The sequence below is a fragment of the Primulina tabacum genome, chromosome 2 (genome assembly GCF_025594145.1).
Source record: "Primulina tabacum isolate GXHZ01 chromosome 2, ASM2559414v2, whole genome shotgun sequence".
NCBI lineage: Eukaryota > Viridiplantae > Streptophyta > Magnoliopsida > Lamiales > Gesneriaceae > Primulina > Primulina tabacum.
Genome location: NC_134551.1, coordinates 19184216 through 19256304, shown reverse-complemented (window position 1 = coordinate 19256304; position 72089 = coordinate 19184216). Strand labels below are relative to the sequence as shown.

Genomic DNA, 72089 nt, shown 5'->3' with positions numbered 1-72089 from the left:
CTTGCCATAATTAGTAAGCAGACATTGAAAACAAGAGGATTGATAAGAAGATTGTGCATTTTAAAAAGGATATAGACTGAAGCCATGATCCGAAAAGAGTTCGGGTGAAGCTGGTTTATGGTAACCTTGAAGAAGTGAGTACATCGATGAAAAAAGAGGAAAGGGGAAATTTAAGACCACTACGCACCTGGTCTTTGAAGAAAGTAAAGAAATCCTCGGGGGGCTGATCTGCCCGATCAGAGGGACTAGGGATTCAGATTTGGAAGGAGGAGGGAATAGAGCCTAAGACTCTAAGATCTTCCTCAGCCCGAGACGTAAGGTATTTTCCATGACAGAAAACCAAGAAGCACTCGGAGCCCCATGAGGAGGCGAGCTAGGGGCCCGGACTTTACCCTTTCCTTTTTTTTAGAACTTGGGAGGTGTCGGAAGCAGAAGGTTTGATTTTTGGTTTTTTTAGATTTTGAGGGAAGATGATCGGAATAACGCTTTGGGGGGGTGGGATAAAAGAGGGGGAATCAGAGCGCATCACGACAGACTCGTAACCAGACGAGCCTCGCGCATTTGCCTTGAAGTGGAGGAGGTGGAATCTGACATTTCTAGAAATAAAAGAGAATGAGAAGAACTTACGAATTGACGGAGCTGGATGGAAGGAGTTGTTATGTCGGAAGAAGATCGGAAGCACATAAAGTTGCGAAGAGTGAGAGATGGCAAAGTGACAAATGGGGAGGTTTTTTTGTTTTAAAGCAAAGTAAATTGATCTAAAGATAAAGGGACGATCAAGATGCACCTTGAAAATTGTGCAGTGATTTTGAAAAGACGGGATCGAATTTCGAAGCGTCCTAGAACTATTTAAATTCTAGGGCTTACATCATCATGACATCAGCCCTACAAACCATGAAGATAAAGCGACAAAAATTTCCATGACTGGGAACAAAAGAATGATCGGACATCGAGAAAAAATCTAGCCCAGCTATTTAAGGAGGGAATGATGATACCCTCGGACGTGAATAACCCGGGACAATAGATGAATGGCTTGGGTCATGGAAGCTTCGAGTAACATCGTGTAAGAGACCGGGCAAGTGGATGCCCCGAGCATCATTTCCTCGGACTAAGGGAACACGGGCTCTCGGGCAAAATCAGGATGATATCTCCATGTACGGGCTCTCGGACGAAATCCTGATGATATCTACCTGTCCGGATTACCTCAATAAAAGCAGTGCACTCGAGTGCATAGGTATGAGATACCTCAACTCAGTAATCATCGTTATCAAATAAGGGGACATAGTGGATGGTCAGGAGCAGTTGGTGTCAAAAAACAAAGTATGTGCAACCATTTTTGTCATAATTAGTAAGTAGACACTGAAAACAAGGTCATTAATGACTTTCTTTCTATAAATACCAGGTTTGTTTAACATTTAAAGATTCATTCACTTACATATTGCCTACAACATTTATTACAAGATTCTTTTTAAAACTCTTCACTGACTTGAGCGTCGGAGTGGTCACGCCGGAGAATTTTCTGGTGCCCATTAAAGATCTTTCCCCCTTTGAAAGTGCAGGTTCAGATACCCGGGCAACCCTCTCCAGCTCATCAACTCGACCCGGTGTAATTGCCCACTAAGCTCACACCCGATTCACCCAGTCATCATCAATCGCGCTGGAGAATCTTGGTAAGCTGTGAGAGGAAATAGGACTTGGCAAAGCTCGAGTTTGTTGCGTTCAACATTACAGGAAAAAAATTATACGCCATGGACTCTCGATGTAGAAATGTATTTTGAGTCATTGGGTCTAAGCGAGACCATTAAAGAAAATAGTATCTCTTCATCACAAGAAAAAACAAAAGCTATAATATTTTTGCGTCGATTTCTTGATGAAGGTTTAAAATGTGAATATCTTATCGAAAAAGATCTCATGGCTTTGTGGAAAGATTTGAACATATAAGGGAAGTTATACTTCCGACCGCCCGTGATGAATGGAATATGTTGAGATTCCAAGATTTTAAGAAAGTAAGTTATTACAATTCTAGAGCTGTCAATATGGGCTAGGCCCGCTGGGTTGGGTCGGCCCGACAAGAAAATTTAATGGGTTGGGTTTTGATTTTGTTGGCCCATTTAAATTCGGGCCTAAACGGGCCCAGTCGCTCGAGATATGGGTTGAATTGGGCCTAACCCGATGGGCTCGGGTTAGCCCATGGCCCATGGGTTAAATAAAAAAATTATTTACTAATAGAGTAATAGTCTAACTCTAATTCTAGTATTCTACCTTTGGACAATTGGACCGTGAGAAACCTAAATTTTCTCCAATGCTCCAATATTAAATGCTTTTGGAACAGGTTTTTGGGGTGCCGTTGGGTAAACTTAGGCCGGCTGCTTTTACATCAAGAACTTGCTCCGCCCTCTCAGTGGAGGTAATTTCTCTGGCATGTGTGATGTGTATCGATATGAAAGTATAGATGATTAGAAGAGTGTGTGAAATGGTGATGGTGAAGTTCTCTATTCATGTTTTCAATTAGTTTATGATGACGTTGCTGATGTGATGAGATATTTGATTCTATTTGTTGTAGACTCACTTAGATATTCAATTTTAGTTCATCTTTCATATTATATACTTTTGATTGGTTAAATCACGTTTAATCCGAACAATTTTTTCTTTACAGAATATCCTAATTTTATGGTTTTGTGTCGTAGACTCGTAGTGATTGGTGTGCAGTGATATTGATGTATGTATGTATCTTTATTTTCAATGGCTCTTCATTCAAGCAATTTTTTACCATCCTATTTTTTAGGCAAATTTTGAATTCAAAATTACAGTTGGTTTTTGAAAAAAAAATTACAGATTGTTGAAATGGACGTTTCTTCTCAAACTCCAACTGCTGATGTGGATGTTGATGAACTGAAAAATCCTAAGAATGATGAGGGTTCAACTAAACCAAAAAGACGTAGAGAAACTTCTGATATTTGGATGTATTTTAAGAAAATCAAAGGGATTGATGGTTTAGATAAAGCTGAATGTAATGGATGTAAAAAACAGTATCAATGTGGGACTAAACAGCATGGAACTTCTACGTTGTGGCGTCATCAGAAAACTTGTAGCAAATTGAAGTTCCATGATGTAGGACAAATGATTCTTGATCAAGATGGGAAGATGAGGTCTAAGAAAATAGAACAAAAAATTGCACGTGAATTATTGGCTTGTGCAATCATTAGACATGATTTATCATTTTCGTTTGTTGAGTATGATGGTATTAGAGCTTGGATGAAATACATAAATCTCGATATTCCTTGTATTTCTAGAAACACTCTTGTTTGTGATATTAAAAGAATCTATTTGAGGGAAAAAGAGAAACTTAAGCATGTTTTGGCTACTATTCAGAAAAGAGTTTGTTTAACTTCGGATTTGTGGACGTCGTGCACTAGTGAGGGTTATATTTGCTTGACTGCTCATTTTGTTGATAATGATTGGAAGTTGAATAGTAAAATTCTTAGCTTTTCTCATATGCCTCCACCACACTCAGGAGTTGAATTAGCAGCAAAATTATTTGAATTTTTGAAGGAGTGGGGAATTGAGAAAAAAGTTTTTTCTTTGACATTGGATAATGCATCTAGTAATGACAACATGCAAGTTAATTTGAAAGAGCAACTCTCTTTGCATGATAGCTTATTGTGTGACGGTGAGTATTTTCATGTTCGTTGTTCTGCTCATATATTGAATCTAATTGTCCAAGAAGGTTTGAAAGTCGTTGTTGTTGCTTTGAATAAAATTAGAGAGTCAGTCAAGTATGTTAAAGGTTCGGAGACAAGGATGAAGAAGTTTCAAGAATGTGTACAAGCAGTCGGTAGCATTGATACTAGTATTGACTTGCGATTGGATGTGTCTACTCGTTGGAACTCGACATATTTAATGCTTGATAGTGCCATCAAGTATAAGAAAGCTTTTGTTTTCCTTCAATTCAATGACAAGAATTATAAATTTTGTCCTTCAAGTGAAGAGTGGAAAAGAGGAGAAAAAATATGTGAGTTCCTTGAGCCATTTTATGACACTACCAATTTGATCTCCGGTTCTTCTTATCCTACATCAAATTTATATTTTATGCAAGTCTGGAAGATTGAAGTTTTGTTAAAGGAAAACTTAATGCATGAAGATGAGGTGATAAGTGATATGTGTAAAAGAATGTTGGAAAAGTTTGAAAAGTATTGGACACAATATAGCATGGTGCTTGCATTTGGAGCCATTCTTTACCCACGGATAAAGCTTTCGATGTTGGAGTTTTTTTATTCTAAGGTTGAGAGTGATTTTGTTAAATGTCTCGAGAAGATAGAACTTGTGAAAGCAAAATTCTATAAGCTTTTTGATGAATATTCTAAGACTGACAATGCAAGTTCTTCACGACCACGATCTTCTTCTAGCACACAAATTGCTCCCCAAAGTGCAGGAGAAGGTAAAGGAAAGAGCAAAAGCATTTTTTATGTAAGTATTCTAATACTTTTTTTCTTGTATTATTTAACAGATTTATATTTTCATATCATAATTATTGCAATTAATATAGGAAATGATGGCATATGAGAGCCAGACAATTACAAATGTTAGAAAATCTCAAATTGATCTTTATTTGGAGGAGCCAAAACTTGAATTTGCATATCATCAAGATTTGAATGTTTTGGAGTACTGGAAGGATAAAAAACATCGGTACCCCACCATAGCAATGATGGCATGTGATGTTTTGGCTATTCCAATTACTACTGTTGCATCAGAATCAGCTTTTTCCATCGGTGCTTGTGTGCTTACCAAGTATAGAAGTTGTACACTTCCTGAAAAAATTCAAGCTCTTATTTGCACTCGCAATTGGTTGCATGGTTGCGTTTGTAATATTGTTTACAAATTTCTAGTTTGTTGTTGACTTAATTGATAAATTAGTTTATTATTATTTTAATTTTAACTACATTCGTATTTTGTATTTTAATGTTGATCAAGGTAATGAAGACGACACAAGTGTTAAAACAGCGTTGTCTAATCAGGGATCAAATGCTGATATTGATAAAGGGGGAGAGGATGAAGATGGAGGAGAAGAATTTGATATGAATGATTTCATGATTAATGAAATTTAAAAAATTGTATTGTTTTTTTTGTTTAGTTTGATGAACTTTAATTTCTTTGAACTCTTTAATTTTTTAGCACTTTGTTCGTTTATTTCACTATCAATTGTGGCATTTCATGTTTTAACATTTACTCATCTTTGGATTCTTTGACCGCCAACAACCCTTTTTTATTCAGATTACAGCACAGCGTTTTTTGTCAATTGTTTTGGGTGAACTACAGTATGCAAAACTAAGCAAATATATTGAAATTGTTTAGATTTTTTAGACCCGTGGGTTGGCCCAACCCAGCCCGCGGCCCATATTTTGGTGGGCTGGGCTGGGATTTCCCAACCCACCAACCCGATGGGCCGGCCCGCCACGGGCCGACCACTTCCCAACCCGAGTCGGGCCGACCCAAACCGACACGGGCCGACCCGATTGACAGCTCTATACAATTCTGTGATGTATCGAATAATCTCGCAATTAAAATTTTGTGGACATGAAGTTACAGAATCGGAAATGCTTAAAAAGATATTCTCCACGTTTTACGCATTAAATATAACTCTGCAACAACAATATAGAGTGCGTGGATTTGTGAGATATTCTGAACTTATCGCCTGCCTTCTTGTGGCGGAAAAGAACAACGAGCTGCTAATGAAAAATCATCAGTCTCGACCCACTGGATCAACATCATTTTTAGAAGTAAATGATGTAAGTAAAAATGAATTTAAACCTGAAAACCAAAATCAAATTCAGAGACAAGGTTTGGTCGAGGTCGAGGTCGTGGTCGAGGTCGAGGTCGTGGCCATGGTCGTTGACGTGGACGTAGAAGTGATCGTGGTTTTGAAAACAATCGAGATAGTTATTTTTATAACTCATCTCAAAAGGGCGTCACGAACCACCCACTGAAAAGACATCATGAGTGGTAATGAAAATCACTCAAAACGATTTGAAAGTTCTTGTTTTAGATGCGGCACTCTAGGACATTGGTCTCGTATTTATCGAGCCCCCGAGCACCTTTGCAAGCTCTATAAAGAATCGATAAAGGGGAAAGAAAAAGAGACAAACTTCACTGAGCACAGTGGCCGTTTGAGTGATTCAACTCATTTTGATGCTGTAGATTTTCTGATTGATTTCTCTGGAAATGATCAATATGTTGGTGGAGTAGAAATGAAAAAATTTTAGTTCGTCTTGAATACACAAATTTAAAATATGACATATACACTTAATATGGAAAAATTTATCACCTAATGCTGATTTACATAATTTAATAAGATAACTAACATTAGAAGTATTTGTACTAGCATTATCAAAATAAATTAAAAAAATTTTCTTCTAAAATAACAATATAAGTTGAGAAATATTTTGTGTCGTATGTAATTCATTAAAACATCCATATGCAAACAATATTTTTTAGTATTCCAAGAACTATCAATCCAATGACAAGTAATATGCACATATGAACAACTTTGTCAATGTTCACTCCAAATATCCAAACACGAATAAACTTTATTATTTAAACTAGAAAATTCTTTAATTAATTTTTTTTGTTCAACGACTAATTTTTAAAGTGTGCGCTTTAATATATTTCGTGAGATACGTTTAATAGAAGGTTCTATACTTGTTGAAAGCCAATTTTTAAAACATAATTTATCATAAGAACTAAAAAAAGTTGTTGAATCACACAATATCTAATCGTTTCTTCTCTAAAATTAGATTCTTAATATTTAAATAGTTGAGATGAGAATGTCAACATTTGAGTTTGAGAACGATCAATACCAATTTTCACCTAATGATTTTTCTCGACGTGCCACGCCCTGTCGGACAAGAACCTTAAACTGGTGGCTTAGACAAATTCAGCCATCTAGCTTCCCTAAGACTCCAAGAGGTTGAACAATTTTTTTTATAAAAATGAGAAACAAATATTAGTTGGATTTGAAGACGAAAGTACTAAGATACTTTTTACAGAAGTAAAGCAAAGACACGAACAATAGCGGATGGTGCAACAATTGATTGGAATTAGATTGAGGATGGTATCATTAGCAAGAAATAGTAAAAGTCTGTCTAATCAGAGAGCTAGCTATCTTGGGTGATATACGGGTGACACCTTCCTTTGAACAATGTCCTGGATCTGCTCAACGGACAACAGTGATGACTCCAGTTCAAAATTAGCCGCCTCCATCTGTTGGTGAATCTGCAATAGCACAAGTCAACTGAGATTTCTACAATGTAATAAGTTTTGACGAATCCAGGAATTTTAAGCGGATACGAATGAGGGACAGAATACGAAAACTTGGGTTTCAAGGAACTGGAAATGCGGAAGTTCATTTTTATAAAACAGAAAAGAAAAACCAAATATATATGGCTGTTGTCGTGTAAATAAATTGACAAAACATTAAACAATTAGTCAAATATGAAATGAAAATCAAGATTTTAACAATATAGACCCAACTAAGTAAAGGGGCTAGAGTCTAGACTAGGCTCCTTATATAATTAGGCCCCGGCTCTTTCCAACGACTTCACTTGAGAGGGGTGTCCCATGTTTCCAAATAAATGGGTTCATGTGCGATATATTCAATCCATTAATATTATAGTTACATTTCACTACTAAAAATCTATTCATAGTTTGGTCCGCACTTAGAGACTAGGTCTGATGGTTGCCATACTCTACCTCACTGACCTGGACGAAATGAAGCAATCGGGCTATATGAAAACGCATGGGTTTACAGAGTTTAAGTGTGATGAAGAAAGAAGGAATTACCCATGGATTATATAAAATTCAGGATAAAAAAAACAAAACAAAACAAAACAAAACAAGAAGACGAATAACAAAGCATATGGTTTTGATGCATGCTATCAATCCATAATATTAAGCATTTTACGAAAATTTTGGTCAATATATGGCTTAACATAAAGATAAATGGTGAAGGGAATGATAAACTGAATTCTTGTTTACACTGCTCGAGATATGTATGCGTATTCATGTAAAGAGAGGAAACCAAAAACAAGACTAACTCATTTACGCAGTGCACCTTTGCAAGAATTGCAGACTGATCATTCAAGTGAAACTTATGCATGTGTGTCAACATCTCCAGTTGCTGTAAAAATGTTAATCCAACCAATCAAGAGCTTTTTAAAGAAGTTAATTGCAATTGGAAACAAAATACCTGTTCTTGTAACTTCTGTTGCATTTCCATCCTTACGGCAAATTTTTCTGGCCCAAGCTCTGCTTCCTCACAAGCTATCTCCTCCCTTTCAATAAATAGAATAGCCGGTAATACATCACTTTTCCAAAACTGGGAGATCTCACAACTTTTAGAAGGAAAAGGATAAAATTCCAGAACAGATTAAAAGACTAAAGATGGATAGATCTAGTGAAGACTGGAGAGTAAGAGTAGTCACACACATGAATAGAGAAGAATTGAATCACTGTATGGATAATATAGTTCATAAAGGAGGAGCAGGAAATAATGAACCCATTTTCATAACCAAAAGGGAATTTGGGTTGCAAGACTATGAGAGTAAGAACCAACCATCCAAAAGAATACTTGGTGAACTGTGCTTAACCAGATAGTCATAAATTTAACAAATTCAAACTGTAGAGATGATTGACTCTGTGTTTCCAATAGCTTTAAAGAATAGCTAGAACCAATTAGCTTGGATGCCACATGGATACATAAATTAGTCGTGCTTACTTTGCTACAAAACCATAAAACTGAATCATCAAATCTCGATCATTCTCATAAACCATGTTTACTTTTCCCAAGAAAGCTAGACCAAACCGTGGATCTGCAATCCAGAAGTAAAGTAAATCAATCACCAAGTAAGTCTGTGAAAAGAAGACAAGAAATAACGAACTTCACATTATCATTCAAGAGATACTGCAAGTTATTTTTTTGAACCACAGTTCATCTACTTGCAAACAATGTCGAATGTCTGCTTCATGAAAATAATTTTAATACAAAGCTCTATTATTATGTGCAAAATCATTTATTTTTCACCAAGATCACTCACCAACTCCCATCTGCGAAAATATCTCCTCTTGGATAGCAGTAGTTACAGCAACAGCTTCCTGCATGGGTTTGAAATTTGAATTCAATCACAACCAAAGGGACAATTGAAGCAATTTTCATCCAATTTTACTTTCCAATGCTAGAATATGAGCTTCAACAATGATAATTAGTAGTAAAAATGGAAAAGCAAACGACTCTGAAAACAGATTAAATCTCGTATCAATCAAGTTGAAATTTTATTAAAACAGTTTTAAAGAATATACAGCCCATGCACAAAAGCAGCGAACATCTACGCCACCACAAAAGTTACTACTGAAATTGAATCAACCGTTGTTTCTCATACAACCCACATTAAACCCTAAAAACTCGGTGCCCAAAAACAGTGAGGGCATGTCGCGTAAATCTAAAATTGACAATCTTGGCAATGAAAAACCAGAACACACTCGATCTTGGTACGAGGATATTTCTAATCACATATTAATCAACACAGTTAACAGGATTAAACTTCTATCGACGAGTAAAAGAACAAATAAAAATAATATTCACCTGCTTGTCGCCGACGGCATCAGCAATCCGCTTCTTGACCTCTGAAAATGGAATATCTCAGCCATTTAAATGAATCGAAAACAAATGTGAAAAGACAGTGAAATTGCTACGAGTACCGGTCTGTGAGGTGAGAAAGGAGAACCGATCAAAGAGATAAAGCAACTGATCCCGTGATAGCATACCAGAGTCCTGATACGCCATAGCCCACCAGAAGTGGTATGGTCCAAGAACTAATTGTTTTTTTGGGTGTGGGGGGACGGACCTCTTTTGTAGTGTGGGATAACCTGGCACGCTTATTAACGATCAGTAATTTGACATCGAATTATTTATGTGCAATGAGGAATTCGAATTAAATAATAATTATTTAAAAGATGATAATATCTTGCATTATTATTTATAATCGTTGTGAAAATGTAAAAATTTATGATAAAAATTAAAAATCTCAAACTCTCAAAATTATCAAACTACACACTTTATAATATTTTTCTCTCAACTCAATCGTGATTTTCTTCATAAATGAGAGATCTATTTATAGAAAATCTTTACAAAATAATCCAAAAATAAATTCATCATTACATACATCATCATACACTAATTTTAAATATTTACAACTCTTATTTTCAACATTCAAATATTCAATACACACATTTTAAATATTATTTTTCAACACTCCCCCTTGTGATGATGATCATAATGATTGTCTTCATTACGTGTTTTTATACTGCCTCGTTAAAAACCTTACTAGGAAAAACCCATTGGGATAAAAACCACAGTAAGGGAAAAAGAGTGCAGTCACGTAAACTCCCCCTCATGTTGACACGAACTATTCTTCACAAATTTCGTAGATTGCGCATCCCAATATTATATATGTGCTTTCTGAATATTGTCGTAGGAAGTGCCTTTGTGAAGAGATCTGATGAGTTTTCACTTGATTGAATGTGACGAACATCAATATATTTATTCTTCTCAAGCTCCTTGGTGGATGCGAAGAACTTAGGAGGAACATGTGTAGTTCTGTCGCTTTTTATGTATCCTTCTTTCATTTGAGCAACACATGCAACATTATCTTCATATAGTATCACAGGCTTCTCGTCAAATGATAATCCGCATGAGATTTGGATATGTTGGGTCATTGATTTTAACCACACACATTCACGACTTGCATCATGTAGTGCAATAATCTCGGCATGATTTGATGAAGTTATTACGAGCGTTTGTTTCTGTGTACGCCAAGAAATTGCAGTGCCTCCACGAGTAAATACATATCCAGTTTCGGAACGTGCCTTGTGTGGATCAGATAAGTATCCAGCATCGACATAAACAATTATACTTGGATTAGCATCTTTTGAATACAAAAGTCCCAAGTCTGTCGTTCCTCGTAGATAACGGAATATATGTTTAATTCCGTTCCAGTGTCTCTTTGTTGGATATGTGCTAAATCTTGTCAATAAATTTACTGCAAAAGATATATCGGGCCTTGTACAATTTGTAAGATACATAAGGGCACCGATAGCACTTAGATATGGTACTTCTGGACCAAGAATATCTTCATCATCTTCACATGGATGGAATGGATCCTTTTCTATATTTAATTATCTAACAACCATTGGAGTACTTAAAGGTTTTGATTTATCCATATTAAAACGTTTAAGGATATTTTCTGTATAATTTGTTTGGTGAACAAATATTCCACATTTTTTTTTGTTCAATTTGTAAACCCAAACAATACTTGGTTTTCTCAAGATCCTTCATTTCAAATTCTTCCTTCAAGTATGACACAACTTCTTGAATTTCCTTATTCGTTCCAATGATGTTTAAATCATCAACATATACAGCAATAATTACGCATCCGGATGTTGTTTTCTTAATGAAAACACAAGGGCATATTGAATTATTTACATATCCCTTTTTCATCAAGTGATCACTTAGCCGATTATACCACATTCGGCCGGATAGCTTTTGAAAGGGGATCGATTAAGGTGCCCTAATGCGCAACGGAAGTTTCAAAAATTTGTTTTTCAACAAGAAAACAAAACCGAGCACCCTAAGCCTATAGTGTGTAGCAAATACAAAAACACGAAATGTCATACATAGGGTGTTATGAAATTTACCTATCAATCACAAGGGATTGATGATGGCTCCAACTAAGGTGTAAACACCTTAGCTCTTGATGGGATGAGTTGATCTACAAGCTTCCTCCTTTCCTTCAAAATTAGGTCCACCACTTGCTAACTAGAACCCTTCTTACTTTGCACTAGAAAAATAAGAAGATTTTTCAAAGAGAAGAGAATTGTTTCTCCAACAATTGAAGAACAAAATGAGAGAAAAATGAGGAGAGTTCTTCCTCAAAAATTTCGGCCAACTATGTGTAATGGGGAGAGGGATGACTAGCCTTGGTTGTGTAAAAAGCTAAAACAACTTTTAGCATGTCAAGCCTTGGAGATTGAAAAAATGATCTCCAACCCTTCAACTCCCATCCATGCAATTTGACTTGGGCTTGTAACATTTACAAGGCCCATGGACTTTTATTTAAATGTTCCAAACATATTTGAGTCCATTTAAAGTTTACTTGATTTTACTCAAGCCCACTAGTTTAATAATTATTTCTAATTGGGCTCTACAAGGCCCAATGTTATTTAATTAATTCAACACTTGAATTAATTTAATTATTTGGACTCTACTAGGCCCACTAGTGTTTAATTAATTCAACACTTGAATTAATTTAATTTAGTCCATAATAATGTTTATGAAAATCACAATTTTCAAACACATTATTTATTTGGCCAACTTTTAATTTAGGAACACTTCCACAAATTAAAAGTTACATTTCCCTCATAGAAGTCATACTTCTATTTTTCCTTACACTTATAAACTCCTTTATAAGCCGTTCAACACATTGAACTATTTCACTTCTCAACGGGATCTAGAAAGCTAGTACTTGTGTGGCCCTCAATGGTTCATTGATACAACTAGCCGTGGGTTCACATCTCCATGTGATTCGGACTAAACATGTCCTTATACGAGCATACCTCAATTGCTATATTCTTACTTATCAACTCCTTGATAACAAGAATGTCAGAACTCAAGTCTGATAGTACCCAACCAATCATGTTAAACGCCTAGCAGCATCGCTTACATGATTCCCTAGGTATCAAATGATAGTGCCTGCAAGAACCATTCAATTATGGTTAGCGTACAGTACGGTCCCTTCAACTCATATATCCCGACCGATTCGACAACCATTGGTATATCGAGAGTTGTCAATGAATCGATACTATGTGTCATGTCGTAGTTGCATCGATGGTGTAATCTATGAAACCCATTTCATAATTACCACCATACTCTGATCAGAGATTTCATACTACATACACATAGGATATCCATACCCGAAGGTAAGCGGTGAATCCCCGACTACAATGCATCGACTCCTATATGTTTCGACAGAACACCCAACCTTGCCACCTGATGACCCCATGAGAGTCGGTAAACAAGTCAAAGTGTAATTCTAGCACATAGAGTCTCAATGTTGTCCCGGATCATAAGGACTAATGGTGTACAACCATAAACTAGGACGTTTCCACTCGATTAGTGAAAACCACTTGGAAAGTCCTTTATTGAGGGTTGTTCAGTGCACTCTACAAGGAGCACCTATCTGCATGCTCGGACATCACAATGTCCCCTACCAATGAAACATGGTACTCACATCGCAGATACTAGTCTCGAACTCGAGCGGCCTATATCCTTCTTAGCGGAGGCTGAATCGACTAGGAACTGTTTAGAATATACAGTATTCTAAATATGAGTTCCATGATACTCATCATATGAGCATCTCATATTCTTTCTACTATTTGTATATTTAAGGGCTTTATCTATGCAACTAGCATGTGTATACAGATAAAGATGTGCCAAAATAATAATAATTTCAAATATTATTAAAATAAATATTGTTTATATATAGAGTTTCATTGTGAACACTCGGCCAACACTTGGCTCGACGTGCACCTACTCTAACAGCTTTAACCCATATAATGATCTTTGTAATTTCACAGAATAACATTATCTGGGTTTTGAATTTTGTGCTTCAGGCATCTTAAATCCTTCAGGGATTTTCATATATATATTACTATCAAGTGATCCATATAAGTAAGCTGTAACAACATCCATAAGACGCATTTCTAAATTTTCAGATACCGCCAAGCTAATCAAATACCGAAACGTAATTGCATCCATCACGGGAGAATACGTTTCTTCATAATCAATTCCAGGCCTTTGAGAAAAACCTTGTGCAACAAGTCGAGCTTTATATCTTACTATTTCATTTTTCTCATTTCGCTTTCGAATAAAAACCCATTTGTATACAACAGGTTTTACACCTTCAGGTGTAAGGACTATAGGTCCAAAAACATTACGTTTATTTAGCGAATCCAATTTAACCTGGATAGCTTCTTTCCATTTTATCCAATCCTGCCGATTTTTACATTCAACAAAAGATTTTGGTTCATGATCTTCATTATCATTTATGATGTCGATTGCCACATTATAAGAAAATATATCATCAATTTCTTCTATATCTTTTCGGTTTCATATTTTTCCAGTATTAATGTAATTGGTAGATATATCATGATTCTCGTCAGTTTGTGTTTCTGACAGAATATTTTCATCATCATATGTTTCTTCAGGAACATCATTCTCTATTTTGTGATTATCATGTGTTTCTTCAGGAACATCATTTTCTCTTTTGTGATCATCGTGTTTCTCTATGAATTTTCTTTTTCGAGAATTTTTATCCTTGGAACCGACTGGCCTTCCATGCTTCAGGTGTTTAATGACATCATGAGTATCTTCAATTTATTTCTTCGGAATTCCAATTCGAGCAGGGGCATTTGCAGCATGTATATATGATTTAGTTACCCCTTTTGTGTCTGCAAATGCATCTGGTATTTGATTTGCTATTCTTTGCAAGTGCACAATTTGCTGTACATCTTTTTCACATTGTTTTGTTATTGGATCCAGATGTAACAATGATGATACATACCATGTAATTTCCTTTTCGGCGTGTTTCTGTTCTCCCCCTAACATTGGGAATATTTCCTCATTAAAATGACAATCAGCAAAACGTGCTGTGAACATGTCGCATGTCTGAGGTTCAAGATATCGAATGATTGATGGACTATCATAACCGATATAAATTCCAACCTTTCTTTGATGTCCCATTTTCTTTCGTTGCGGTGGTGCAATAGGCACATACACCATACATCAAAAAATTCTCAGATGAGAAATGTCTGGTTCTTTACCAAATGCAAGCTGCAATGGGGAGTATTTATGATATGCACTTGGTCTGATACAAATTAATGCAGCAGCATGTAAAATTGCATGTCCCCATATAGAAATAGGGAGCTTTGTTTTTATAATAATTGGTCTAGCAATCATTTGCAGACGTTTAATCAATGATTCAGCCAATCCATTCTGTGTATGTACATGAGCAACATGATGCTCACAATGATTCCCATAGACATACAATAATCATTGAAAGTCTGGGAAGTAAATTCACCAGCATTATCAAGTCTAATTTTCTTGATTGTATAATCGGGAAATTGATTACTCAATTTTATTATTTGAGCAAGTAATCTTGCAAATGCAACAATTCGAGTTGAAAATAAACATACATGTGACCATCTGCTGGAGGCATCAATCAATACCATAAAGTATCTGAATGTTCCACATGGTGGATGGATTGGTCCACAAATATCACTCTGAATACGTTCAAGAAACATTGGTGATTCGGTTTGGATTTTGGTTGGTGATGGTCTTATAATAAGTTTTCCAAGAGAACATGCTTTACATTGAAACTTATTATTCTGAAAGATCTTCTGGTATTTCAACGGATGACCATGTGTATTTTCTATAATTCTTCGCATCATTGTTGAACCAGGATGTCCTAATCGATCATGCCAATTGATCAGTATTGAAGAATTATCAACTACTATGTTTGATTCAATTCGACTTATATATGTATAATGCAATCCAGTAGGTAGCATTGGTAGTTTTTCAACTACATATTTCTTTCCTGATTTGTATGTGGTAAGACACATATATTTCTCATTCTCTTCATTCATTGTTTGAGTATCATACCCATGTGAATATATATCATTAAAACTCAACAAATTTATTTTTGATTGTGGTGAATACAAAGCATCATTGATCAAAAATTTTGTACCATTAGGTAACAAAAATTGTGCTTTACCACATCCTTTAATCAAGTCTACAGGACCTGATATTGTATTCACCATTGTTTTTGTTGGTTTTAGTTCCAAGAAATATCTTTTATCTCGGAGGATAGTGTGCATTGTACCACTATCAGGTATGCAAGCTTCAGCTTTGTTCGTAGCATTTTCCATATTTGAACTTCAAAAAATATACAATGAAAAGAAAATTATTTACAATATGTATGCAATAAATTGAAAAATACAACACATATCGTACTTGTACAATGAAACATTATCATATGAGTACATGAAAAATAAATTATTTTACAATTATATTCTACCAATATATTGTTCATTTTCAGAAAAATCATTGAGAAAATCTCCAGCGTCAATATTTTTCATTTCTATTCCACCAGCATATTGATCATTTTCAGAGAAATCATTCAGGAAATTTGCAGCATCAAAATGAATTGAATCACTCAAACGGTCACTGAGTTCAGTGAAGTTGATCTCTTTTTCTTTCCACTTTATCGATTCTTTATAAAGCTTGCAAAGGTGCTCGGGGGCTCGACAAATACGAGACCAATGTCCTGGAGTGCCGCATCTAAAACAAGAACTTTCAAATCTTTTTGAGTGATTTTCATTTACACTCATGTTCTCATGATGCCTTTTTGGTGGGTGGTTCGTGACGCCCTTTTGAGATGAGTTATAATAATAACTATCTCGATTGTTTTCAAAACCATGGCCGTGACTACGACCACGACCACTTCCACGTCCACGTCCACGACCACGACCTCGACCTCGACCAAAACCTTGTCTCTAGATTTGATTTTGGTTTCCAGGTTTAAATTCATTTTTACTCACAACATTTACTTCTGGAAATGCTGTTGATCTAGTGGGTCGGGACTGATGATTTCTCATTAATAGCTCGTTGTTCTTTTCCACCACAAGAAGACAGGCGATAAGTTCAGAATATCTCGCAAATCCACGTACTCTATATTGTTGCTGTAAAGTTATATTTGATGCGTGAAACGTGGAAAATGTTTTTTCAAGCATTTCTGATTCTGTAACCTCATGTCCACAAAATTTTAATTACGAGATTATTCGATACATCGCCGAATTGTAATCACTAACTTTCTTGAAATCTTGGAATCTTAACATATTTCATTCATCACGGGCGGTCGGAAGTATGACTTCTCTTATATGTTCGAATCTTTCTTTCAATCCTTTCCACAGAGCCATGAGATCTTTTTCGATGAGATATTCACATTTTAAACCTTCATCGAGATGTCGACGCAAAAATATTATAGCTTTTGCTTTTTCTTGTGATAAAGATATACCATTTTCTTTAATAGTCTCGCTTAGACCCAATGACTCAAGATGCATTTCTACATCGAGAGTCCATGGCATATAATTTTTTCCCGTGATGTCGAGCGCAACAAATTCGAGCTTTGTCAAATTTGACATGATGGTACTTAAAAAAAATTACGATGCATTTTATTAGTTAATGAATATTAAAATACAAAGTAATGGATAAACAACAAGTACAAGCATTCGTAAAAATAAAGAAAACACACGAGGATGATATTCTCTAATAAATACAAGACTCGTGAGTATGATAACCAAAATAATTAAAAATAATCTTGAGAAAGCCATCTTCCTTTTTCTTCGAAAAATTTGATGAAGAATAATTTTTAGAGAAGAAGAGAAAGTTGGAGTGATTGAATGTATTTATGAGATCATATTTATAGGGCAAAAACTAGCCGTTTTGTTACCATTTATGACCGTTGGTGTACAAAAAATAAATGTATGTATTTGTACAGTTTTATGATAATAATATGATGTATATAATATTAGTCATGTTTAAATAATTATGTATATCATATCACATTATTATAATGAGGAGTCATAAGTTATTTTGTTTAAAAACCTTATAGGCTTTTATACTTGTCGTATCCCTTACCAGGAGTGTGGGATGTCGTCTTAACATACTTCCAGGATTTATAACAAATTTTTGAAAAAATTATTATTATTATTTCTAATTTTTATTATATAATAACATTATATTATATATTAAATATATACATAATAAATAAATAACAATAAAATAAATATTATTATTTTTGTTACCTTTTTCTTCTGTTTGGAGCTTGGAAAAGTATGGAGGACTTTTAGAGCTTCGTGCTGAAAGTAAAAATCTCAAACTCTCAAAATTATCAAACTACACACTTTATAATATTTTTCTTTCAACTCAATTGTGATTTTCTTCACAAATGAGAGATCTATTTATAGAAAATCTTTACAAAATAATCCAAAAATAAATTCATCATTACCTACATCATCACACACTAATTTTCAATATTTACAACTCTTATTTTCAACATTCAAATATTTAATACACACGTTTTAAATATTATTTTTCAACACCAACCATAATTTAGATATTACTTCTTTTTTATAATTAGTATCCACAGATGTAATGTTCATTATTCATTTTTAGGCCAATTCCTTGTCACCACAATTATCATTAGAATACTATATTTAAACAAAATTGTTTTTCTTAAAAAAAGTACATCCAAGGTTGAAGTTGCCTCGGGTTGTTGTAAAACTGGTCGAACAAACCGGATTAACGTCCGTGGTATGAAAAACATGAAACCTAATTTGCATGTCAAGTTCAAGAAGGTGATGAGATAAAAAACCACTGCCACGTTATCCAGCTGTTACTCTTACGTTTCATGATGTGTCGTGTTGTGTAGTATCGCGTTCATGCTCTTGCTCGTGATGATATTCTACCTTTTAATTTCAATGGTCTTAAGATCCACCAAACTATAATATCTTTGTTTATTACCCAACCTCAAAAAACTAAGCTTCCAACCACCACATCAGTAAGGGAACCACGCGTGTTTAGGCACTTAAGTTAAATTAATATCAAAACAGACCATATTTCGAAGCACACCTTTATTAGCACGCCAAACGTGATAATTAATGCTTTGCTTCTTCATATGACCATCACTGCCACAGAAAAACAACCAGAGTTTTGAGGATCACTAGGATTTTTCTGTTGTTTCTTCGAAAGCCGTGTATTTGCAGCTTCCTTATCATTCTTTTTCTTTTCTTTATCCTTCGAGATAGAGGCATAATGAGTACTTTCTGTCTTGTCTTACTTCAACTTTTTCTCTTCCTGAACACAGTGTGAGATGAGCTCATTCAGAGACCAAGTCTCTTTCTGACAATTATAGCTCACATTGAATTGGTTAAACTGAGGATGAAGAGATATTAAAACCAAATGCACCAGCAAGTCAAGGTCAGGCTTTAGTGTTTTCAATCTTGAAGCAAGATGAGACATTTCCATAATGTACTCCCCAATGTTTTCCTTGCCTTTGTACCTCATTGGAACGAGGCTTGCTAAAAGTTTACCAATTTCAGAATTTTCATTTTTAGATAACCTCTTTTCGAGGTTCTGAAGAAAATCCTTAGCCGTAGCAATGTCACTCGACTTTATGCACCTGAATGTTTCTGGAATAGCCCTCTTCATAATCATCATACACATGCGATTCGACCTCTCCCATCTTATCGCAAGGTCCAAATCCATGACTCCGAGAACTATCAATAAATTCTCTTGCCAAGATTTAAAATTCGAGTCATTTAACATAGGGATATAATTTATGTTGAAATGAATATTTACATGAGTCAAATCTAAATAGAGAACAAAAAAATCAAATATACACGCTCAACCAAATATCCAGATAAGACAATCAATAAATTCAAATAATTTAAACACCAGAAACAAGATACTTAGCACTCCAATAATGTTTTATCTTTGGACAAAAGATTAACTGGTATTTGATATCCTGACGTAACAGTCAAAGACTGATAGTAACTATAATATCAAATAACAACTTTTCTTTTGGTCAAATGACAAACCTACCAATTATCACATGTTTACCACCACAAGTGCATATATAATTATATTAAATATTAACATTCTTTTGAGCCGATTAATATTTATATAAATCATATATTCCAAAATCTTTTTGTATTTTAAAATAAAATTAATTTCCACAAAAAGATAACATTGGCGACATTTCATTTCAATCAATCAATTTTAAATACATAAAACCTTATTATTATTTGATAATTGAACATTTAACCATAAACCTGAACCGTAAAAAAATTCACGAAATCAGTACGGCCCGAAATCGCATGTCTACTTCGGCCCAGATATCATGGGTGCGCTGGGGGACCCAAAAATAACGCCCATACGCGCTTGCGACTGCATGGACAGACCTGGACGAGCATGGGCGCCTCGAAAAGTTGTCTCTGTGCATCTACGTCTGTTTGGGCGTACCATATGTCGATTTTGGTGAAAAATTTTAACCAAAATTTTCATTTTTTTTAAAATATTTTTTTGTTAATAAAAATTGGACAAAAATCGAAGTCTTGTATGAAATCCTTAAAATTTTCAACCAAATTCTCTTTACAAAAATGGAAATTTTAAAATATTTGTTTTCAACTAAAATATTTCCAGATCTGAAGTCATATCAAAATTTTAAAACAAATTTATTTTCCAAATCTGGAACCAAATAATATCTAAAATTTTAAACAAATTTCAATGATTCACGCATGAGTGACTCTGACACAACTTGTTGGAGAAATTCATAAACCACATAATCCATCATACTAAATCATTAATAATTTGACTGAAAACTTGAGCGAAAACATACCCGAAGTCATAATTCTGCATTTTTTAGAATGTTTCTTGATCTTCCAGATCTAAGCGCTCTTTTCTTTGAGATAATCTTTTAGTTTTCTCTTCTGAACTATTTTTTTAATGGGATAGAGAATAGGGAACGTTATGCTTCACGATCTGGGTATCATGACCCATATATAAATAATATATATCATTATTTTCTGATAATTATGTTTTAGTCTATCATAAAAACAAAATTTACATTTATATCTCTATACATTAAAGGCCCACAACTTATCAGATACATTAAACCCCAATAGTCAAAACTTTAACTGATCACGTTAATTTTGGATTTAACTTAATAGAGAACCTAATAAACATAATTATTCACATATAATTCCATATAAATAAAATCGATTTAACATATTTATGACACGATTAACATAGAACATGGCCTAACATGTGCAATATAGTCATCTATTAGTATAACAATAATAAGATGTGCGCTAACAAACTACAATTCATTCAATGCACCGTCGACAAACGTGATGCCATGGTGATCCACGTAAGGATGCAGGAGCACATAAACATATAAATTTAATACGAAATATCTGTTGTATGTTGCCTATTTATAACACAACTTAATCTGTTATACAGTGGCCGAGTGATGTGAAACTATCAAAATGTGATCAATCACTCTACACGGTCACTATCCTCCAGAGAAATCAAAATAAAAAATATGCTTTATGACACACTTAAATCTGGTATCTTAAAAAAATAAAAGAATCAAAACAAGGTATTTTTAAGTCACGTGTTACCAAATAACTCTAATACCATTATCAAAATTATACCACACATAATTTTAAAGGTTGTAATACTTAATTTAAGAGCTTTGGAATCTATATCTGCCAAATTTCAACTTGAACAATCAAGTAACCGAGGGAGACATACAGCAGTAAGAAGTTCTTGACGTGAATTAAAACACTATTTTGCAGTAGGTTCTTGGACTGATGGAGGGTTTGAGGCTTCGCTTTAAAGAGAAGTATGAAGAATGAGATGCCTCTGTTCTAGTTTTGGTCTACTGGTTTAATATGGCTGGAGAACAAGATAAGCACTCGTATGAGTGTGTCTGTATACATATATGTAGAATATGTATTATATATATCTGAAGCATTATTAGGAAGGCCATTTGCGAAAGTTTATTGTTTGATTCGACCATGGATCTATGTTAGGTCTGTGCACAAGTCCGTCTATAGTTTAATTCAATAAATAAATCTATACACGGGTCTACGTGGACTTTAGAAGCTATTGTCCTACATGTGGACATGCCACAAATACTAAATGGATTTGTTATGACTAATTACATGCTCAAACATGCTACCACAGATTCACGGCTAGTCCGTGCTCGGGCAGATGCTCAACTGGAGGATATTGGTTGTGATACGTACATGTTTCCATTATGTTTCCTCTCTTAAAAATTACTTGTCGATGAACTTGTATCCCTAGAATCTTGTTTGTGGTCCCAAGTACTTCATAGCAAATTCCCTAGCCAACTGTGCCTTCAATTATTGGACCTGATTTTTGTTGGGGGCTACCAACATATCGTTCACATACAATAGAAAAATGATATAATCATCATCAGACCTCTTGAAATAATTACAATGGTCTGCACTCAGTCTGTTGTAACCAGGGCTCATGATATAGGAATCAAATCTCTTGTACCAACACCTCGGCGCCTGTTTAAGACCGTACAGAGATTTTTTCAACCTGCAAACCAAGTTCTCTTTGCCTTTTTCTGCAAAACCTTAAGGCCGAAGCATATAGATTTCTTCTTCAAGATCTCCATGAAGAAATCCTGTTTTCACATCTAGCTGTTCTAGATGTATGTCAAACACAGCACACAATGCAACATTACTCTGACTGTTGCAAGCCGAACCACCGAAGAAAATATCTCATTGAAATCAATGCCTTCTTTCTGAGCATATTATTTTGCCACCAATCTAGCACGATACAGCTCCACTTGGTTATTGTCATCATGCTTGATCTTATAGACCCATCTATTTCCAATGACTTTCCTCCCTGGTGGTAATGTAACAAGATCTTAAGTGTTATTCTTGTCTAATGCCTCAAACTCTTCTTGCATTGCTATAATCCACAAGGATATATTCGAGCTTTGAGTAGCCTCGTGAAAACTCGATGACTCACCATCCTCTGATAATAGACATTGTGCAATATTGCTTTCAGTGACATAATCTGAAAGACAAACTGGTGATCTTCTGTCTCGGGTTGATTGCTTCACATTGAAAACCTCAGACTTAACATGTTCTTGTTCTTCATGCTCTGGTATTGTTTCACAAGAAATTTGACTTTCGTTCGGCTTATTTTCCACCTGAAATATAGTTGTTTCTGAATTCATTGTGCTTTTGTCTCTCTTTACTTTATCTTCCTCGAAGTTAACATCCCTACTGATGATAAGCTTGTGAACAGTAAGATTCCACAAGCGAAACCCCTTTACTCCATCAGCATAACCCAAGAAGATACATTTTCTGGATTTTGCCAACTTTGATCTTTCTTACTCATTGTATAGAACGTACACAAGACTTTCAAATGTATGCAAATGAGAATAATCTGTCGGCTTCTAGATCCACGTCTCCATCGAAGTCTTTAGATCAATCGCGACTGATGGAGAACGATTGATAATATAACAAGTAGTTTTGACTGCTTCCTTCCAAAATGATTTGTCTAGACCCACAGTACTCAACATAACTTTTGTTTTGTCCAACAAGTTTATGTTAATCCATTCCGCCACTCCATTCTGTTGAGGTGTGTAAGTCGTCGTAAATTATCTTTTGATGTCCTCATGTTGACAAAATGCATCAAACTCGTCACTGATATATTCTCCTCCATTTTCAGTCCTCAAACACTTGATTTTCTTTCATAATCAAGTTCAACCCGCGCTTTGAAATCTTTGAAGACTTGGAAAATATCTGATCTCTTCTTGATTGGATACACCCAAAATCTCCTAGAGAAATCATCAATGAACAAGACAAAGTACCTCGCTCCTCCTAGGGATCAGCTCCAATATGCTTTTGCTTCTAGCAGTAGAAATGCCAAAATTTAATCTGTGTTTTCTACTGGTAACACAATGCTCACAAAAGGTAGTGAAAATTTTTTATGTTCCGACAACAGTTTTCGTTCTGAGAGAATTTTCAACCCTCGTTCTGACATATGCCCGAGCTTTATATGCCATAACACTGTTGATTTTTCTCCTGAACCAATAGATGCAACAGCTAGTTCAGCTTCTTTGTGTGTTTCTCCCAAAATTACATATAGATGTTCAACAACTTCTTCTGCCTTCATAACCACAACGGCGCCCTTCACAATTTTCATGATCTCATTCTCGATACGAGTTTTGCACCCAATATCATCCAATTGCCCGAAGGACAAAAGATTTTCCGTCAGTCCCTTCACATGTTGTACCTCATCTATGGTGCGAATGGTGCAATCAAATATTTTTATTTTGATAGTACCAACCCTTGCGATTTTCAAGGCATGATCATTTCCCATTAATATAGATCCTCTTGAGACTGGTTCATAATGATCAAACCATTCTCTCCGTGACGTCATATGCCATGTCGCTCCTGAATCCCTAATCCATGTGTCACAAAATTTGTGCATGCCTTCTACAACTATTGCCGTTTCGCTGAATAATATTTCACCATTGTCTGGAATACTGGCCACATTTCCTTGAGAATTCTTCTCGATACTCGTACACTCTTTTTTGAAGTGCCATTTACCTCCACATTTAAAGCAGTAAATATTTTTCTTTTTTACTTCTCGATTTTGATCTACCTCGTCTTTGGCTCCCACTGGAGTCATGGTCCATAAATCTTTCTATTATCATCGACAAAGCCTCCGACTGCTTCGAAGTTACCAAACTATCTTCCTTATTCTTGCGTCGGCTTTCTTCTTCGAGAACCGCAATTAAGACAACGTCGAATTTTAGAAAGCCCATAAGAATTGGTTATGTTGATGATAAGTTGATCACATGAATCTGGTAGATGTTGAAGTAGAAGCTCCACACGTCCATTTTCTTTTATTTTATGCCACATGGAAGTGAGTTGGAAAAATAGAGTATTTAGTTTGTTGATATGGTCAGTCATCGATGAGGATTCTGCCATCCGAAGAGTATAAAGCCCTCTCTTTAAAAAAATCATGTTGTGTAGCAACTTAACCTTATACATCTTTGTCAGAGTATCCCAGATAACTTTTGCTATTTTTATCTCAGAGATACTTGACAATACTTCGTCTATTATTGCCAAATGTAGATTGATAACAACATTATCATTCATCTCATTTCACTTTCCACTGCCCGTAATTTTCTTCGGTCCATCTCCAATAGTCTTCAAGCAATTCTCTTTTCTTAAAACTGCTTGTATCTTTGTTTTCCACAGCATAAAATTGCTTTCATTGAACTTTGTCATTTCGTACCTGCCTGCCATTATGGCTACAACAATTTTAGTAGACTGGACAAAATAATCACACCTTAATAAGAAATCATAAAAAAAACTTTTCTGATGTGGAAGATCAGTCTAGGCTGCAACCACAGAGCAAACTCAAAATCTTAAGAAATTTTAAACAAAGGCTCTGATACAACTTGTTGGTTCCACGTTTGGCAACTTGATATAATAATATGAAAATAAAGTATAAAATGAACACCAAGATTTACATGGAAAACTCCTAAAAATTATTAGAGTAAAAACAACGGACAAGATGAAAAGAATTCCACTATAATATTTTATGGTGTACAACCCTCTCACCGCGTTTTCAAAGAGAACACACACTTTCTTAATACAGGAGAACAAAACACATCTTAAATATTATAGGACTAAGCATTCAAATGATATAAGATGAGAGAAAACTCGAAGAATGGATACTTTGAAATGAAGGAATGAGACACCTATTTGTAGTCGAATTTCGAGGCGTGAAACCGTGTAAGAAAAAACACGTCTTCTTTTTCAAATTTCATTTGTCAAATGAATACATCTGTCTCATTAATATCTTTGTCTATTTGTCTGCAACATTCCTATGTGACAGAAACTAGGTCAAATTTAGGTGTTGGTACAATCATTTTGTTTATCTTATAAATAAAAAATTGCAATTTTAATTTAAATTAATATGTTTTATATTTTAGTCTTGTAATTTGTTAATGTTTGATTTCATTTACTAACTTATAAATTTTTTTTGCTTTGGTATTTTTTAATATTTCTTATTTTGCATTGATGCTCTCCTAGGTCCTTTGGTCCAAACTTCCATACTTTTATGTTGGAGAATGAACCCAAGGACATACAAGATGCTCTGGCTAGCCCTGAAGCTCCTTTGAAGAGCCTTCCAATGGTATAGCATTTTCATTTAGAGTTGGATCATGAGTAGGTACTTGACCTGCATTCTCCGTCTCAAGTTTTCATTTGCTAGAACCAATTTCTTTCCTTTCTTTACAAGGAAATATATTTTCAAAAAATACTGCATTTCTTGACTCAATTGTCATGCCCGTATTCATTTCTGCATTTTCAGATTTGTGCACTATAAACCTATAAGCACTACTATTATGTGCATATCCGATGAATATGCAGTCGACCGTCTTTGGTCCAATTCGCTCTTGTTTAGGCTTTGGTATTTCAACCTTAGCTAGACACCCCGACACTTTAAGGTACTTGTAGGAAGGCTTATGATATTTCCACAATTTGTAAGGTGATTGTCATTTTTCTTGTGGGGTATCTTGTTCAGGATGTGATTAGCCGATAGTTGATCGAGCAAAACTTGCACAGTGAATAATCCCAAAATTTTCTGTGATAAGTGTGGGGGTGAGCATGATGTGCAGGATTGCCAAGATGGCAATCCATTCTATGTGCCTGAGGGAGCACCGGTAAAACAAGTGGGATTCCAGAACCGTCCTAGAAATGACCCTTACTCGAACACATATAATCCGGGATGGAGGAATCACCCAAACTTTTCATGGGGAGGTCAAAACAACCAACATCGCCAACAAAGAGGTCCACCATATGTGATGCACCAAGGATTCAAGCCAGAACCGTCTCGGGAGGAGAAGTCCAATTTAGAGCAAATGATGACTAAATTTATTTATGCAACAGAGACGCGAGTCCTATCAATAGTATTGCTTCCCCCCACAAGTTTTGGGGTAGTCCTGAACTGATTAACATAGCATTCATCATATCTTTCAGAGTTCAATTCTTTTTTTCGGCAATGTCATTTGATTGTGGTGAATAAGGAGCAGTAGTTTCATTAATTATGCCCACAGATGTGTAGAATTTATCAAACGGTGCTCCGTATCACCCCCTCTATCGCTTCAAACCCTCTTTATTTGTTTGCCTTGTTGATTCTCAACTTCGGTCTTATAACCTTTGAATGCTTCAAGAGCTTCATCTTTCGACCTCAAAAGATATACATAACAGTACCTTGTATGACTATCAATGAATGTCACGTAGTATCTTTTCCCTTCATCTTGCACTTGACTCATCACGGACTTTGACTCCACCATCTTGTAGTCCAAAAATCTCCCAACAATAAACTTCTTCAAACCCGCATCCTCCGCCTTGTATTTATTATCAAGCATATCCCAAAGTTCCTTGGCGGTCTTGACTTGAGAATACACATTGTACAATGCAATATCAAGTTCGTTGAGGATGTAGTTCTTGCACAGGAAATCACTTTGGTTCCATTCAACCAAAGCGGCCCTCTTGTTGGTGTTTGTCTCGTCTTCAGCAACAGTGGGAGGATCCTCCTTCAAGAACCTTGACAAACTCAAGGTTGTGAGATAAAATAGCATCTTTTGTTGCCATCTTTTGAAATCTGCACCAGAAAACTTTTCTGGTTTCTTTCCTGGTGCAACGGTTGCATGTTGTGTTGTAGATGATGATGTCATTGAGATTCTTATTGCAAGTGATTAAAAATCCAAAATTCTTCTTAAGATTGTTGTTTATTGTATTGAAGTTTGATAGGAAAAACAAGAAGAAAACAATGAAAATGGCTTGTAGAGGCAAGTATTGAACACTTTCACCTTAAGAAGAATTTACCCCTCACAAAGTGCTAAAGGTTTGTGGCAATCTTCTCCCAAGATACAACTACAACTCTTGGATAATGAGCACTCAAATATCCAAGTTCTATAACAAAGAAATGAATGGAACTCTCTCTTGTTGAAGAAGGAAGAAGAACAATATCAAAAATGATATGTTGTGTATATGTGTTCTGATTTTCAATAAATCAATCATTTAATGTTTTTCATGTGAAAAGACATGATCTTTCATTCATAGTGGTGTTCCTTAGCCATTGTAACTGATCACAATCATCAAACAATGCCAAGAAATGAAAAAATACCAGAAAAATTCGAAGGGAGACGAAAAAACCCAAAGAGCCGCATGCGCTCGGCAGCGCCTGCCCAGAGCTCTCGGCAGCGCATGCCGAGATCTCTCGGCAGGCGCGCGCACATGCTCGAAGACCCGCGCGCGAGTGCACGCATGTTATTGTTCACCGACAATTTATTTTTATTTTTTATTTTTTTAATTCGGCTTCCGTCCCTTACATGTTCCGACTACTCGTTTGAAGTATTTTCATCATTTGATGAACTCGTTTCGAGTTTAATTCAGAACCACCAAACTTAATATTCGTTCATTAAGCTTCGTTCTTCGTTTCGAATTTTTCCAATCAAACACATTGATTAATTTGCTTAATTTTCATTCATTAAGCATCAAAATTATCCAACACAAGCAACCACTGTCTTCTATCAACCTGTACCCATCACAAGAGTACAATCCAAGCAATATTTTCGATTGAGTAACTGCATTCGCACTCAAGGGAACCCCTTGGAATCCTTTCCCTTCCATAATTTTCCTCCACTTCTCCAATCTTTCGTGCCTCATAACTCTCTCTGACCCCTCATATTCCACGATGTTCCTTATCTCTGGTGCAAAAATGTGTTGCTCCACCTTTGGTCTCTGTGCAGAATCCGGTGAAAATGTTGCATCCAATGAGTCGAAAATTGCCGAATAATATTGCAACGCCTCCAGAAATCTGCCCAGGAAATAAGGTCCATTGTGGCTTGCTTCTTGTTCAACTATTGTCACTATGTTCGGTGCTTGATCTCTAATCATAGTTATAAGGTTTCCAAGACAATTTCCTGGGACTCGTTGAAGCCGATTGATAGAGTTAACCACGAGAGCTTCACCAACCCTTCTATTAAACATATGGGGTTTTAGGTTCTCCAGTTCTTCACCAACAGGATGGAATTCAAATGGGACACAAAGAGAGTTCGCGAGTTAAGTTAAACATCGACCGGTTTCCTTAACAGATTCAGGAGATGGACAAACTCCCGTGATTCGAAGAAAAGGGGAACCTCCTGGCCGGGCAGCAAGGGCTTGCATGAAAGCAGGCCATTGGTAGCCTTGGAGAATGTCAAGATCAATTATGTGAACACGCTCTTCGGCCTCAAATGCCTCAGAAATTGCTTGATTAGCTGTGAAATGAGCAAACTTAATGTAGGGGCAGGCCTGATAAAGGATTTGATAAATCTTGAGGATTTCTAGATTATCTGGAGGAAGGGGATTGAAAGGCTTTAAATTGGAGGTGCTAGGTTTATTTGAAAGGGTGGCAGCAAGTCTTGCACTCAGGGCTTCAGTGAAGCATGCAGGAACACGTTGCATGGAATCTCCAAGAGGAGACACCACAATATTCAGGTGGTGGAGGTACCTCCTTGCTAACATATAGTCCTCCTTCGATTCTGCTTCTGCACAAGAAAGAAGGAGATGCACCAGTTGTAGTCCGCTATCATGTTCCTGTATGATCAGCATGAGATATAATTCCATATGTTTCCGTAACGAAAAACGCTTAGTTTCATTAGCAAAAAAAGTTGGACCTAATCGGGTGAAAGAATTGGCATTATCGAACTGGTATTGTGCAACTGTGATTGCCGCTGCATAAATCTTGGTTGATGTGGCAGATGTCTTTCTCGGTGACTTTGCTGATGTTCTTCTTTGTTTCTTTCTTGTTGCAATTGGTGGGATAATGATTGAGGTGCATTAATAGATCCCACCTGGTGATGAATCCCATTTTCTTGAGTCAACTGAGATCTTTCAGGAACACACGCCTGATCACTCACCACAGAATTATAAAACCTAGTCGAGTCAGGCATCGTCAAGCAATCCAATAACTCTGGCACGTTCATCAAAGGATCTTCTACTCCACTCGGCAACTTGAGAGGGGAAAACATGGTGAAATCACCATCCTTCTGATCATAATTATTAGTATATTTGAGTGGAGGCTCGAGAGTTGGCAAGGATACAAATTGATTATTGGTGGAGTTGGAAACGGTGAAGTGGGCTCATCCCCTTGCCTTTGTGAGGCCCGAGTGGGGATGAAAACCGTGGTGGAGAGCTAAGCACGAGATTTTGGCCCCATGCATTGGGTGAACATGATTGTTCCGAACTGGAGAACAAACCATGAAGTCGTCTAGTTGATCAGGAGGAAAGATAGACTCCCACAATGAATAATCTGGGGATGGAAATTCATAATCTTCAAATTTAAGAGCAGCTGGAATGTTGAGGTTTGTTGGGCTAGTTAGAGTTTCAAATTAGAAGATGATGAGAATTACTCAGTTTTCACTGAAATTTTCAAGTTTCCCATATCGAATTTGATACTCCCTGTCTCACTACTGAGACTTCCAAAGCTGCCACGTAGAGAGTTAACCATTATTTTATGTACAAGTTTCTTCTACATCATCAAGGCGGAGTTTGGAGCTCACTGATGTCGTATTATATATTGTTTTTTGGTCAAGCACAATTAAAGCTTGGGGTTGTGATTTCATCTCCTTATATAGAGATGTACAGATTGTCCGTCAGATTGGAGGGATATATATATAACCCATTAAGATAAGGTCCAATCTAGGGCCCACAGTTGAAAGGCCCATGACAAGCCCATGTATTCTTTTATAAATACCAGGTTTGAGCGTATGATTTCAATTCAATATATTGTTTTCAGCAGCATCCTTAGTTGCTCCCCTCATATATCATCGGTCACTCTCTCTCCTACTCATCAAAGGGGAGAGCTCACCTAAAGTCCACCAGGCCTTGGACTTGCTTGAAGACTGACTTGAACGTCGGAGGGGCTACGCCAGGACACCCTCCTGGCCCCCTTCTAACGGTCTTCTTCGTGATTTCAGGCTCAGGACAATTTCAAAACCCTGCGTTTGTACTAGTGACGCTTGCTGAAATCGGACCCTAAATTTCTCGTGAGTATCACTTGGCGCCGTCTGTGGGAAGCTTGAGTTGAGACGTAGAGATGGTAGGCAAGAGAGGAAGTAGAAAAGCTACTCAGCATCATCGCGTCCTCAGAGGGGACTCGAACAATCTCATGTTGCGACAAGACAGGAACAACCGCGTCTTGAGATGAGACAGGAACAACCTCGTCAAGAGACAAGAGCTGAGCAGCCCCTTCACGAGACGAGGGTCGAGCAAATCCTTCCCAATGAGAACATGAGGAACTTGACCCTGGAACAGTTGGGCCAATTTATCACTCGAACAGTGGATGAGGCCATGAGAAAGAACCAGGAATCTATGTTTGCTGAAGGACAAGCCACTCGTCAGGAGCGTGAAGAAAATGCTGAGGGCCACCAGAGCAGGATTGAAGAGACACAGCCCCACTAAAGGGGGGAGATTAGTGAGATGGGAGAAATGTGGAAGGAAATACAGATGTTGATGCAGTAGTTGGGAAGCAGACCACCGGCACCCAAGAGAGGAAGTCCTTTTTCACTAGCCATTTTAGAAGAAGGGCTTCCTCCAAATTTTTGACAGTCGAATGTGGAAGAGTACGATGGACATACTGACCCCGAGGAACACTTGGGGAGGTTTGAGAATGCGGCCCTATTACATCAATATTCAGATGGGGTCAGGTGCAGGGTGTTTCTGGGCACGTTGGTGAAGTCAGCCCAGCAATGGTTTAACACCTTGTAGCCCAACTCCATACGATCTTTCGAGGATTTTTCCGCTGCTTTCTTGCACAGATTCGCTAGCAGCAAAAAACACCAAAAAAACTATTTGAGCCTGTTTGTGGTGAAACAACAAGAAGCTGAAACTTTGCGAGAGTTTGTCCAGCGTTTCAACAATGCAGCGTTGGAGATACCAGCGGCCACTCCTGACATCATCATAAGTACCTTTACACAAGGACTGAGGGGAGGAGAGTTTTTCAAGTCGCTGGTCAAGAAGCCTCCGTCGAGCTATGATGATCTGTTGGCTCGAGCTGATAAATATGTAAACTTGGAAGATGTCCAACGGTACAGAAGGATGGAGAACCGGCCCGGAGGAAGTAGAGTTGAGGGAGCGGAGAAAGGAGGAAGGAAGAGGGGTGCGGGGAAAAGAGAGGAGGACAGAACTAGAAGTATAGGACAATTCTCATCACATGTTCCCCTGGATAGGATTCGTGACGAGGTGATGGAGGTGAGGGAGCCCGCGGGGAGGTGGGAGAAGTCACGAAGGATTGAGTGCATTGCTAGATTGCCTTCGCGGGACAGACGAGAAGGATCTGCATCCGGGAGTCGACCGAGGTCTCGCCCGCCCCCTAGACGTGGTCAAGGCCCTCCATGGATAAATCAGAGGGTTGAGGAGCAGAGAGTGGAAGGTCGAGGTCAAGATGTCCTTCAGGAGCCCGTCGAACCGAGGAGGGGAACGAATGAGGATAACCACCCTACGAGAGGAATGATTCATATGATCTCGGGCAGTGCTACTGATGGAGACTCTGGGCGAGCTCGGAAAGCACATGGGAGAAGGTTGGAGAACTTTGAGATATCTAGGGGTGCAGACTTACCACAAGACCCCATCATCAGCTTTGGGCTGGAAGACCTTCGAGGCGTTGTGACTCCACATAATGATGCCTTGGTGGTGTCGACCACCATTGCCAATTATGATGTGGCAAGGATATTTATTGATAATGGAAGCTCCGTGAACGTCTTGTTCAAGAGCACGTTGGATCAAATGAAGGTAGAAGGATTGGAGTTTGAGCCGTCTCCACCCCGCTGTATGGGTTTGCAGGACACGGCATCCCGCCTTTGGGTCAGATTGTGCTTCCCCTATCCTTGGGGACTGATCCTCGGCGGGTAACAAAGATGATAACATTTACCGTGGTGGATACCCCTCATCATATAATGGAATCTAGGGACGACCAGCCTTAAAGGATTTCAAAGCCATAGCTTCCACTTATCATCAGAAATTTAAGTTTCCTGTGGGAAAAGGAGTTAGAGTCATGTACGGGGACCAAAAAGTCGCGCGTCGGTGTTATGAAGGGGTAGTGAGGGAGGAGGGAAAAAGAGCGCGTGTTGAGCTTAACATGATTAGGAAAGGAAGAAGTAGGTAACTTTGTCCTGTGGAGGTACAAGAGGAGCAGAGATGAAAGTTGAAGAATGCGCTGAGCAAGGCTCTACGGAGGCTCGGGAATGCTTACCACCTTAGAGAATATTAATCTTGACTTGAATTTTGCTGTATTTCGTTTTTGAATTTGTCTTATGTTATCAGTTCAAATTTAATAAAGCCAATTTCTTATATTAAATTCGTGGATTGTGTTGTATTATGAAAGTGAGAAAATTTTATTTTCCTGCTAAGGCGTCGCCTAGCAGAGGAGTTAGAGGGTGATGGTGGAGAATCTTTATTTTCCTGCTAAGGCATCGCCTAGCAGAGGAGTCAGAGGGTGACGATGTGAAATTTTGATTTTCCTGCTAAGGCGTCGCCTAGCAGAGAATTCAGAAGGTGAGAGTGGAGAATTTTATTTTTCCTGCTAAGGCATCGCCTAGTAGAGGAGCAGAGTTGAAAAGGAGAAAAATTAAATTTTTCCTGCTAAGGTGTCGCCTAGCAGATGAGTTAGAGGGTGAGGGTGGAGAATCTTTATTTTCCTGCTAAGGCGTCGCCTAGCAGAGAAGTTAGAAGGTGATGGTGGAAAATCTTTATTTTCCTGCTAAGACGTCGCCTAGCAGAGGAGTTAGAGGGTGAGGGTGGAGAATCTTTATTTTCCTGTTAAGGCGTCGGCTAGCAGAGGAGTTAGAGGGTGATGATGGAGAATCTTTATTTTCCTGCTAAGGCATCGCCTAGCAGAGGAGTCAGAGGGTGACGATGTGAAATTTTAATATTTCTTGCTAAGGCGTCGCCTAGTAGAGGATTCAGAAGGTGAGAGTGGAGAATTTTATTTTTCCCACTAAGGCATCGCCTAGTAGAGGAGCAGAGTGGAGGAGGAGAATTAAATAAAAATTTTCCTACTAAGGCATCGCCTATTAGAGAGCAGAGTGAGGAAGGAGAGAAATTTTATTTTCCTGCTAAGGCACCGCTTAGCAGAGGAGCAGAGTTGTGAAGGAGAAAATTTTATTTTCCTGCTAAGGCACTGCCTAGCAGAGGAGCAGAGTTGTGAAGGAGAAAATTTTATTTTACTGCTAAGGCGCCGCCTAGCAGAGGAGCAGAGTTGGGGAGGAGAAGAATTTTATTTTCCTGCTAAGGCGTCGCCTAGAAGAGGAGCAGAGTGGAGGAGAAAAATTTTATTTTCCTGCTAAGGCATCGCCTAGCAGAGGAGCAGAGTGGAGGAGGAGAATTAAATAAAAATTTTCCTACTAAGGCATCGCCTAGTAGAGGAGCAGAGTGAGGAAGGAGAGAAATTCTATTTTCCTGTTAAGGCACCGCTTAGCAGAGGAGCAGAGTTGTGAATGAGAAAATTTTATTTTCCTACTAAGGCATCGCCTAGCAGAGGAGCAGAGGAGGGGATGAGAAAAATTTTATTGTCCTGCTAAGGCATCGCCTATCAGAAGAGCAGAGGTGGGGAGGAGAAAAATTTTATTTTCCCGCTAAGGCACCGCCTAGCAGAGTTGGGGAAGGGAAAAATTTTATTTTCCTGTTAAGGCACTGCCTAGTAGAGGAACAGAGTTGGGGAAGGGAAAAAATTTATTTTCCTGCTAAGGCACTGCCTTGCAGAGGAGGGGATGAGAAAAATTTTATTTTCCTGCTAAGGCAGTGTATAGCAGAAGAGCAGAGGTGGCGCGGAGAAAAATTTTATTTTCCTGCTAAGGCACCGCCTAGCAGAGGAGCAGAGTTGGGAACTTGGGAAAGAGAAAAATTTTATTTTCCTGCTAAGGCACTGCCTAGCAGAGGAGCAGAGTTGGGGATGAGAAAAATTTATTTTCATGCTAAGGCATCGCCAAGCAGAGGAGCAGAGTTGGGGATGAGAAAAATTTTATTTTTCTGTTAAGGCACCGCCTAGCAGAGGAGCAGAGTTGGAAAGGGAAATATTTTATTTTCCTGCTAAGGCACGGCCTAGCAGAGGAGCATAGTTGTGGATGGAAAAAATTTTATTTTCCTGCTAAGGCATCGCCTAGAAGAGGAGCAGAGGAGGGGATGAGAAAAATTTTATTTTCCTGCTAAGGCATCGCCTAGCAGAAGAGCAGAGGTGGGTGGGAGCCTAGTAGAGGAGCAGAGTTGGGGAAGGGAAAAATTTTATTTTCCTACTAAGGCATCGCCTAGCAGAGGAGCAAAGTTGGGGAGGAGAAAAATTTTATTTTCCTGCTAAGGCATCGCCTAGCAGAGGAGCAGAGTTGGGGATGAGAAAATTATATTTTCCTGCTAAGGCATCGCCAAGCAGAGGAGCAGAGTTAGGGAGGAGAAAAATTTTATTTTCCTGCTAAGGCGTCGCCTAGCAGAGGAGCAGAGTTGGGGAGGAGAAAAATTTTATTTTCCTGCTAAGACATCGCCTAGCAGAGGAGAAGAGTTGGGGTGGAGAAAAATTTTATTTTCCTGCTAAGGAGTCGCTTATCAGAGGAGCAGAGTTAGAGAGGATGAGAATTAAATTTTCCTGCTAAGGCATTGCCTAGAAGAGAAACAGAGTTAGGGTGGAGAAAAATTTTATTTTCCTGCTAAGGCGTCGCCTAGTAGAGGAGCAGTGTTGGGGTAGAGAAAAATTTTATTTTCCTACTAAGGCATCGCCTAGTAGAGGAGCAGAGTTAGGTAGGAGAGAAATTTTATTTTCCTGCTAAGGCATCGCCTAGCAGAGGAGCAGAGTTGGGGTGGAGAAAAATTTTATTTTCCTACTAAGACACCACCTAGCAGAGGAGCAGAGTTGGGTAGGAGAAAAATTAAATTTTCCTGCTAAGGCGTCGCCTAGTAGAGGAGCAGAGTTAGAGAGGAGGAGAATTAAATTTTCCTGCTAAGGCATCACCTAGCAGAGGAGCAGAGATGGGGGGGAGAAAAATTAAATTTTCCTGCTAAGGCATCGACTAACAGAGGAGCAGAGTTTGGAAAGAGAAAAATTTTATTTTCCTGCTAAGGCATCGCCTAGCGGAGGTGCAGAGCTGGAGTGGAGAAAAATTAAATTTTCCTGCTAAGGCCCGGCTTAGCAGAGGAGTTACGAGATAATGAGGTGAGAGTTTTATTTTCCTGCTAAGGCATCGCCTAGCAGTGGAGTTAGAGGGTGAGGAGGTTGAAGTTTTATTTTTCTGCTAATGACTATTCTAGCAGAGGAGTCAAGGGCACGGGGAAATGAGAATTATTTTCCTTTAAAAGCTTAGTAGAGGTCTTTGAATATGGGGGCGACGAGGGCAGAAGGTGTTAGAAAAATTTATTTGGTTCGTTGATAACGAATTATGTTTGTCGCTGCGGAAATTACGGGGATCGACCTGTCCGGTCAGAAGGGATGCAGGCGAAGGGAAAGTGTGAGGCAAAGCAACTGTGGGCGAGAGTGAGGAGGGGCGAGCGTGCACAGATGAAGCCGGCGAGACGAGGAGAAAGCAGGGGCAGGGGCAGGGCGAGGGCTTGTACGCGCCGTGCAGGCGAGGCGCGAGAGGGGCGAGAGAGGGCGGCGAGGCGAAGCTGCTGTGGGCGACCGTGAGGCGAGGCGAAGCTGCTGTGGGCGAGCGTGAGGTGGGCGAGCATGAGGAGGGGCGAGTGTGCACAGGCGAAGGCAGCAAGGCAAGGAGAAGGCAGGGGCAGGGGCAGGGCAGGGCGAGGGCTTGTGTTAGGTGAGAGTGCGAGCTGGGTGTGCGAGGGGCGAGAGAGGGTGGCGAGGCGAAGCTGCTGTGGGCGACCGTGAGGTGGGGCGAGGCTGCTGTGGGTGAGCATGAGGTGGGCGAGCGTGAGGAGGGGCGAGTGTGCAGAGGCGAAGGCGGCGCTGGCGAGGTCCTGTTCGGCAGGGAGCTAGATGAGGGTACAGGGTCGCGTGCAAGGCTATGGTGAAGGAGAGGACAGGGCTGAGGGGGCGAGATGATGGTGAGCCTGCGGGAGGTTGTGAGCGGCGAGCATGAAGCTAGAGCTAGCGCGTAGATGTGGCCTGGGTGAGAGAGCTGGTGGATGAAGCGCAGGGAAAATTTTGTGTAGGAGTAATGGAAATGAAGTGAGAAGGGACCTCTGTTTATAGGGGAGGCCCTGACCAAATCTATCCCTTCAGGACATCATTACGATTTGATTTGGTGGAGACTAATGAGCAGCGGAGGAAAAACGCTCAACTCACACCTTGCAAACAAGGAAAACATAATTAATCGAACATTGAACCTACGATTCAGTTCGACTCGGGAGGGGAAGACTGGTGATATCCCAGGGATGAACCCATTAAGATAAGGCCCAATCTAGGGCCCACAGTTGAAGGGCCCATGACAAGCCCATGTATTCTTCTATAAATACCAGGTTTGAGCGTATGATTTCAATTCAATATATTGTTTTCAGCAGCACCCTTAGTTGCTCCCCTCATATATCCTCGGTCACTGATTTGAGCGTCGGAGGGGCTACGCCAGGACACCCTCCCGGCCCCCTTCTAACGGTCTTCTTCGTGATTTCAGGCTCAGGACAATTTCAAAACCCTGCGTTTGTACTAGTGACGCTTGCTGGAATCGGACCCTAAATTTCCCGTGAGTATCAAGAACAAATATAATTTTGAGGATTATTGTTTAGGATCAACGGAGATTGTAGATTTCTAGATGCATTGTTTCGTCATCTTCAACAAAAAATTTTCATTGGGCAAGAATATGCTTTGTTCATTGGTTTTTTGAAAAGGGTTGGCAAGCATATGGTTTTTTTTTTTAAAAAAATTGTTAAATTGAAGGTTGTGAGAAGCAAGTTGCACATTGTCCTTGTATTTGCTAAAGGATTGGAGCACTTGTCCTTGATCGCCTCCTCTTCTCGTTCGGCTCGTCCTCTTCCTATACAATTATTTTTAAATACACGGCTTGTCTGCCTGTGTGTTCTTTCCTATCGCAAAATTCCACTTCAGCACACACTACGTCAGTAATTTTGTTTCAACCAAAAAATATTGACGGCTGCTTTTGATTTTATCCATTTTCATATTGTTTGGTTTGATCTTGTCATGCCCTAGGACGAGGGTTGGTTGACACCGGCGTTGTTCTCAAATTTACATTCGACAACAACAAGCCTCAGAGTACAGAATTCAGAAACCAGTCTTTTATTCATAATACGAAATAAATCAATTGTCTGTTACAACTCGGATACTGATGTTTTACAGCGGAAATGTAAAACCAGACACAACATTGCCTTAACAGATACAGCGGAATTAACATAACATAACATAAACTGAAAACAATAATCTTCTTCACCAGCCCCAGAACTGGATCTGCTCTTTTTCCTCTAATATTTCTTCCTCGTTCTTATCTGAGATGGGTTTAGTGGGTGAGTGATATGATTGTCACTCAGTAAGTAGGGGCGGGAATAACTCCCTGTTTTCGAAACCATTTTCAACAAAAACAGTAATACAATAATATACAGAAACTCATCTTTTCAGAACAGAAATCAGAATTAGTAAGCACTGAGCACGTTAGTGAATTTCATGGCTAAACTGATATCAGTCCCCTATATGTTCTCTCCTCTAAGGGGTGAGGCCAGAATCAGAATCAGAATTCAGAAATGTTCAGAATATATATTCCTACCATTAGTTCACTAAGGAGTTTCAGTGCTTCAAAATAATATATCAGAAATACACATACAGAAACTGTACTTTAAAACAGAATTATCAAACTGATTTCAAGATATTTATATATAAGCCCACTTACCGTAATTTGCTAGAATTTCGGTTGAAGTCTACTGGAATTTGGCTGCTCTCGCTACTGGATTTTACTGCTTGACAAAGGCACTCTCTCTTAACTCGAAAATTTAAGTGATAATCTCAAAGCTTGTGTAACCCATTTCAGAGACTTGAGGGTGATATTTATAGGTGAAATTCTGACTGTTGGCCTCCCAATTAATGCCATAATTTGACATTAACAATCTTTATTTCGTGTTAAATGCTTCAGTTATAAGCTATGGTCTGAATTAGTAACTGTCTGTTGGGATTTCGTGCTGCTGCTGCTGGATTTTATCTGTTGTCTGCTGCTGATTCCAATCTGTTGGAAAAATACCAGCTTCTGAAATATTAGCTTATGCTGGAATTTTTAGCTTCTGCTGAAATTTGCTAGCTGTTGCTACTGCTACTGCTGGAATTTCAGGTTCTCACATCCCTCCCTCCTTATGAGAAGTTTCGTCCTCGAAACTTGGCTATGCATGATCTTCAAAAAGATAAGGGTATTGTTCTCGCATCTTTTCTTCCAACTCCCAAGTAGCTTCTCTTTCGGTGTGATTGGACCATTGTACTTTTACATATGGAATAGTTCGTCTCCTCAGTACTTGGTCTTTGTTATCCACAATTCGAATCGGAATTTCTTCATATTTCAGCTCTTCGTTTAAATTTCCCTCAACCAACAGTGGTCCAGCTTCAAGAATATGACTAGGGTCAGAAATATATCTTCTCAGCTGCGAAACGTGGAATACGTTGTGAATTCTTGACATGTCGGGTGGAAGTGCTAATCTATAAGCAAGTGTTCCCACTTTCTCGAGGATTTCAAATGGTCTGACGTATCTGGGATTCAGTTTCCCAGCCTTATTGAATCGGATAACACCCTTCATGGGTGACACTTTCACATATGCCTTCTCTCCAACTTCGAATTCCACGGGTCTTCTTTTAAGGTCAGCCCAGCTTTTCTGTCGATCTTGTGCAGCTTTTAATCTCTCCTTGATCACGGCAACTTTATCCACTGTTTCTTGGATCATTTCGGGTCCAACAATGGCTTTTTCCCCTACCTCATTCCAATACAGTGGTGATCGACACTTTCGTCCATACAGAGCTTCGTATGGTGCCATTCCAATGCTGTTGTGGTAACTATTATTGTACGCGAACTCGATTAAGGGCAGATGTTCGCTCCAATTACCACTGAAGTCTAGAGCACATGCTCTCAGCATATCTTCTAGAGTTTGAATTGTCCTCTCTGTTTGGCCATCGGTCTGAGGATGATAGGCCGTGCTAAGAGTAATTTTGGTCCCCATAGCTTGTTGAAAGCTCTTCCAAAAACGGGATGTAAACCTTGGATCTCTGTCTGACAGTATGCTAGCTGGAACTCGATGCAATCGTACGATCTCATTCATGTACAATGTGGCTAGCTTGTCCAAATTATAATTCATGCGGACAGGTAAGAAATGTGTAGATTTTGTGAGTCTATCTACGATTACCCAGATGCCGTCATGACTTTGTCTAGACTTTGGTAACCCGACAACAAAGTCCATGGAGATATGTTCCCATTTCCATTCTGGAATTTCTAGAGGTTGCAGAAGTCCTCCAGGTCTTTGGTGCTCTGCCTTGACTTGCTGGCACACGTGACACTTGGAAACAAATATTGCCACGTCTTTCTTCATTCCACTCCACCAAAAATTTTTCTTCAAATCTCTGTACATCTTGGTACTGCCAGGATGGACTGAAAATTTCGACTTATGTGCCTCAGACATTACTTCTTGTCGAAGGTTATCGATGTCTAGTACGCACAATCGTCCTTTCATCCACAAGATTCCTTTGTTATCCGTCTCGAAATCTGGTGGTTTCCCTTCTTTAACTTGCTCTTTTAGTTTCACCAAAGCGGAATCTCTATCTTGACTCATCTTGATTGTCTCTCGAAGACATGGTTGTGCTGAAATTGATGTCAGGATCACCTTACTCATATTATTTCGACTTAAAGCATCTGCTACTTTGTTGGCTTTGCCTGGATGGTAGCTTATTGTCAAGTCGTAATCCTTCATGAGTTCGATCCATCGTCTTTGTCTCATATTTAGTTCCTTTTGTATGAACAAATATTTGAGACTTTGGTGATCGGTGAAAATCTCACACTTGGCTTCATAAAGATAATGTCTCCAAATCTTTAGTGCAAATACCATTGCAGCTAGTTCGAGGTCATGCGTTGGGTAATTTTGTTCATACGACTTCAACTGTCTTGATGCGTATGCAATCACCATTCCATCTTGCATGAGTACACATCCTAAACCTTCTTTAGATGCATCACTGTAGATGGTGAAGTCTTTGCCTTCAGTTGGCAATACCAACACTGGCGTGGATGTAAGCTTCTTCTTCAAAGTCTCGAAACTTTGCTCACATTTTTCACTCCATTGAAATTTAGAGTTCTTCTGTGTGAGCTTGGTGAGGGGTATGGCTATTGAAGAGAATCCTTCAACAAATTTTCGATAATAGCCTGCTAATCCCAAGAAGCTTCGAATTTCTGTCACATTATTTGGTCTAGGCCAATCTGATATTGCCTCTACTTTCTTAGGGTCCACAGATACTCCTGCTGCTGATATTATGTGTCCCAAGAATGTGACGCTTTCTAGCCAAAATTCGCATTTCTTGAACTTGGCGTATAGTTCCTTTTCTCTCATCTTCTAGAGGGTGAGACGAAGATGTTCTTTATGGTCTTCTTCACTTGACGAATATACTAGAATGTCGTCGTTGAATACCACAACAAACTTGTCAAGAAATGGTTTAAACACTCTGTTCATTAGATCCATGAATACTGCCGGAGCGTTTGTTAATCCGAACGGCATCACTGTGAACTCATAGTGTCCGTACCTTGTTCTGAAGGCTGTCTTCGGAATATCGTCTGATTTGACCTTCAATTTGTGGTAGCCTGACCTTAATTCGAGCTTGGAAAAGACTGAAGCTCCTTTGAGTTGGTCAAACAAGTCATCTATCCTTGGAAGCGGATACTTGCTTTTTATTGTAATCTTATTCAGCTCTCTGTAATCAATACAAATCCTCATGCTTCCGTCCTTCTTCTTTACAAATAGGACAGGAGCTCCCCACGAAGATGCACTTGGTCGGATTTGCTTCTTGTCCAACAATTCTTGAAGTTGCTCTTTGAGTTCTTTCAACTCTGCCGGAGCCATTCGGTATGGTGCTTTTGAGATTGGTGCAGCATTGGGCACTAAATTAATCTCAAATTCCACCTCGCGGTCAGGAAGTTCGCCAGGGAGTTCTTCAGGAAAGACATCCGGGAATTCTTGTACTACCGGAATCTCTTCTAGTGTAAGTGTGGTTTCTCTCTTTACCTCGCTTAACATAGCTAGGTAAACTTCTTCTCCACTTTTCATGGCTTTCCAAGTTTGAGAAGCAGAAAGGAGAGTCTTTCGTTCTTTGGTTTTGCCATGAAATAAAAGTTTCTCTTGGTGTGGAGCTTGGATGGTTACCGTCTTTCCATGACAGTCTACTAAAGCATGATTCTTGGCTAACCAATCCATTCCAAGAATTACGTCGAATTCCACCATGTTTAGTTGAATCAGGTTTGCCTTGAAATTCTGATCTTCTATGAGAACACCAATATTCCGATATAGAGTGCGAGTTTCTAAAATTCGATTAGCAGGAGTTGCTACTCTATATGGTTCTTCTAAGTTATCAGGCTTAGCTCCTAACTTCTTGGCAAATCTCTTAGACATGAATGAATGCGTAGCACCACAATCAAATAACACATAAGCAGGTATATTATTGATTAGAATGGTACCAGCTACGACATCATTTGAGTTGTCGGCCTCCTCTTGAGTGATAGTATAAATTCGAGCATTTAGCATGTTCTCCTTAGGCTTGTTTGGAGTTGTTCCTCCTGCTGGTCCGTTTCTTGGATCTGGAAGAGGACATTGAGCATTGCGATGGTCCATCTTTCCACAACGAAAACAAACTCCAGAATTCCTACGACATTCACCAGTGTGTGTGAATCCGCAAGTTTGGCACTTGACTCCTTCTTTGTTTGATTGAGAAGAAATAGTTCCTTTAGATGGAGCACTGGTAAATTGGTTGCTTGAAAACCTATGCCTCTTGAATTGCTGGCCCGATTGGTACTGGCTTGGCTGAGGACGTTTGAGTTTGTTCTCGCCTTCACGCCTCTTGATGTCATTCTCAGCCCTGATGGCGGCTCCCATCAATTCATCAAAACTATTGGGCTCGATAACGGCAAGGGCAGATTGAATACGGCTGTTCAATCCCTTCTTGAAGCGATGCATCTTCAAGGCCTCGTCTCCCATGATGGTTGGGGAGTAAGTTCCCAATGAGTGGAACTTAGATGAATATTATACCACTGTCATGTTTGATTCTTGAACCAAGCTTTCAAATTCTGACAGCTTCTGCACTCGGACTGCTGTCGGGAAGTACTGCTTCAAAAATGCCTCTCGAAACCTTTGCCAAGTGATAGGTCTCGCCCTTACCATAGCTCGTGAGACTCCTTTCCACCATTTGGCTGCTTTGTCCACAAGAAAAGGTGTAATCACATCTTCTTTGATCCCTTGTGGAACCTCAAGTAGCCGAAGATGATTCTCCACCTCCTTCATCCAATTTTGTCCGACCTCAGGATCGGAGCTTCCATCGAAATTTGGAACTCTTGCTCTTCGGAGAGCCTCATAGTGCTGTTTCGTCCCATTCTGAGCTGGAGGTGGTGGCGGTGGCTAGTTAGCATTAGGGTTCACTAACTCTTGTAGCGTGGTTGCCACAATCGTGGCTATAGCCATCAAGTCCACCTGACTGAGGCCAACTGCTGGTGGTGGTTGTTGCTGTGCATCCTCATCATTTCGGTTATTGTTGCGGTTGCCGTAGCGAGGATTGCGATTGTTTCTAACTGGTCGTCCGTCCATTTCCTACAATTAAGAAAGTTCTAAGGTTGATGGCAGAATAGAGACTAAACAAATGAAGCACGATGATAGAGTAATTGCTCAAAATATGAAACCGATGGATTGAAATAAATTTTATTGATTCCTCAAGAAAGTGCAATTACAACCAAACATCGAAAATGAGAACATAAATGCAAATGGAACACGTGGTATTACAAAGAAAACCACTACTGATGTTTAATCTATCACTTCTCCTAATCCCAAATCCATAGGATCCTCTTCTATTTCTTCTTCTTCTTCGGGATCCTCCTCGGGTTCATCTAGGTTGGCTATTACTGCTTGTAGGTGTTCAATATGACCATGCAGAACTGCATTCTGGTCACTAAGAACTTCAACAGTACTCTGCAACTCATGAATATGTGCGTCAGTCTGTTCACTATACTGATTATGCTGGTGCACGAGTTGGTGATTCTGATCCTTGAGTATTTGGATCTTCTCAACTAGTGTATCACGTAACTCGATGAATTCTGCCACAGTCTCTTGGGAGGTTTCAAACTCTTCTTGAGCCTTCCTACTCCTCTCTTCTGCCTCATGCAAATAGTGAGCATAACGTTGAACATCACACCTCAAATGTTCTGTTCGACGCTCTAACTCATCTTTGTCCAACTCTAGGCAGTAGTTATTCTCTTTGAGTTTTTCTAGCTTCCTCTCTAAGATCTTAATGTAGCTACTTTGGTCCGCCATATCCTACATCCAAAACATGAGAGCGAAGGTTCAGAAACGATATCAAGAATACAAGTCGAACTATAGACAATAATTACTGGAATGAATAGAATCAGTATGCCTATAACATTTAGTAGAAGAAAATGGCTCAAAAATTTTTCGGTCTCAGAATGACGTGAAAAATTTACTAAAAATCCTTCACATCAAGAACATGAATGGTACCAAGTTTGGTGCAAAAATACTAAGCCGTTTGAAAATGAAAATTCCTCAGAGTTTAAAAATTTTGGAAATTTTTACGGAAATGATGATATCACTATCTTAAAGAAGGATTTTGGGGTTCGTCGGCGGTGCTAGAACCATTTAATCGTTATATGTTAGGTTCTCCTCGTCGAGAGCTTTACAACGCCTACTCTTAATAGTAAAAATTCCTTCTGGATCAAAAGTTATGGCCGTTTGAAGTTTGCGCGAAAAACACCTCAACTTCCATGCCATTTGCAAGGTCTACTGCATGCGCCTACTGGAATTCGTGGTCTACTGCAATTCTGATGCTACTGCAATCAGTCTGCTGCTTTTCCAGCACTGTTAGAACCAATCTGCTGCATTCCGAGTCTACTGACCCAGTCTTCTGCATTCAGATCTGCTGGTTTCTGTCTACTGGTTCTAATTTCGGGCTACTGGTTTTGGGTCTACTGGTTTCCATCTACTGGTTCTGGTTTCGGGCTACTGGTTTTGGGTCTACTGGTTTCCATCTACTGGTTCTGGTTTCGGGCTACTGGTTTCCTTTACTGATTTTTCCCAACTGTACGTAGTTAGTCTATATTTTCAGTAGTTTATTACAGTAGTAAATTTTCAGAAGTCTATTCAAGTAGCTTATTTCAGTAACTTTCAAGAATTAATTTCAGAAATCTATCAGAACTTATTATTTCTAGTTCCTCCTCCCCAGATTATGAAACCTGGTTTGCTCTGATACCACTTCAATGTCACGCCCCGGGACGGGGGTTGGTTGACACCGGCGTTGTTCTCAAATTTACATTCGACAACAACAAGCCTCAGAGTACAGAATTCAGAAACCAGTCTTTTATTCATAATACGAAATAAATCAATTGTCTGTTACAACTCGGATACTGATGTTTTACAGCGGAAATGTAAAACCAGACACAACATTGCCTTAACAGATACAGCGGAATTAACATAACATAACATAAACTGAAAACAATAATCTTCTTCACCAGCCCCAGAACTGGATCTGCTCTTTTTCCTCTAATATTTCTTCCTCGTTCTTATCTGAGATGGGTTTAGTGGGTGAGTGATATGATTGTCACTCAGTAAGTAGGGGCGGGAATAACTCCCTGTTTTCGAAACCATTTTCAACAAAAACAGTAATACAATAATATACAGAAACTCATCTTTTCAGAACAGAAATCAGAATTAGTAAGCACTGAGCACGTTAGTGAATTTCATGGCTAAACTGATATCAGTCCCCTATATGTTCTCTCCTCTAAGGGGTGAGGCCAGAATCAGAATCAGAATTCAGAAATGTTCAGAATATATATTCCTACCATTAGTTCACTAAGGAGTTTCAGTGCTTCAAAATAATATATCAGAAATACACATACAGAAACTGTACTTTAAAACAGAAAATTATCAAACTGATTTCAAGATATTTATATATAAGCCCACTTACCGTAATTTGCTAGAATTTCGGTTGAAGTCTACTGGAATTTGGCTGCTCTCGCTACTGGATTTTACTGCTTGACAAAGGCACTCTCTCTTAACTCGAAAATTTAAGTGATAATCTCAAAGCTTGTGTAACCCATTTCAGAGACTTGAGGGTGATATTTATAGGTGAAATTCTGACTGTTAGCCTCCCAATTAAGGCCATAATCTGACATTAACAATCTTTATTTCGTGTTAAATGCTTCAGTTACAAGCTATGATCTGAATTAGTAACTGTCTGTTGGGTTTCGTTGATGGTTCAATTGCTAAGCCATCAGATAATGAGTTGGTTCTTCTTAATTACTGGACTCGCAACAACAATATCGTCATATCGTGGATTCTGAATTCGGTTTCAAAAGAAATTTCAGCCAGCATTCTTTTCGCTGATTCCGCAGCAGGTATATGGCAAGACCTCAAAGAACGCTTTCAACAAAGCAATGGACCAAGAGTCTTTCAATTAAGACGTGAGCTGGTTAGCCTACGTCAAGAACAAGATTCCGTCAGTCTTTACTTTACCAAACTCAAAGCTCTATGGGAAGAGTTGACAAACTTTCGTCCCATGTGTCATTGTGGCCAGTGCAATTGCCAGGGAGTAAAGAAAATTGAAGCATACTTTCAGACGGATTATACAATGGCATTTCTTATGGGTCTCAATGATTCATTGGCTCAAATTAGGAGTCAAATTCTATTGATCGATCCACTCCCGCCTATCAATCGTGTTTTCTCTTTGATTGTACAAGAGGAACGTCAAAGGGTTATTGGCTCTCAATATGCGGGGAACAACTCTGTAGGGAACTTGACATTTGCTGTCAAAGGTGACCAACAGCAGCAGCGATCCAACAACAATAACAGAGGATACATGCCTACACACAGAGAAAGGCCTTTCTGCACCAAGTGTAATATTCATGGTCATACCATTGATACTTGCTACAAAATACACGGATATCCTCCGGGGTACAAGCTCAAAGGGAAGTTTCCAACCAAACCGTCTCCTACGGTTGTCAATCAAACCTTTGGAACACATGTCAATCAAACCTCTGGAACACACATATCCTCAAATGTTGATACTCACTCATCCCAGAATATGCTTCAGAAGTTTGACAAAGCCCAAGTTGAACAGCTGATGGCAATGTTTGCTCAACATTTATCAACATTTCATTCTCCAGAATGTCAAGTCAATGCTCACGCTATAGGTATTTGTTTGTCAATATCTGAGAACAACAACTTATGCTTATCTATCAGTTGGATTTTTGATTCTGGAGCTTCCAGACACATATGCTCGAATTTATCTCTTTTCCAAACACATAGACCCGTGTATAATTCAATAGTCACACTGTCGAATCATGATTGCATCAGGGTTAAATATTGTGGTGACATTAGGATCAATAATGTCTTGACACTTAAAGACGTACTCTATGTCCCAGAATTAAAGTTCAATCTATTATCAGTGAGTTCTCTTCTTGATGACAACAAGTATGTGATACAATTCTGTCATGATTCCTTCATTATCCAGGAGATCCTGACAAAGAAGATGATTGGCAAGGGTAGAAAAATCGAAGGGTTATATGTGCTTGATGCATGGACTGAAGTTCCAGTTGTTACAATCAATCAGATTTCCGTGGATACTTGGCACATGAGGCTTGGTCATCCTTCCATTCAAGTCATGGATGCGCTAAAAGGCCATTTAGGATATGGATCTTCGAAGCTCAATAAATGTCCATCTTGTTACATTTGTCCATTAGCTAAACAAAGACGTTTGTCATTTGTCTCTAATCAAAATATTTCTCCACATTCATTTGATCTTAAACATTGTGATGTTTGGGGACCACACCATGTTTCCACATATAATGGTCATCGCTACTTCCTAACATTGGTGGATGACTGTACCTGATTCACATGGGTATTTCTGCTACAAAATAAGTCAGAAGCTCCACATGTCGTAACCCGATTTTACAACATGATTGAAACTAAATTTCGTAAGAAGATCAAAGTGTTTCGCACCGATAATGCAAAAGAACTTGCATTCACTGAACTCTGTCAAGCTAAGGGCATTTTACATCAGTTTTCTTGTGTACAAACGCCCCAACAAAACTCAGTTGTCGAAAGTAAACACCAGCATCTTTTGAATGTAGCTCGTTCACTTTTATTTCAATCTCGGGTAACCAACCAAGTTCTAGGGATAATGTGTTTTAACTGCCACATTTTTTTGTCAATCGGGTACCTTCACCTAGGACCCAAAACAAAGCTCCATATGAACTATTATATCAAAGAGCTTTCAATTATTCTGATCTCCGTAGCTTTGGATGCCTTGCTTTTGCATCTACACTGGCTGCTCATCGAGATAAGCTTTCTCCCAGAGCACGCCCATGCATTTTTCTTGGATATCCCTCAGGCATGAAGGGATACAAATTATTGGACATCCAAACTCAGGAAGTCTTCATTTCCAGGGATGTCATTTTCCATGAATCCACATTCCTTTGTCATCTGGGAGCAGCAAACACAAACATTGACCCCTTCCCCAGTGTGGTCCTACCAAAGTCATTAGAATCACCATGCATTGGTAATGAGTCTTCATGTGATGACAACACTCATTTGACAGTCCCTGCCTCCAACCAGATGCATTCACAGCCTACTGGTCATCAGCCAGCTGTCACAACTCGAACTTCCTCAAGAGTCACGAACCCACCGTCGTATCTTCGTGACTATCATCGCAACTTATTGCACTCGTCAGTACCGGTAATCTCCAAATGCTTATATCCTCTAAATGACTATGTCTCTTATGACACTTTATCTCAGCCATATCGCAATCTAGTGCTCAATGTTTCCTCACAATTTGAGCCTCAATTCTACCACCAAGCTATTAAGTTTCCTCAATGGCGAGATGCAATGAAAGATGAACTAGCTGCAATGGAAATTAACAACACATGGACAATAGTTCCTTTACCTATGGGAAAACACTCTATCGGGTTTTGTTGGGTATACAAAATCAAGTATACATCCGATGGTTCCGTGGATCGAGACAAAGCACGTCTCGTGGCCAAAGGTTACACTCAACAAGAGGGTGTTGACTTCTTTGAAACATTTTCACCAGTGGCCAAGTTAACTACTGTCAAGGTATTCTAGCACTTGCTGCCAGCAGCCAGTGGCACCTTGCCCAGTTAGATGTGAACAACACATTTTTTAATGGCGATTTGCTGGAAGAAGTTTACATGGATTTACCCCTTGGTTATGCCAAACAAGTTCCCCGAGGCACTACATCATCCAAACTTGTATGTAAATTACACAAGTCGATTTATGGCCTACGTCAAGCATCTCGACAATGGTACTCTAAATTCTCTAAAGCACTACTTCAACATGGCTTTTCTCAATCTCAATCAGATAACACATTATTCACCAAAGGATCAGGCTCTTCCTTTGTTGCCTTACTTGTATACGTCGATGATATTATCATTGATGGGGCATCATCACATATCATCCAATCTTTAAAAAAATTTCTTCAAAGTCACTTCAAACTCAAAGACTTAGGCTCGCTCAAATATTTTCTTGGTCTGGAAATTGACACAGCCAGCAGGGGATTTGTCTTTCACAGCGTCACTACATGCTGCAATTGCTAGAAGATGTTGGCCTCTTGGCTAGCAAGCCACTCCTTACACCAATGGAACCTCGATCAAGTCTCAACACTACTGATGGTCAGCCACTTGAGGACATATCCCAGTATCGTCGCCTCATTGGTAGGCTTCTTTATCTTACATTGTCCCGGCCTGACATCGTCTTTGCAGTACACAAACTCAGTCAGTTTGTTTCAAAGCCTCGCACACCACATATGCAATCTGTTCATCATCTCTTGCAATATCTCAAGGCCGCACCTGGTCAAGGCATTTTCTTCCCAGCATCTTCATCTCTACAATTAAGAGTGTTTTCAGATGCTGATTGGGCTTCGTGTGTGGACACAAGAAAATCGGTCACCGGATATTGTGTCTTTCTAGATGATGCATTAGTCTCCTGGAAAGCTAAAAAGCAAGCCACTATTTCCAGATCTTCAACAGAGGACCGAGCATTAGCGAGCACCACTAGTGAAGTTTTTTGGCTCAAGCAGCTATTACGTGATTTCAACATTACACATAATACACCCGTCATTAAATTTGCGACAATCAGTCGGCCATACACATCGCTCACAATCCTATATTTCATGAACGAACCAAGCATAGAGAGGTCGATTGTCATTTTGTCCGCAACAAAATAGCTGATGGTTCGATCAAATTACTCCACGTGAGATCAAATCTCCAACTTGCGGAACAGTCCATCTTGACGGGGGTATTAGATATTTAATTTACAAAGTTAATTAGTTAGCATTGTAGTTAGCATTAGCTGGAATACGGTTAAGTTGGAATATGGTTAAATAGATAGGTGTCAATGTACAGAAACATTCATTCAGTTTTTCATTCTTTTTCTGGTAATTCAATGAGAAAGGCTCCATGCCCAACTGCTTGTTCTTCTTCCGCAATACCTCTCAAGCAACTCGATACCTACAGACCCCTAACAACACAACATAGCCGCCCCTTGCACAGAACACAACCAAAACGTGAGTAGTTGAGGAGAATATTGAAGGAAAAGCAACAAAATAAAAAAAATACTCATGCCACGCTTTGGATCAAAAGTTTTCATGCAAGATCACGTTTATCAGATTATATGACATGTGTGAAGCGTAAAAGGGTTGATACAATGCATGCCTTGACGATGACGTCGCGAGAGAATCGAAGAACGAGTGCCGGAGGCAAGTTTTCCTACAAGAATAGAGCTTGGCCGAAGGTTTTCCTTGAGCTGCAGAGTTCTGAAATCGAGGTTGAGAGGTTCTGAATGGGGGTGTCAGCTAATGACTTTTAGGCTTAGGGTAAATGGTGCTTTAGGCAGTAATTAAATAGATAAATAATAGGTAATGGGCTTTAAAATAACAATTAAAGGTTTAAAAGCTAATTAAGCCCAATAAGCTTAAAAGTAAGCCCATTAGTTCAAACGCACTTCCGAAAAATAATTCGTATTGGAAAGATTTTGAAAATAATAGCCGAACCCTCAAAAAGTCTCCCAATTCGATAAAATTTGCATACCGTTAAAAATAAAGTCTTGCGGGTAAAAATACTCAAAAATTCTCATTTTTGAAAATTACATTGAAAAACGCTTTAAATTAATTTATATAAATCAATCGTGTAATTAAAATAATTTTCCTGAAAATTCTCCGGTCTCCGATACTCGCTCGAGCGTGAAATGCATCTAGAAACCCTAATGCATGAACTTTTAAAATTTCATGAATTAAATCATATCATGCATGAATTAATCAAAAATGCATAAAATGATTAAACACATAAATAAAAATAAAAATCCTAGATTGCATGCAGTCAGGTTACGTGAATTAAATTCCTGGACCATACAAAAACTCTTTTTGAATATCTTGATATTGGTTTGCGATTTCATTTACTTGATAATCAAATAACTATAAAATTCACAGATCGAATAAAGATAGTGTAGCGTGGCTTCAAAATTGAGATAGTTACAACAAGTATTTTCTTAACGTGCGCAATCAAAATAAATTCTAGGCATCGACTCAGACATTCAATGTGAGCCGAATATCGTGGTTGTTTTTGAAGTTGTTTGTTGATTTTTCGACCTCCATGATATAATGGACTCACCCAAAAACACACAATAATCAATAACTGATTTTTGTGTATCTGGACATGCTCTCAAATAAGCATCCGAGAAGAACTTAAGCTTGAGCTTGAGATCAAATGTGAAACTATAAAACAAAGCTCGACCTATTGCTCCTTTCACATATTTAAGTTCATCAAGTAAGTCTTCATCCTATGAGTTTAAGATTCACATTCATACGAGTAGCTCGTGGCTTGCACCTATAAGTTATGCATCATTAAGAAAATGAATTGTGTAGTGCCTTTAACATATTGATACTAAAATTGTTGAATCCTTTTCTTTTATAAAAATTGTTTGGTATTTTTTTAAAAAAATATGTAATTGATGTTGGTCTCAGATACGACATCTAGATATATAAATATGAAATAAAGAATAAAACCGGATATCGAGATTTACATGAAAAACCCTAAAAACTATCAAGATAAAAACCACGAGCAAGATGAAAAGAATTACACTATAATACTTTATGGTGTACAACTAATCATTGTGTATTCAAAGAAAACACATATTTTCTTAATGCAGGAGAACAAACACCTCACGAATATTATAGAATTAAACACTAAAATGCTATGAGATGATTAAAAAACTCGATGAATTATTGAAATGAGAGATTTGAGCTTCATTTATAGAGCTCCATTATCCATGTGAAACCGCGTGTTTCCTTCGTCAACTTTTTTACACAAAGCTACCGAATCATTTTGTTGCACAATGATGGCATCCAACCACCACCATCAATACGTTGTCTGATATTTTTTTTGCTTACATTTCTCACACTTGGGAATTTTATTGAGAATCAAACACATCTCCACACACCATTTCAATTTTTTCATTACATGTTGCTTACATTTCTGTTAGGTCACTTCAGGATGTACACCACTCAAACCTATCTATATTCACTGGTTTGGTCAGAAAATCAGATACATTGTCCTTTGTATTAATTTTCTGCATTTTCACACTTCTTTTCTCTACTACTTCTCACACAAAGTGAAATTGAACTCCAATATGTTTCGTCATAGAATGGAAAGTTTGATTTCCTGCGATGTGCAAGGCACTCTGACTGTTACAAAACAAAGGAATCTACTTGTTTGTGACCAATCTTCTCCAATAACATTTTAATCTATATTACATCCTTGCAAGCTTGAGTAGCTGTCATATATTTTACATTCGTTGTACTGTTTGCAGTTTTGAAAAACCCAGCTTACTGCTTCCTCTACAAGTGTAAACACATAACCACTAGTTGATTTTCTCTTATCAGGATCACTTGCATAATCTGAATCGAAACGTGCATGTCATGTATTGATGTATTTATAAAATGACGTGTGTTAACAAAATAATTATTTATACATCTATCTACCAATCATGAATGTCATGTATACAACATAAACTCATCAAATAAGGCATAAAAACATATATATTTTCAGTCAAATCAATAATCATATATCATATGACACATATACATGTCGTATGATACTCGGTCACAATATACCTCAATTCTTCGTCCCCAGTTCAATGTAGCTCTATCCCATATTATGATTTCAATACAAAAAATTGATCTACATAATCAAAATATTCATTTCAATCAATAAATGAATTCAAATGCAACTCTAATAGTGTATTTAATGTATCAATTTGTTCTGCGCTATTCAGTTTAACCTTTACATTATTAGGATAATAATATCGCATTATAAATCCTAAAAACTCATTGTTATACATATAATCATTAACATCCAAAATTTCAAGTTCCAGAATTTTTTGAAACTTTGAAAATTAATATAAAATTGAAATCGTAATAAAATTCAATTCCGATTTTAAAAGTTAGTTTCTTGTCGGCTATTCTATTGCATATATAGATTTCGAACTCAAATACATGTTATTCCAGTAATTCAATAAATAAAATTGCTGAATCCAAGAGAAAATTACCTTAAAAGAACGCTTTCAACACGAGAATTCCGAATATATAAATTTTTTTTGAGTTTCGACATGGTTTCGAGGTAAATTCGAGTGATAAAACTTGATTTCTCACATTTCTTTGCAGAAGAATAGAGGAAGATTGAACAGAACCAGCTTATCAACCTTGAAACTTGTACAACTAAGGCGATGGGCGCAGGTGCACGATATCACACTCGACCACAAGCCTGTTGTTGTCCGAAAGCCTGTTGCTGTCCGAAAGGAGTTTGGTAGAGTTTGGAGCGCAGGAACACGCCTTGTTCTATCCAAAACTCTATTGTGCACTTCGAATTAGCAAAATGTGTCAACATGAAAGTTGTAGATCTATACCTTAACTTTCATTTGCCTTTCACCTCACTCAGTTTAAACACCGAACATGAAAGTTAATCTCATTATCGTAAAATATGTCACTATAAGAACTTCAATGCATACGATACATTTTAGGGTGATTTTACCCTTATTTCCGAATAGATTTGGACAAAACTCAAAATATAAAATTTTTAGTCCTATGTATTAACTTTTAATGAAATTGCTTTAATCTCATTTGAAATAATTCTCATATTATTATTCTAGAAAATGTAACATGTATCACTTATCTATTGCGGTTCAGCATACTTTTCAACATAAATCAATTATTAATACAATCTTTCATTATCACAACATATTCACTTTCATTGTCAATTATATACTTCATACACTCAATATTATAATAAATATCATGAATTATCGAGAATTAAAATATAATTTACAATAATACGATGCAAGAGCTTTACAAAAATATTGTTGTGTTATGACTTGACCTCGTACATTTTTGACATAGTATCTCAAATATATTTTTCCGTTTTTATCTTTAAGATATTTGACAGTACTTCGTCTGCTATAGCCAAATGTAAATTGGCAGCAACATTATCGTTCATCTCATTCCATTTTTCATCGTCTGTTATTTCCCTCGGTCTATGTCCAATAGCTGCCAAACAATTTTTCTTTCTTAAAATTGCTTGTGTTTTAATTTTTCAAAGCATAAAATTGCTCCAATTGAACTTTTCTATCTCATATCTGCCCACCATTATGTCTACAAAAAATTTAGTAGACTGGACAAAATAATATCGTGTTAATAAAAAATCTCAAAAAAATATTTTGAGATATTGAATATCAGTCTAAGCTGCAACCACAGAGCATACTCAGAATTTTAGGAAATCTTAAACCAATGCTCCTATACCAGTTGTTGGTCTTAGGTGCGGTATCTGAAGATATAAATATGAAATAAAGAATAAAACTGGACACCGACATTTACATGAAAATATCCTAAAAATTATCAGGGTAATAACCACGGACGAAATGCAAAGAATTCCATTATAATATTTTATGATGTAGAACCACTTACTGTATTTCCAAAGAAAACATATACTCTCTTAATAAAGGAGAACACATACATCACAAATATTATAGAACTAAACAATCAAATGCAATGAGATGAGAGAAAAAATCGATGAGGGGATACATTGAAATGAGAGAATTATGTTTTATTTATAGAGCTCCAGTATCCATATAAAACTGCGTGTTTATCCGTCAACTTTATGCACAAAACTACCGAATCATTTTGTTGCATAATAATGGCATCCAACCACCATAATTAACATAAATCATCGAAAATATTGTGATGACTTAAAACTCATCTGTTATTTATATCTCAAATTTGATACAAATTTTTGTGTTCGAGATCCAATTCTAACAAACTCTAACAGATTCATTCTTTGTTTAAACAACCATTGAAATGACTTGATGTATAAGACTAAGATTTTTTTTTAAAATATAATTTTAAAAACTACTAATGGATAAAAATTGTGATGGAAACCATGCATTATAATCCGAGTATTAGAATCCCGGACCTTCCATTTATTTAATTTTTTTGTCACACCTTTTTTTGAAGGAAAAAAACTAACTTTTTTGTTAAAAAAATTAACAATAATGCCAATAATAATTATAATTTATTAAAAAGTAAAAAACCGCAGGACTATATCTCGCACGTGACGTGACGTGACGTGACATGACATGACATGACTCCACGGGAAGGGCTACATTTCGCACGTGTTATGACATCACGCTCACCATGGGGCAAGCTCATGGCCCCATAGAGTCTCATTCTGGAACCCAAAAACGCACATTTATAAAATCAGAAACCCTATTCCATTTCGAAGGGCATTTGCATCGTGGATATGTCTAGCGATTTCGATCGTCTCCTCTTCTTTCAGCACGCTCGTAGAACCGCGGAAGCTACCTAATCCAAAAATCCTCTTGATACTGATGTGAGGACTCATACATTCGCATACAATAATTTTATTTTTAAATATGTATTTAACTTTTCAAAGTTTGAACTTTTACTTGATGGGTTCAGAATTTGACTAGATGGGGCGGGGTATTGCTGGAGTTAGCGCAGTTTCAGAGCGGTCCAGAGTCCAAGAAGATGGTTCTAGGTCAAATGATCTGCTCTATTTCTATCGAAGTTTTGATTGGTTGATTTTTTTCTTGATGCATTCTATGTTATTTTCTCTGGAGAATTGGCCTGGTATTTAGGGTGAAAGAGAACTTATGTCTCAATTTATGCCATCAAACTTTAGTTATTTAATGGTTTTGCAGATGCTATATCCAAGTTGGAAGAGGCACTGGATGTTGACCCAAGAAAACATGATACTCTTTGGGCCCTTGGGAATGCATAACATCCAATACATTTCTTTTCCCAGATCTCGATGAGGCTAGGCCTTACTTTGATAAGGCAGCTCAGTACAATGAGCAAGCAGTGGAACTGGTATATTCTACTGCATTAGTTTTTTTTGTTGTGCATCTAGTTTCCTTGTTAAGATGGCGTCACATTGATTTTCTCGTGGCTGCAGGAACCATCAAACGAGCTTTATAAGAAATATTTTGAAGTAGCAGCAAAGGTACGTTCTCCCTACTACCTCTCATTTACAATCTTAATTTCAATGCAATTGCATTTAAAGGTGTGTGTTTGGGATTCAGAACTTCAATGCAGTAAGAAATGTCATACATGTTTCTTATTAGACTCTAAAACTGTCGATGACTGAAAACTATTCTAGAACACTCTCAAGTAAGATGATGAAGTTTTATGGATTCTTGGATTTTATAGCTGGGCTATTCGATAGTTGGTACTCTGGATTTTGTTGCTTTTGTGTGGCGTCTCTCGATGTTTTTCTTCAATAGGCTCAACCGTAAATGTTCTCACTTTGTTGGACAAATGCTTAATTTTTGTTGTTGGTTTTCTGGATGGTTGGGCCATCAGTGTAGTTTATGAATTGCTTAATTTTGTTATTTATGTTTATTATATATCCATGTTGATAATATGTCTATTAAGTTTCATTTGATCAATGCCCGTTGAATCCGGTAAATGCATCTTGACTAACACAAGCCTGTATCATTTTGTTCCATTTAATATTAATGTGTATTGTCCCTCTATTATTTTTGTAATTCGAGCTCAACTGGATTCTTAGTATCATTTATCAATCATCAATACTTATCTTGTTATCTTAATCTATGCTATGTTTTGCTGACTGATGTATGCATGTGTCTTAATCTCTGTTCCTAAGGCTCCTGAGTTGCATGTGGAGTTCCACAAGCATGGTTTCTCTCAACAGGCCATGGGACCAGGCCCTTCTGCATCTACCAACCCAAAGGTAAATAGCTCGGGTTCGTTGCATTTTAGTGTTTGATGTATCTTTCCCTTTGTTTGGGAATTTTAGTGCAACAATTTTAGGAAAAACAAATTAATAGCCCCATAATGCTGAGTAGATTACAAATTATGGATCTACAGTAATATAGATTGCCATTTGATGATAATGAACTACATGGATTTTCTTTTAGTTAATTTACTGTGTGTCTGTAACATATGTTAAGATCTTGTCTGTGTTATGGATTTTGAGGAGAGATACATTTCTACAACCAGTACCAGTCAATCTCTCCCAATTATGTCTGCCTGGCCAGCATTTGTCGCCTTTGTAGCCGCATACCTTGTTGTCTACACTTAGACCCCTTTCGAGCCTGCTTCCACTTGCATATTATAGTTGCTCGGACTGCTTCTCCATCAGCCTACAATTTGTATCTTTGTTTTAAAATAACAACGGATATGACTGAATTAGAAATATAATTTGGAATGTTATACATGTCCTGGACTCTTGATAGTGTTAATTGTCTCTTGGCTCATTGGGAGACCTATCATTTGCTTGTAAGCTACTGGTTTATCAATGGCTTTTTGGTTGTGTTGGGGTTTAGGGTTTAGGGTTTAGGGTTTAGGGTTTAGGGTTTAGGGTTTAGGGTTTAGGGTTTAGGGTTTTTTTTTTTTTTTTTTTTGAAAATTTTATTTATATACAACGAAAGCGCAGTACAAAGAAAGCCTGATGGGAGGGGGACTAGGCCAAGACCTCCGCAGAAAAAGGCTACAGAAGCATAACATCATAAAAAAAAAGAACGACATACTACAACAGGGCAGCCCATAATAAAGCAAAACACAGAAAATAAAAACATCGGGCGCCCCGGAATACATCAGACAAACTAATAATACTGATGGGCAAGGAGAACTCTGCAGTGAACGCCCATCAGAAAAACATGTCAACCTGAATCAGGCGGTCGCCCATAGGGTAACCCCGCCTGACTCTTCTGAGATCTGTAAAACCGACGCTGCTGTGAGCGCGTGCGACCTGGTAATGGCAAGGACTGACAGGAAGTAGTAGGAGGAAGATCCAAATCAGCCACTCGAGAACCATTCCCAAGGTCGATGTGTAGCGAAGTAATGGGACCAGAAACTGTAGGAACAACCATCTGTGCCGGAACAGTGGAAACAATCATCGGGTCTGTTACCACTGGAACAACATCCACCAGAGAAGAGCTCGCTCCAGAACCAGACCCCTGAGCATCACCAACAATAACTGATGTAACAACCACAGGGATAGCAGAAGGAGACTGCATCGGAGCCACAACAACCTGAGGCACCAATGGAACATCCTCAACAATAGCCTCTAAAACATGAGAAGAAGACGATGGGCAGGAAGATGAACCAACACCAGAATTACCACCTGGAAAGGAATCTCCTGAAATGGAGTGAAGAACCGCAAACTGATTACTCGAAATAGGAGACTGTGGAGTAACCTGACTAGAAACCTGGCGGCGCCTACGTCTCGGCTGAACCCATCCTGGCTCAGTACTCCCAGAACCAGGACCACTAGAAGGAACCGAGCCAGGCGGAAAACCTTGAGGCTGACCCGAAGAAGGAGACCGCTGCCCCTGAGCAAAAGAACGGCCACCAAGAGCCTTATAACCAGAACGAGAACAACGCTGCACTGAATGACCTAGCATCTTACAATCCGTGCAAAAATAGGGGACTTTTTCATAAACCACCCCCAAAGTCTGCCGGTGGCTGCCCCACCCGACCCAGATCTCATCCAGACGAGGAAGCAACACATCAATCTCAACACAAATACGGGCAAAAGATCCCCGAGAACCATCAGCGGTGATCTCATCCACCATAACAGGGTTTCCTAAGAGCTTACCAATCTGATAAAGACACTTCTTGTCATATAAATGCAACGGTAGATCAGGAATACGAACCCAAACCGGAGCAATCGAAGACTCAGCCTCAAATTTAAACTCCGGTGTCCATTTGAAAAAGCGTATCGACACTGACCCAATAGAAACTAATTCCTGAGGCCAGAACTTCAAATAATCTTCCTCGCTAGAGAAAATAAGAACCAGAAATCCTCGGGGAAGAAATTTCAATGTAAATGAGGCCAAAAAGCCAAAACGAGAAAAAGCAGCCAAGATATCACTATTGGGTGTAACACCCCGGTTCCCTGTAACACGGCCAATCAACGCAAATTTAAAAGGCACTGACAGAGAAGAAATAACCTGATCCGGGAATAGAATACCCGGTATACCATCAACAAAGTCCGGTTCAGGAATCTCGCCCACCAAACCACCAAACCCGGCAAAACTCTGTCTGGCTGGAGAAGGAGCAGTAACATCCCTAAAAGAAGCCAAGGGAGTTGCTGAGGAAGCGGAAACAGAGGCCGGAATTGCATTTGCAAAAGAAACCGAAGAGTTGACCATCGGTTGACCGGCAAAAACCGGCGACGGCGAGACAACCACCGGAGCACCACCAACCACCGGCGACGACGAGGGGGTCACGGAACCGGTGACCAAAGGTGAAGAACCGGGCTGAAACGGAGTCAATTGACCGGAAACATTCGCCGGAGACGAACCAAACACATGATTTTGGGCGTTTCCGATCGGCGATGAATTTTCCGAAATTGAAGGCATAGAAATCTTACCCATGGCTAGATGATTTTGTAGTAGAGAGGAATTGCAAAAATCAGCAACCGATCCGGAGTAATTGAGTTTTGAAGCCAACGCAAATATAACTTGGGGGCTGAAATTCGTAGATCTGAAATTCCCGCCGCCACCGGACTCCGACGAAGCAATTGAAGATACCAATGGAAGCGCCTGGTCCTGGGCATTCCGGATCGGGGTCTTGATCGGAGAACCAAGACCGGAGCTGGCCGTAATCGGAGCCGAAACATTCGGCGTCGCGGTGAACAGTACTGACGGAACATCGCCGGACGATTTCGGGATGCAAATGAACTCCGTTTGGGCTGATTTTTGGACCAGAGGATCGACTGGAGGAGACGATTCGAATGGTGTAACAATCGTCGCCGGACGATGATCGAAGACAGGTGTGATTCCGGGCGACGGAATCTGCGCAATTTCCGGAGCTTTGACCGTCGATTTGGCCGGCGAAACGACCTCCGTTGGACCTGAAATTCGCACAGCAGCCTCGTCTCGCCGAGGCGCACCTGATCGTACCGGTGGCCGGCCGGAAACCGGCGCCGACATGGGGGCGATTTTTAAGGCGAAAATGGGCTTTTTTGACACTATTCACAAATGAGAGAAAAAATTTTGGGGCAAAAATTAGGGTTTAGGGTTTAGGGTTTAGGGTTTAGGGTTTAGGGTTTAGGGTTTAGGGTTTAGGGTTTTTTTTTTTTTTTTTTTAATAAACACCGCCGGAAGCGGGGGGGTTAGGGTTTAGGGTTTAGGGTTTAGGGTTTTGGGGTTTGGGTTTTGGGGTTTGGGGTTTGGGGTTTGGGGTTTGGGGTTTAGGGTTTAGGGTTTAGGGTTTTTTTTTTTTTTTTTTTTTTTAATAGGGTTTAGGGTTTGGGGTTTCGGGTTTCGGGTTTGGGGTTTGGGGTTTCGGGTTTCGGGTTTGGGGTTTGGGGTTTGGGGTTTGGGGTTTGGGGTTTAGGGTTTAGGGTTTAGGGTTTAGGGTTTAGGGTTTAGGGTTTAGGGTTTTTTTTTTTTTTTTTTTTTTTTTTTTTTAAATAATAAACACCGCCGGAAGCGGGGGGGTTAGGCAGACCCCTACCTGTATATATCATCAAACACAAAATACAAGATAAAACCCAAAGAGAGGAGGATAAAATCAACACCTCTCAAAAGGCTAGTCATACAAATAGAAAAACAGAAACCTAGGGTGGCAAATACACAAGCCAAAAACTAATCCCTAAGTAAAATGCATAATACAAATAAACACAAATGATCAGCGCTAAATATATGAAAACAAAGCGAAACATATCTAAACAGTAGTGATCCAGCTCAGAAGTAGGTGCAAAAGACCATCGATGATACCCATCTCTGAGCCGTCTGTCGATGTAATGCCAATCTGAAAAGTACATCCTAATCCAAGAACGGGCAGCTATACACGATCTGGCCGTCAAAATAATATGCAGCTGGAAAGATACTGTGCAAAAATGGTCGAAACACAAAAGGAGGACCGTAATCCAGCTCAAGTCAGAAAATCTCAAAGACCCAAGGAGAGGGGGACAACTGACGGAGCTCATAAAATCAGAAATCCAAGCATGACTGTAACTCTGAAATAAGAGGCAACCAATAGTGAACGTCCAGAGCCACCAATGCACGGAGCAGAAGTAGAAACCATATAACTCCCGAGATGAATGAGGCTCCGGGCTAAAGAGACCACCGAAATATATCATCCAGAGCCACCATAACAATCGACAAGAGAGCATAAAAGTAAGAAAGCGGCGGTCAAGTAGAAGTCTGCAGTGAGCGCCAGCCGAATAACAGGAATGGTCCAAAGAAAAGCACCGACGGAGAAAGTGCTGGGACCCACCCAAATCCAAAGGAACAAAATATGAAGAGTGCAAGTGTCTGGGCCAACTTGCACCGCTCAAATGTGATATAAAAAACAAACTCCAAGCACAAAAGACCTGCAAGAAAAAAATATACATATATATAGATAAAGAAAGAGAGCCAAAAGGAAGAAGGGGCTACAAATGGCTAAGAATATCTGGATCTGAGGTATGGAAGCCCTGAATGATCAGAACGGGCAAGGATGGAGATGTGTCTGGGTAAGGAAGGACCTAACTCTAAGGTAAACTGCCTAAGGTCATGAGCCCTAGCCGCCAAAGCATCCGCCACCGAATTACCCTCCCTGTATATGTGCGAGATATGAACCATACGCCCCCTCAAGAGAACCAAAATCCTAGACATAATGTGATCCAACCCCCAACAACACTGACGAGGGTTTAGGGTTTAGGGTTTAGGGTTTAGGGTTTAGGGTTTAGGGTTTAGGGTTTAGGGTTTAGGGTTTAGGGTTTTTTTTTTTTTTTTTTTTTTTTTAAAACCCAAAGAGAGGAGGATAAAATCAACACCTCTCAAAAGGCTAGTCATACAAATAGAAAAACAGAAACCTAGGGTGGCAAATACACAAGCCAAAAACTAATCCCTAAGTAAAATGCATAATACAAATAAACACAAATGATCAGCGCTAAATATATGAAAACAAAGCGAAACATATCTAAACAGTAGTGATCCAGCTCAGAAGTAGGTGCAAAAGACCATCGATGATACCCATCTCTGAGCCGTCTGTCGATGTAATGCCAATCTGAAAAGTACATCCTAATCCAAGAACGGGCAGCTATACACGATCTGGCCGTCAAAATAATATGCAGCTGGAAAGATACTGTGCAAAAATGGTCGAAACACAAAAGGAGGACCGTAATCCAGCTCAAGTCAGAAAATCTCAAAGACCCAAGGAGAGGGGGACAACTGACGGAGCTCATAAAATCAGAAATCCAAGCATGACTGTAACTCTGAAATAAGAGGCAACCAATAGTGAACGTCCAGAGCCACCAATGCACGGAGCAGAAGTAGAAACCATATAACTCCCGAGATGAATGAGGCTCCGGGCTAAAGAGACCACCGAAATATATCATCCAGAGCCACCATAACAATCGACAAGAGAGCATAAAAGTAAGAAAGCGGCGGTCAAGTAGAAGTCTGCAGTGAGCGCCAGCCGAATAACAGGAATGGTCCAAAGAAAAGCACCGACGGAGAAAGTGCTGGGACCCACCCAAATCCAAAGGAACAAAATATGAAGAGTGCAAGTGTCTGGGCCAACTTGCACCGCTCAAATGTGATATAAAAAACAACCTCCAAGCACAAAAGACCTGCAAGAAAAAAATATACATATATATAGATAAAGAAAGAGAGCCAAAAGGAAGAAGGGGCTACAAATGGCTAAGAATATCTGGATCTGAGGTATGGAAGCCCTGAATGATCAGAACGGGCAAGGATGGAGATGTGTCTGGGTAAGGAAGGACCTAACTCTAAGGTAAACTGCCTAAGGTCATGAGCCCTAGCCGCCAAAGCATCCGCCACCGAATTACCCTCCCTGTATATGTGCGAGATATGAACCATACGCCCCCTCAAGAGAACCAAAATCCTAGACATAATGTGATCCAACCCCCAACAACACTGACGAGATCGGAGGATCTGAATAGAAATCTGGGAATCAACCTCAATCCAAAGAGGGAAAAGAGAAAGATCAGAACAAAGGATAAGACCCCTCCAGACCGCCCAGAGTTCCGCCCGGATAGTAGACCCAGCTCCAATGAACTCACTGAACGAAAGCAAGACCCGCCCAGAATGATCACGAACGACGCCACCAACCGAAGAATCCCCAGGATTCCCTCTCGAACTCCCATCCACATTAAGCTTAAAACAACCGAACGGCGGCCGAAGCCAACGAACAATCGCCGTCCGATGATATCTGTGAAAGCAAACCGAAATCCCTAGCGAACGCGCCACCTGGAAATAACCCACCCAATGCTTGGGTTTGACAGTACGCGCAGAATGGGCGAGGCGCAGGTAAGACAAGATCTGGAACTTCACCGTCTCTCCAGAAATGGAGAGCAAGCGGTGCTTCGCATCATTCCGAGCCGTCCAGAGAAACCACAAAATAATGAAAGGGAGAAACTCCCTCACATGGCCCCCTGGAGCCCAGACCAGATCCCTCTTCCACGCACTAAGGAATAACCTGAAATCCTCAGTGTCAGGGATACGAACCCCAAAGACAGCACCAAAAAAATGCCAAACAGGGCGAGCCACCGGGCTGCGAATAAACACATGCGTGAATGTCTCAGACATATCACAACACTGACAACGAGACGCTAACGCAAAGCCACGGCGCTGAAGCACCTCATCAACTGGGAGCCACTGATGCCAAAATCTCCAAAGAAAGAATGACATCGTAGGCCTCAACCAGCTACCCCAACAGGGGCGATTAATGCCAGAGATCGGGGCGCGCAAACGGATCAACTCCCAAGCGGACTTCACAGAAAAAGCACCATCGGAGCTATGAATCCAACGAGCCGAATCCAACTCTCCCAAGAGAATCGGGACCAACACAATCTGCTCCGCAAAAGAAGGAGCAACTACTGAACAAAGGAGGTCAAAATCCCAGGTTCCCTCCGAAAGAAAATGGGAAACCCGGGCACCACGATCTCCACAGACCTCAGTCTGACTGGACAGGGGAACATCCCTGAACCAACAATCATCCCAAAATGAAAGATCTCCATGGCCGACACGCCAGCGAATACCACTCTCCGCACGAGGCCTGATCTGGAGCAAACGCCGCCAAGTGGGAGAGATAAAACCACGAGAAGAGACACAAGCTGGGTGCGCCAAGAGGCAATATTTCCTCATCAAAAATTTGGCCCAGAGGGAAGATCCCTGCCTGAACCGAAACCACAGTTTTATGGAGAAGCTATCCACGAGATCTTTCAATCTGCGGAAGCCAAGACCCCCCTCTTCCACGGGGAGGCAAGCCCGAGACCAACGAGCCCAATGCCATTTCTTCTCCAAGGGCCTAGACCCCCAAAGAAAGGCATTAAAGGCTCTCTCAAGTTTCTCCATGACAGCCAACGGAGGCTGAACAACCTGAAACAAATATATGGGCATCGAGAGGAGCACGCTACGAATGAGGGTCATGCGGCTCCCCGGAGAAAGAGTACGAATCTCCCAACCCTCCAGCCGCCTCCTAACAGACTGTAAGAGGGGCTCAAAATGAGAACACGTCCTATTTCCTCGAAATAAGGGAACTCCTAGGTACTTGATCGGCAGATGCCCCTCCGCAAAGCCAGTGATACGCAAAAGTCTAGAGCGAAGGCGCTCAGAGCATCGCGGAGGAAGAATCAGGGAACTCTTGACAGCATTCACCAGCTGTCCCGAACAGTTCTCATAGTGATGCAGAAAATCTAAAAGACGCTGCATCCCACGAGACCCACCATTGGCAAAAATAATGATATCATCAGCATAGGCCAGATGGGAAATCAAAAGATCACAACTAGAACGGTACCTGAAAGCAGGATGACGCAAGTAGAGTCTGTCAAGGCCACGCGAAAGATACTCCGCCCCTAAGATGAAGAGAAGGGGGGACAATGGGTCTCCCTGCCTGAGGCCCCTGGTAGAACCGAAGAACCCCGAAAGAGAACCATTGATATTAACGGAGAAATGACAATGAGAAATACAGGCCGAGACCAACGCCACAACCTGCTCAGAGAAACCAAAATGGCGCAAAACAGCAAAAAGGAAAGGCCATTGGACCCGATCATAGGCCTTAGCCATATCCAACTTCAAAATAACATTACCACCACGAGTGGGAAGAGTGAGACTATGAGTGAGCTCCTGAGCAAGGAGGATGTTATCAGAAATCATCCGTCCCGGAACAAAACCACTCTGATTCAAAGAAATGAGTCTCTCCGCCACAGCCCGCAAACGAGAGTACAACAACTTAGAAATGATTTTGTTCGTGACATTACACAGGCTGATCGGACGGAAATCCGACCAAGCCCGAGCACCCTCGACTTTTGGGATCAAAGTAATCGTGGTGGCAGTAAAGCTCTGGGGCAGGGGAGAGCCTCGGAAAAAATCCAAAACCGCATCCAACACATCCTGATGAACGATCTCCCAGCAATGCTGGAAAAACGCCGAAGAGAAGCCATCAGGGCCTGCCACACTGTCACGAGAAATGGAGAAAACAGTCGCACGCACCTCCTCAAGGGAGGGGGTAGCAGTAATCCCATAATTCTCCTCATCAGAAATCACCGAAGGAAACCCCGAAAAATCAGGACAATCAAGCACAAAGGGATCCCCAGTGAGTAAGTTCTGAAAAAATGAGGCACCCGACTGCTGAATCATCTCAGGAGACGTCAGGCAAACCCCATCATCCCATATGCGGAAAATCTTATTAGCCACACGCTTCTTCTTAACCATGTTATGAAAGAGTTTGGTGTTCCGCTCACCATCCTCTAGCCAGTTGCATGCAGCTTTTTGTTTCCAAAAATCCGCCTCCATGGCGGTGACACGGGCCAGATCCGCATTACGATCGGACAGGGCAGTCCAATTCGAATCAGAAGGATCGGCCTCACAAGCAAGCTCAGCGGAACGAACTGCGCTCTCAGCCTCGGTGATTTTATCAAAGATGTTAGGTTTAGGGTTTAGGGTTTAGGGTTTAGGGTTTAGGGTTTAGGGTTTTTTTTTTTTTTTTTTTTTTTTTTTTTAGGGTTTAGGGTTTAGGGTTTAGGGTTTTTTTTTTTTTTTTTTTTTTTTCCGGAAAACACCGCCGGATGCGGGGGGGTTAGGCAGACCCCTACCTGTATATATCCACAAAATAAACAGTAACAAAATACAGAATACAGAAAAAAAAAAAAAAAAAAAAAAAAAAAAAAAAAAAACCTAAAAGAGGAGGTGGATAAAACCATAACCTCCTCAAAAAGGCTAAAGCAGTATAAACATAAATACAAAGCAACCTAGGGAAGGAATTACAAAAGCAAAACGAACCCTAGAAGACTACCAAATAAGCGGCAACAACTAATCAAAAAGGAGAAGCGCTATGAACCGCATGCTGAGGAAGACAAAATGATAATGGCGAGATGATCGCAGAGTCCATGCAAAAGCTCTCATCCCGGAGCTAACATCCTGGAGAGTCCAATAATGGCGATCACAGAGTAATATATAGATCGCAATCCCGCCAGAACAAAGGATATCTAGCATCTGAATCAAAAGAGCAGAGATCTCGATCCCATGAAGTAGGAGTCTGACGAACATGTCATAAGAAGCAGAGGATCCTTTAGAAAGCACCCCATGAATCCACCATGACATCCAGCAAACACCTCTACAATAACTGATACGGCGGCCAAGGAGAACCAGCAGTAAACGCCCTCCAGGAACCATGAATGTGCCAAAGGAAAGCACCAACAGAAATAGGGCAGAGACCCACTCAGAACAAACAAGAATACACACATCATGTGCAAGTGTCTGGACCCACTTGCACAGACCATACGGAAGTGAAAAACAACCTCCAAGTACACTAACCTGCAATAAAAGATATATATATATATATATATATATGTATATAGATATAAATAGATATAGAACCAGAGACCATAAAGAAAGAGATCCAAAAAAGAAGAAGGGGCTGCAAATGGCTAAGAGGATCTGTTTCTGAGGTATGGAAGCCCAGAATGATCAGATCTAGCAAGGGTGGAGATGTCTGGAGGTAGGGAAGGACCTAACTCTAAGGTGTACTGCCTAAAAGTATGAGCCCTCGCCGCCAAGGCATCCGCCACAGAATTCCCTTCCCGGTAAATATGCGATAAATGAACAGATCGCCCCCTCATCAACAAAAGAATCCGTGTAACAAAATGTTCAAGATCCCAGCAGCACCGACGAGAACGAAGTAAAAGAATGGAAATCCAAGAGTCAGTCTCAATCCAAAGAGGAAAGAGATGAAGATCAGAAGAAATGAGAAGACCCCTCCAAATAGCCCATAATTCTGCCCGGACATTGGTCCCAACTCCAATGAACTCACTGAAAGAAACCACCACATGCCCAGAAGAGTCACGAACAACCCCACCAACAGTAGAGTCCCCAGGACTACCTCTCGAACTCCCATCTACATTCAATTTAAAACACCCGAACGGCGGCCGCAACCAACGAACAATCGTCAGTTTACGAGCCCTACGCAACTGAACAAAAATCCCCATAGCCCTCGCAGCCTGCAAAACACCCCGCCAGTGCATGGGCTTAACAGTAGACGCAGCGTGAGCGAGGCGCAAATAAGACAAAATCTGAGACTTAACAGTCTCCGCGGAAATGTGCAAATGACGGTGTTTCGCATCGTTACGAGCCGTCCAGAGAAACCATAAAACAATGAAAGGCAAAAACTCCTTCACGTGGCCCCTAGGAGTCCACCCCGGATGCCTCTTCCAAGCACTGAGGAAGAGTCTGAAATCACTGGTAAGGGGAATACGGACATGAAAAACAGCCCCAAAGTAATGCCATACAGACCTGGCAAGAGGGCTATCAATGAAAATGTGCGTGAATGTCTCAGGCATCTCACAACACTGACATTTAGACGCCAGCTCGAAACCACGACGCTGGAGCACATCGTCAACTGGAAGCCATTGATGCCAAAACCTCCAGAGGAAGAAAGACATAGTAGGCCTCAGCCAACTGCCCCAGCAAGGAGTGAAGATATCAGAAACTTGGTCTCTCAAGCGGACAAGCTCCCATGCGGATTTCAGCGAAAAAACACCGTCAGAACTATGCACCCAAATAGCCGAATCGGGCTCCCCCGATGCAATAGGGATCAGAGTAATAGTCTCAGCAACAGAGGGTGGGACAACTGAGCAGAGAAGGTCAAAATCCCAAGCCCCATCTGAAAGAAAGTGAGAAACACGGACACCCCGATCCCCCCTAAGCAGGACCTGACTAGACAAGGGAACATCCCCACACCAGATGTCATCCCAAAAAGCAACATCTCCCACCCCAATTCTCCATCGAATGCCAGATTCAGCACGAGCCCTAATCTTAAGCAAACGACGCCAAGTGGGAGAAATGAACCCAGCAGATGAAACATAAGCTGGATGCACCAACTGGCAGTATTTTCTCATCATGAATTTGGCCCATAGGGATGAACCTTGACGAAAACGAAACCATAATTTAATGGAGAAGCTATCCACAATATCTTTGAGCCTGCGAAATCCAAGACCCCCTTCAGAGACAGGAAGACATGCACGAGACCACCTCGCCCAATGCCATTTCTTATCCAAGGATCTGGATCCCCACAGGAAACCATTGAAAACATTCTCAAGCCTCTCCATAACTGCCAGAGGTGGCTGGACTACCTGGAACATGTAAATGGGAACCGAAAGGAGGACACTCCTAAGGAGAGTCATACGGCTCCCCGGGGAAAGAGTTTTAAGCTCCCAACCCTCCAACTTCTTACTCACCATCTGCACAAGGGGATCAAAAAGAGAGCAAACTCTATTCCCACGAAACAAAGGAACTCCGAGGTATTTGATAGGAAAACAACCCTCCCCAAACCCAGTGATACGAAGGAGACGGGAACGAGTACGACCAGAACACCTCGGAGGCAAAATAATGACACTCTTAACTGCATTCACCAACTGCCCCGAGCAGTTTTCATAGTGATGCAAAAAATCCATGAGACTGTTCATCTCACGAGTCCCACCATTGGCAAAAATAATGATATCATCAGCATAGGCCAGGTGGGAAAGAAGGAGATCACAACCAGATCGGTACCTAATCGCAGGATACTGACGATAAAGACGATCAAGACCACGCGAAAGGTACTCTGCCCCCAAAATGAAAAGAAGTGGGGACAAAGGGTCGCCCTGCCGGAGACCCCTAGTGGATCCAAAGAATCCAGTGAGTGAACCATTGATATTAACTGAAAATTGGCAATGAGAAATGCAGGCAGATATCATCGACACTACCTGCTCTGAAAAGCCATAATGCCTCAAGACATCCAACAGAAAAGACCATTGGACCCTATCATAAGCTTTAGCCATATCCAGTTTCAAAATAACATTGCCACCACGGGTGGGGAGAGAAAGACTATGAGTGAGCTCTTGAGCAAGGAGGATATTATCCGAAATCACCCGCCCTGGAACAAAGCCACTCTGATTCCACGAAACCAGCCTCTCCGCCACCTCCTTCAGCCGAGAATATAAAAGTTTGGAAATTATCTTATTAGTCACATTACACAAGCTGATAGGACGAAAGTCCGACCAAGCCTGAGCTCCCATGACTTTGGGAATCAATGTGATCGTGGTGGCAGTAAACCCCTGTGGCAAGGGACTACCCCGAAAGAAATCCAGGACCGCATCAAAAACATCCTGATGGACAATCTCCCAGCAATGCTGAAAGAAGGCCGAAGAGAATCCATCAGGCCCCGCCACACTATCACGGTGAATGGAGAAAACAGTCGCCCGCACCTCCTCCAAAGAAGGAGGGGCAGCAATATTTGCGTTCTCCAAATCCGAGATCACCAAGGGGAAATCAGAAAAATCCGGGCAAGAAAGCACAAAAGGATCCCCAGTAAGCAGGTTTTGAAAAAAGGCGGCCCCAGACTGCTGAATAAGCTCAGGGGAAGTAATGCAAGAGCCATTATCCCAAATACGAAAGATTTTATTAGCCACCCTTTTTTTCTTGACCATATTGTGGAAGAGTTTGGTGTTCTTCTCACCATCCTCTAACCACCTACAAGCGGCTTTTTGCCGCCAAAAATCCGCCTCCATGGCGGTAACCCTAGCAAGATCAGCATTGCAATTGGACAAACTAGTCCAATGCAAATCCGAAGGAGCAGCCTCGCAATCTGCCTCAGCAATCCGGACAGCCTGCTCCGCCTCAGCAAGTTTGGCAAAAAGATCACCAAAAACACTCTTATTCCACCACTTCAGATGGCTTTTGAGGCGCTTCAACTTCACAAAAAGACGGGGCATACCGTTCAAATGACACGGTAAATTCCAATTAAGCCTCACCGTCTGCAAAAAACCATGGTGCCTGAGCCACATGCTCTGAAAGCGAAAAGAACTCGGCCCACTAGCAAAGACCGGGACTGACACAAAAAGAGGACAATGGTCAGAGACCGTACGAATGAGGTGCTCCACACGAATAGAGTGAAAATGGTCCCCCCAATCAACAGACACAAAAACCCGATCAAGACGCTTCCAAATGGTCTTGTTCGTCCACGTGAACGAAGACCCCTCAAAACCAGCATCGACTAACCCAGAATCCAAAATAAAGTGATTAAATTCTTCCATGGGAAGCAACCGCCCACCAGAAGAACCCAAACACTCCGACGAATTCCTAACTACATTAAAGTCGCCACCAACAAGCCAAGGACCCTGAGCAGGCTTAACCTGAAGCAAAGAATTCCAAAGCTGTCTGCGCTCAATGTAGTCACACTTAGCATAAACAAAGGAACAAAAGACAGTGGTCGGCAAAAAAGTAGCAGAAACCCGGAAGTGAAGGAATTGAGTGTGATCAAAAAGACACTCAACCGTGACATCCTCAGCAAAGAAAACCCAGATATGACCCGAGGAGTTCGATATAACTCGAGAAAAACCAAAACGACGAGTCATAAAACGAACATCCAGATCAATCATGGGTTCCAAAATAGCCAAGATCTTGACTCTCTTATCTTTAACGTGGGCATGTAGCCTTTGTTGAGACTCCGAGCTCCGGAGCCCCCTGACATTCCATATGAGAAAATTCATGGAGAATGGGCACCAGAACCGCCCTGTCGCTTTTTACGCGACCTATGAAAAGCATTCTCCTTCCTTTTCTTAATATCCCCCATATCAGCATCCAGAATACGACCTTCAGACCTACAGCCATCACCCGACTCAGAATGCCGATCGAATTCCTGATCAGTATCTCCAGCAGATTCCAGCCGGAAGACCAGCTCACTGACAGAAGGACCCTGCCTAGCAACCAATTCCTCTACCGTAGAGGAAGCATCATCAGGAGACAAAGGAACAGAGGGGATGGAATGACTACTGTGATTCAAAGTACAAGGCCCCAGAGAGCCAAACACAGGCAACTCACTAGTAGACGGGACCCCAATACCATCCACACAATCATCCAACTGTAACCCTCCATCAATAACCTCATCACTGAGGATCACACCCTCAACAAGAACAGACTCCAAAGGATCCTTTCCAGAAGACCCAACACCGGCATCCTCCAGATGACCACATGGAGGGTCCATATCAACACAATCTAATCCAACAGGATCAGGCTCCGCGTCCTGCCCATGCGAGAGC

The 72089-nt window shown here is 39.8% G+C and overlaps 3 protein-coding genes and 2 pseudogenes across 3 annotated transcripts; 1 reads left to right on the top strand and 4 right to left on the bottom strand.

Moving 5' to 3' along the window:
* Positions 1-6964: 6964 nt before the first annotated feature.
* LOC142531077 (uncharacterized) lies at positions 6965-9940 on the bottom strand. The gene is made up of 7 exons (XM_075637101.1): positions 9751-9940; positions 9635-9675; positions 9090-9147; positions 8771-8864; positions 8243-8327; positions 8108-8173; positions 6965-7269 (listed from the first exon to the last, which is right to left on the bottom strand). Exons 1-7 carry the CDS (start codon positions 9833-9835, stop codon positions 7156-7158), a joined length of 543 nt encoding a protein of 180 aa, XP_075493216.1. The 5' UTR covers positions 9836-9940; the 3' UTR covers positions 6965-7155.
* Positions 9941-19000: 9060 nt separating this feature from the next.
* Positions 19001-19432, bottom strand: LOC142537564 (uncharacterized). Its single transcript, XM_075643071.1, has one exon. It carries the CDS (start codon positions 19430-19432, stop codon positions 19001-19003), a length of 432 nt encoding a protein of 143 aa, XP_075499186.1.
* Positions 19433-28281: 8849 nt separating this feature from the next.
* Positions 28282-44253, bottom strand: LOC142537563 (GRAS family protein RAM1-like; annotated as a pseudogene).
* Positions 44254-55684: 11431 nt separating this feature from the next.
* Positions 55685-57833, top strand: LOC142537410 (mitochondrial import receptor subunit TOM20-like; annotated as a pseudogene).
* Positions 57834-66825: 8992 nt separating this feature from the next.
* Positions 66826-71540, bottom strand: LOC142537562 (uncharacterized). The gene is made up of 6 exons (XM_075643070.1): positions 71139-71540; positions 70257-71027; positions 69921-70157; positions 69756-69810; positions 67839-69709; positions 66826-67272 (listed from the first exon to the last, which is right to left on the bottom strand). The coding sequence occupies exons 1-6, from the start codon at positions 71538-71540 to the stop codon at positions 66826-66828; spliced, it is 3783 nt and encodes a 1260-aa protein (XP_075499185.1).
* Positions 71541-72089: the final 549 nt, after the last annotated feature.

Excerpts from the sequence above, each read along its gene's own strand:
- LOC142531077 (XM_075637101.1), bottom strand. The coding sequence starts at position 9,835 with ATGGCGTATCAGGACTCTGGTATGCTATCACGGGATCAGTTGCTTTAT. Across the intron at positions 9,148-9,634 it reads ATGCCGTCGGCGACAAGCAG|GAAGCTGTTGCTGTAACTAC; the intron begins GTGAATATTATT and ends AAACCCATGCAG. Across the intron at positions 8,865-9,089 it reads ATTTTCGCAGATGGGAGTTG|ATCCACGGTTTGGTCTAGCT; the intron begins GTGAGTGATCTT and ends TCTGGATTGCAG.
- LOC142537564 (XM_075643071.1), bottom strand. The coding sequence starts at position 19,432 with ATGGATTTGGACCTTGCGATAAGATGGGAGAGGTCGAATCGCATGTGT.
- LOC142537562 (XM_075643070.1), bottom strand. The coding sequence starts at position 71,540 with ATGAATTTTCTCATATGGAATGTCAGGGGGCTCCGGAGCTCGGAGTCT. Across the intron at positions 71,028-71,138 it reads TTGTTGGTGGCGACTTTAAT|GGGTCTTCGTTCACGTGGAC; the intron begins GTAGTTAGGAAT and ends GCTGGTTTTGAG. Across the intron at positions 69,811-69,920 it reads GTGGCTTTGTTCCAGGGCGG|GGTCCAATGGTCTTTTCTGT; the intron begins GTGATTTCGGAT and ends AGCTTATGATAG.